This window comes from Neovison vison, chromosome 5 (genome assembly GCF_020171115.1).
Source record: "Neovison vison isolate M4711 chromosome 5, ASM_NN_V1, whole genome shotgun sequence".
Classification (NCBI taxonomy): Eukaryota; Metazoa; Chordata; class Mammalia; order Carnivora; family Mustelidae; genus Neogale; species Neogale vison.
The window spans coordinates 113,497,062-113,558,009 of record NC_058095.1 but is presented as its reverse complement, the minus strand read 5'-3'; the positions used below and the strand labels follow the sequence as shown (position 1 = coordinate 113,558,009).

Here is a 60,948-nt window from a genome sequence, read left to right as displayed (position 1 = left end):
TTTTCCTTTCCTTCCCTTCTTCCTTCCTCCCTTTCTTCTTTCCTTCCTTCCAACGAACAGCTATTAAGTAACTAATAACACTATGTGCCAGGCATGTGTAAGTAAAAACAGATGTGGTTCCTGCTCATGGATTCTATGAGGGAAAAGAATAGGGAAAGACCAAATAATCAATCAAATAAAGATCATTATAAGCTGATAAACGCATTGAAGAAAAAGTAGAGTCCAGATGGGGAAGAGCTTACCTAGTCTGGGGATTTAGGACAAGAGTTCTTAAGGAAAAGAGAATACAGCTGAATGCTGAAGGAGACACAGGCATCCAGAGGCTCAGGAGGTAGACAGAGGAAGACACTGATGCTGAAGGAAAACCTCCTGGGAAGGCTCCAAAGCAGAGAGGGTCTGGCCCTATTTTGAGAAAGTGAAAGAAAGACTTTCTGAGAGGGAGAACTAATAGCAGAATAGAGTAATGTAGATCACGGCTGGAATCATAAGACACCACCGAAGTTTTTTAAACTGGAATGACACTGTCAGATAGGAGCTTCCCAAGGAGAAATGCCAGCCCTGTGGGGAGAGAGCACGTACTTCAAATAGCAGGCACGAAAGACAAAGCTAGGAGCGAAGTAACTGTGCTGGGAAAGGAAATATGGATTTTGTAAACTAGATAAATTTTATTTACAAGTATTAAAAAAGAATGATCAACATCCCCACAAAGCTTGTATACAAATGCTCAAAGCAGCATTATTCATAATAGCCAAAAAGTGGAAACAATCCACAGGTCTATTAATGGATAAAAGGATAAATGAAATGCACTTTACCTATACAATGGAATCATCATTTGGCAATAAGAAGAAATGAAATACTGACATAAGCTATATGCATGACCCTTGAAAACATTATGTGAAGTGAATGGAGACACCAATGACTACATGTTGTGTAATTCCATATATATGAAATGTCCAGAATAAGCAAATGTATAGACATAAAGTAGATTAGTGGTTGCTCAGGGCTGGGTGTGAGGTGGGGGATTGACTGCTAATAGGTATGGTGTTTCTTTTAGGGGAAACAAAACTATTCTAAAATTAAATTTTTGTGATGATTGCACAACTCCAGGAATATACCAAAACATATCGAATTGCCCACTTTAAAAAGGGTGAATTATATGGTATGTGGATTATATCTCAATAAAGCAGAAAGTAATTTTAAAGGGAATCCAGGCACTAGGGACATCTGTAGAAATGCATCTCAATCCTAAGTTTCTCTTGCTTCATATTCATTGTACTCCAAATAATTGTAGTTAGCAAAAGACACCACAATGACTGTCTTGCTAGGGTGAGTTGGGAGGATTTATGGCTCTATTAATACATGTTAGAATGATAGAATTGAGCCCATTGTTCATCTAAATTAGCAGTACCAAGCAGCTGTTTCGGTTAATCATTATGAGGACTGCAAACAGAACTGAAAAGAGCACTCCATTTTTTTCAGCATTTAAAAAAAAGGTCTTAATTTGCTAAAATAATGCCTTTTCTCTTTTTAGCATTTTTCCTTTTGAAAAGTAACCCGAAAATGTTTCTTGAAATCTTATTTTCATTAGAATTAAAATGTTAGCTTAACTTTAAAATGTTACCTCCGATCCTTGAATTATTTTCTATTTCTTCAATCTCGATGGGGAATATGTGAACCATTATTTATTAAATACTACTTAGATTCAAAATAGCTACAGGGAATATGAGGTTGAGCAGGTGGCAATGCTTCCGTTTTCACACTCTGAAAAGGCCAAGGTTTCTTAGGGAAGCATTCCTGGTATCTGTATTAACCAGTCTCATAGTTCCTCAGCTGGTGTGTGTGTGTGTGTGTGTGTGTATGTGTGTGTGTTCAAGTGCAGGCACATCCAATTTCATTTGGCTTGTGCTGCTGACTCTCAGATTTTACAAAAATTTCATTTCCCTTTCCAGCTTCCGTCTTACTGGTGCCTGCATGCCAAAGTGTAATTCAAGCTTAACCACTCCGTGTGTAGGCTAGTTAAATTGTCTTGTTTTATGTATGAGGAATCTGACACTCAGGAATGATAAAGAACCTTGATTTGGTTGCTTTACCAGTTAATGAGAGGTCTTCCAGTTGGAATTTGTCCCCTGATTTCTGTTTCTTGTAGGGAAACATTTTCAGTTTTCTAGCCTTCAACCTCTGTCTTTTAAAGTTTTATACTTAGAAATAAATATCTGCACTGAACATCACTTTATGTTGTTTTTTTTTCCTCTAGAACCAACTTTGGGAATAGACAGAAGAGGTGGTTATCTGAGTGGTGTATGTGGAGGGAAAAAAATCAAAGGTGACTTTCCTTTTGGGAAGTTCATTCTCCCAAGTAACAAAAAAATTTCCATTTATCTCTCTTACTGTAATTAAATAGCAATTAAATACAACTGAAGATGTATCCAGATGTTTTTAACAAAAGGGAGCAAACAGCACCAGGGCTCTGACCTAATGGATTCTAGAAAAGCAATGTCAAGGTCATTGGAAATTAAGCCTTGCAGGATTTTGGCTCTCTTGGACTACAAGTCTTAATCTCCTTGCTTCCTCTGTGACCTTCTTAAAATCAATTTTTCTGCAGGGAAGAGCTTTAAACACAAAAGGGTAAAGCGTACGTGTCTCTTCCCTCTTCAGAATTTTCCGAAGATTTCCCCTGCATTTAAATTCCCAACTATTACTTTCTTAGCTTACAAAGTCTTGCAGGCTGTGGCCCATGTTTGTTTTCTTCTCCAAGTTTATTTCTTCTTAACTTTCTGATATTTTCCCCCTCCAAGCCAATTTAAGGCCTCTGACTTAGCTGTTTCCTTTGCCTGGGATGCCCTTCCCTCTGAGGTTTGCAAGCCTGTTATGCAAATCACTCCCTAAGTGTCTCCCCCAAAGTTCCGCCCCTCAAGCAGCCACCCAATCACAGTCACTATCACATCATTTACTGTATTTTCCTCGCATTGAGCTTGACGCCAACAAACATTTCTTCTTTCACCCCTCCTCCCCATAAGCACTCTAGAACCTAGACTCACTTGTCATCATCACTGCTCAATCGACGGCCTGGAGTAGTGTCTAACATTTGTAGTAGCTCAACAAAAATTTGTTGAATGAAGACGTGAACGTAAGAATGCACCCGTTGTTCCCTGCCCCCCCCACCCCGCCCCCAAACAGTACAAAACTCATAATGAGGATAAACTTCAAAAGGTCTTTTTCATCTATCGGGTATTTCCACCCTTGACTAGATGTCCATGGGGAGACTGTACACATTGACTGGTTAGGCCTTACGATTCTAAATGTAAATAATCACACATTAGCTTATCGTCTGGGGCTTGGTTTCTCCGTGACCAATACTTTACTTCCTGATTGCAATACCGCGTGAATTGGTAAGGGTGAGCACTAGGGCCCGGAGATCCCTTGATGCTAATTGTTGAGGTTTGGATGGGGCGGTCGGCCTGGTGCGCTGTGAGTGGTCCTCCCTAGAGATGCTGGGGAGAAGGGGCGGAGTTACCCCAAAGGATGAGCCTTCCTTGGGCCGTCAGATCTGACGGGGCTGCCGCTTTGGAAAGAGCCCTGGCAGTCGGAAGACAGCAAAGCTAGCCTGTGGCGAAGAAGCCCAGCAGACCCCCAGGCGGTAAGACCAAGGGGTCCAAAGAAAGGAGGAAGGGCCTGAAACCAAACCTGCAGGGCCAGCCAACGCTTGGGTATTTTGCCAGAGGAAAGGGTTAAACCGTTTCCAAGGTAACGGATCAGGAAGCGCGCAAGACGTTCGCCGCAGGTTCGTAGGTCAGCCAGGCGTTTAAAGCTCCCACGGCTGAGCAGATTCTGGCCAATAGAGAGGCCGGCTTCCCGTCACGTGACGCGCGGGGCCGATCCGCTAGCTGCCCCAGAGCACGTGGGAAGGTTTTTCCTGCTCCTTTCATTTTTTAAAAGCCCACCCACTTTTGCGCGGGCTTGGTCACAGTTCTTCTCGCGAGAGGTGCCGCACTCTCTCGCGAGAGTGAGTGGGAGGCGTGGGGACTAGGTGGTGTTGCCGACTGGAACTGCGGCGGCGGAAGCCGGGGGTGGGCAGTCCGGGGGCGGGCCGCGGGGAGGGGAGGGGGGGAGGGCCGGGGGCCGGTGCGGGAGGGGGCGTCCGCCTGCTCAGCGGCTCGCGCGACTGGTCGTTGCGGGCCGGTGACATGCCTGTGAGCTGCGGAGCCTGCGGCCCCCAGGTGAGGCGGCTGCGGATCCGCCCCGCGCGTTGGCCGGGGTGGCGGCGTGGTGCGGGGCCGCGGTCGGTGGAGCGTTCCGTTCCCTGGTGCCCCAGCCTCTCCGCCGGCCCGCAGTCCCTGCCCCGATTTGCCCAGAGCTGCGCCTTGGCTCGGGGGTGGGAGGAGGGCGGCAGGAGCTGGACGGTGGAAGGAAGCCCGCAGCACCGGGCCGGGGGGAGGCGGTTGTCCTCGGGCTCGAGACGGGTCCCTTGGGGTCCAGAGTGTGGTGGCGAAGTTGCGGCCCCTTTGAATGACAAGCTCAGTTCCCATCCCCAGGACGGTCTTCAGAGCCGGGTATCTTCGGTGCGTCGCGGAGCGTGTGCTTAGTTTGTGTTGGTGTTGCGCGCACCGGAGCTTATGCCCGAGGAGGACGTTGCACTTTGTCCCAGAGCAGCATCCTTCGCTGTCAGAACCCCAGAGCCGTGGAACCAGGCGCAACCCAAATCTTGAGACAGAAACGGAAGGCGTCAACCAGCTCCTCGGAATGTTGGTGTTTGGATTTGCTGTCACATTTTCTCTGGGGCTGTTTGTTGTTAATGGTTAAATGCTGGCCATCCATATCCTGAATGGATTGGGTATACTTTTATTATATCAGGCACCTACTCTGCTTTGCACGAAAATAGTGGATGTGACCGAAGTATTAAACACGTTCGTAAAATGGCAATGGTAGTGGAGTCTAAACCATGGCAGTGGTATAGCTTGGTAGCAATTCTGCTTTCCGTCTCTTCCAAAATCTTACTAAACTGGAGGTGGTTTAGGCTTAAGATGTTAAGAAAATTTCAGGCCAAGAAATAGAGTTGACACGTACCTAATGGCTTTAGTGCAAATCAGAGTTAAAAATTCTAGTTCTCTTTTCAGCCTTGTAATTATTCAGTCCCTCGCAAAACATGTAAGGTTTCCTTGGCTTCTTCCCACCGTGTGAGGGATGTTATAGTTATATTGACTGACACTGATTTTGGCATGTCTGGAAATACTCAGAAAATACAGAGTACTCAAAATATAAGGTACTCAGTAATGCAAGGATTGTTTTAAAGTCTTGTTTATGATTTTAGAGTAATTGGCAACACAGTTCCTGGCATGAATAGTGTCAGGTAAAATAGTGCATTTTAATGAACCCTTTTAAACATCTAGTTACCTTTTTTGAGTAGTACCATGGTTTTTCTTACTTTCTTGTGTTCCTTCTAGCAGAAATACCCAGGGTTGACAGTGAAATTCACTGTTAGTTGTGGCTGTGAGTAGCAGAGCAATTTATGAGAGATCAAAGAATTTAAGGCAGTCAGAACAAATGGATTCCCAGGCTGAATTGATAACTAGTGATAAGTGGATGTGCCCCGATAACTGCAGTATTTCTAAGGGCCTAGAAGTATACTCCTAGGCAAGTGATATTAATGAGTTGTTGAGGATAGGGGACTTGCCAAAGACCCTGAACCCACAGTAAGAGCTTCTTTAGTTTCTAAATTCTGGGATAAATCTAGAATCTTAAAAAAAAAAAAAAAAAAAAAAAAAAAATCCTCCTTTACCTTTAGAGGCTAGCAGAAGGATAGTACATTAAAAAAATTTTTTTTAATTCCAGAAATTTACTATCTTGTAAAAGAAATCAAGCCAGATGTTACACTATAGGTCATTTTTAGGGAAATTTTCACTTATTTAAATAGGCAGTGGAGTTCTGTTACATTCTAGAAGAAAATGTGGAAATCTTAGGGTATATCTTTTTGAGAATGGACAAAAGAGACTGGTCTAGATTTTAAAAGTTCCCTATCATTCCATCTTGGCAAACTGATTTTCAGGGAGAGAAAAATAGAATTTTTTGCTAGTCTTTATAGCCTTTTGGTAAGGATTTCAAGCTTTTAGCATGTAGATATTTGTTGGTTTTGTCTTGCTTTTGAAAAATAATTGGAGGGGGGGGTGCCTCACTGGCTCAGTTGGTGGAGCATATGACTCTTGATTTCGGGATTGTAAGTTTGAGCCCCACATTGGGTGTAGAAATTCCTTAAAAATAAAATCTTTAAACAAGAATAAAAGTAATGAAGTAGTTTTAGGTAGGATAATTATTTAGCTAAGCCGAATGTATTCTTTTTCTGTTAGGTGGCCTGCACTTTAGTAATAACGTCAACCACTTGGAGGGAGGGAAGGTGGGACAGGTCAGGAAAAGAGATACACTTAGTTTGGGCTTGACTTAAGGGTGTATCAACTGGTAAGGTAGGGAAAGGAAAGAAAAATACTCTATCAGTTTCGAAACAGACCAAAAGGATCTGAATATCTTTATTCTGCTGCTCATATTTACATATACAACGTCATTTTATTGTTAAATACTTACCAGATAGAGTAAAGGTGGTTGAAGTGTATAGAGGCTGAACAAGTTAAAAGGTGAAAAGTTAACATTTTTGGATTATTCTGAGAATGTTTCATGAGAAAAAAATTAAGTGGCATGGTCGTCTGGAATAGATGGGATGTAACTTGAATGAAAATGAGGCAAAATATAGAGTTTGGGCTTTGGAGTAAGGCAGACTACTACTTAATATAGATGAGCCTCATTTCCTCACCCCTGATGGTGAAGAGTCAAAATACCTTAAAGTTATTTTGAAGCACATAGTGGCTGCTTATTCAGTCTTTTTCCTTTGACCTCTTTTAATGGCTTTAAGATTATTTGGCTGCAAGAGTCAGAAATCCATTTGAATGAACTTAGTTTAAAAAAAGCATTTGTGGGAGGTTGGGGTACCAGGTGGTGGGTATTATAGAGGGCACGGCTTGCATGGAGCACTGGGTGTGGTGAAAAAATAATGAATACTGTTTTTCTGAAAATAAATAAATTGGAAAAAAAAAAAAAAAAGCATTTGTCATAACAGTCAGAGGACTGCCTCTGAAGTCCATTGCATGAAGTCCAGCTCAGGATCCTGGGAACTAGAAAAATCTCTAGGCAGTTAGTTACTGTTCCAGTTTTTCTCTGGGAGCCCATGGTCTTGTCTCTGCCACTCTGGACTCTATTTGTTCCAATTTCTTTTAAATTGGCTCTCTTTAAAGCTCTTGGTTCCTGCTTCCCTCTGACTTCGGTTTGCATGAAACTTTGCTTTGCTGTGGTGGCAGCTCACTTTGTGTTTGCAGCATGCTTCTCAACAGGTGTCTCCATATCTTCATTCTGAATTTCTGAAAAGATAGTCCTGTGGCCCAGGTATCAACTTGTCTGGTCCCTGTGGCTGAGAATGGAGGAAGATGGGAATGGGAAAATGGATGAGAAAGAGGTGTAGGTGTGCCTCAGTTTGTACTTTTCTTTTAAGATTAAAAAGAAGTTATTTATTTGAGAGAGAAAGCAGAGTGAGTGAGAGAACGCCAGTGGGGTGGAAGGACAGAGGGAGAAGCCGACTCCCTGCTTAACAGGGAGCCCAGCATCTTGACCTGAGCGGAAGGTAGGCACTTAACCACTTAACTGACTGAGCCACCCAGGTGCCCCCAGTTTGTACTTTTTTAGACTGGGAACTTACTGCAAGTTCCTAACAGAGGGGACAGACAGGGAGGAAATGTACTTTGTACTCTAATGTACTCTGGTGTACTTTAACATCCTGCCGTTTGAGTCCCCTCCCCCCTAGTATTGCACTCTCGGTAATGATCTCCTTCAAGACAGAATCTTCTAGGTTTGTAAGTTAAGGTGAATTATGTAAGCATTTTGTGCCTCAGTCTCTTTATATGTAAGATGGGTGTAACAACACCAACTTCTGTTGTGAGAAATGTGAATTCTGGGGGTGCCTGGGTGGCTCAGTGGGTTAAGCCTCTGTCTTCAATTCAGGTCATGATCTCAGGGTCCTGGGATTGAGCCCCGCATCAGGCTCTCTGCTCAGCGGGGAGCCTGCTTCTCTGCCTACTTGTGATGTCTCTCTCTCTGTCAAATAAATTAAAAAAATCTTAAAGAAAATGTGAATTCTGTTTAACAGCAATTAAGCAGTGCCTGACTGGCACAGTGTAATGATGTGGTGTTACTTCTACTGACTGTGTCCTGTGATTGAGATTCCTGCAACATTCAGAGATGGAAGAATATCATCTCTACCCTCAGGAGTTTGGAAGTTTAATACTGACCATTCCAGACATAAAACTATTTCTTGTTTCCAGTGATACTAAATCTTTTAAATCTCTACTTCTCCTGCTTTTCCAACTGCCCCATATTTGTGGTATTTGCTTACCTGCCCAGCAACCCTTTATCATGGTTGTCCTCTTACATTCTTTCTTGATCTTCTGTTCTTTCCTAGTCTGTAGGATCAGCGTTCAAGTTCTGTATGTATAGATGGTTCCTAGAATAACAACTGTAGCTCTGACCACATCCAACTAAATGTATGTATTTTAGGTGCCTTTTGATACTACGTTAACATAAAACACTATCTTCCAGTTACCCTGTAATTGGCAAAGGCTCCACTTTTCTTCCAGCTCCCCAAGCTTGAAACCTCAAAATTATCTTTCACACTCTTCTTTCTTTTTTATGCTTTATATATCCCATCAGTTAATAGGTTTTGCATAGGCTTTTAGGAATGCCTCATAGGTACCAAGCACTGGACCACTGGCAAAGCAGACTCATTCACTCATTCCTGCTGCTGGCAGAGTAGTATTACTTTTTGCAGGAGCTACTTAAATGTCTTTTCAACAGTATATTCTTTGATTCATAGTGTCATAGATGCCACTGATAAAGAGATGTTTTCCTGGGTTAAAATTCTGAACATATTTTTTGTTAAAATACTCTTGTACTTGGGGATTTTATGAAGATTTTAGGGTTTTTTCTTTTTTTTAAAGCTGTATTTATTGTTGATATATATGAAATAGAGAAGCAAGGATCTTGATAGGTAATCATTTAGGTCATAAACAAATTAGTCTTTTTTTATGATTGATTATTGTTTTGAGAGAAAACTAGTAACTGATAGCTGTGGTATTTTTAGGTTTTATGTCAAACGGCAAGTCTCTTCCTAAGGAAGAAGCAAACATTTGAATTCCTGCTGTATCAATTCCTGCTTTATCAGGTCCTGTTTGTACATATATTATGTAATTGCATTCTTATAGCAGTCTGTGAAGATGAGCCTTGCTTCCTGATTTTGCAGAAACGGGAGATAGCATCACCTTTGTGCCACTGTTTTCCTATGAGGTATTATTCTGGTTTTGTTTTTTTTTTTCAATGGTTGCTCTAGGGTTTATGAGATAACTTTAACTTATCAATATCATTTTTTTGTATACTGTAGGAACAGCATTTTTTAAAACTCTAGCCCACCACACTGTGTGCTTTATTTTGTCATGCCTTTTACTTGTGTATGTTGTAAACCCCATTATATGCTGTTATTATTTTGGTTTAAATAGTTATTTTTTAAAGGGATAAATAAGGAGAAAATATCTCTATAAAATATCTTTTGTATTACCCTCATATTTACCCTTTCAAGCATTCTAAATTCCTTGTTTAGGTTCAGACAGCCATCTGGTGTTGTTTTTCTCTTGCCTATTATTCTAGTGGTGGTTGGCTGATGATGAATTCTCACAGCTTTTTTCGTTCAAATAAACTTATTTTTCTTTGATTTTTGAAAGATATTTTCATTGGGTATGGATATCTCAGATGACACTTTTTAAAAAAAATATTTACTTATTTGAGAGAGAGAGAGAAAGAGAACACATGCACGAGTGAGGGGAGGGATAGAAGGAGAGGGAGAGAGAAAGCCTCAAGCAGACTCCCTGCTGAGCACAGAGCCCTACGTGGGGCTCTATCCCAGCACCCTAGATGAAATCTAACCCATGACCTGAGCCGAAATCAAGAGCGGGACACTCAACTGACTGAGCCACCCAGACACCCCATTAAGTTGACACTTTTTTGAGATGTTGCTCAATTATTTATGGCCCAGCATAGTTTCTGCCAAGAAGTCTGCTGTCTTTCTTTGTTCCTTTGTATGTGATGTCTACTTTTCTCTCTTGTTTCTTTTAAGGTTTTTCTGTCACTAGTTTGCAGAAACTGTGTTATGATGTATCTTGGTGTGGTTTTCTTTTTGTTTACTTTTCTTGGGGTTTGTTGATGTCCCTTGCATCTGTCAGTTTACGGTTTTCATCAACTTCTGGAAATTCTGAGCCATTTTGTCTTCATGCAGTGCTCCTCTCCCCCTCATTTTTGGGGATTCCAGTTACTTTTCACAATCACTGCTTTGTTTGTGGGTTTCTTCTCTCTGTGCTTCATTCTGGATAGCTTCTATTGTTACATCTTTAAGTTCACATTTTCTTGCTGCTGTCTGATCTGCTGTTGATTGTACCCAGTATGTATTTTATTTTAGATTTATTTTTATCTCTAGAAGTTTGGTTTGGCTCTTTATATTTTCTGTTTCTCTCCTTATGACTGTGTTTTCTTCTTGCTTGAGTATACGGAACATATTTGTAATATAGTTTTAACATCTTTTCTGATCATTCCATCATCTTTGTCATTTCTGGATCTGTACTTAATGATGTTTTTCTTCCTGGTTATGGGTCGTATTTTTCTCCTCCACTGGTAATTTTTGGCTGTGTGCTAGCCATTGAGTTTTATGCTGTTGCTTGCTTGATTTTGTTGTTGTTTTTTCTTTTTTTAAGAGTGTTGAATACAGTAGGGGTTCATAGGTTATTTGGAACCTGTTGGATTGTGTTGAGGCTTGCCTTTAAGCTTTGTTAGGGTGACTACAGAACAGCCTCTGGTGTAGTGCTGGCTTAGTCCCCCAACTAAGATGATTTCGTGCTATGGAGACCATCCTTTGCCTGACATACTACAAGGTTTTTCCCACTCAGGTTGGTGGAAGTGCAGATTATTCCAAGCCCTGTCTGGCTCCAGGTATTGTTTGGCCTGCTGCTCTTTGGTAGGTAATTATTCCCCCAACCTCTGTTATTTGGCACAGATCAGTATCTGACCAAGGGCCCTAGAATTCTCTGATGCTTTCAGTCTTTGTGAGCTCTCTCTCCAGTGAACTGCCCTGCAAATTCTAGCCTTCGTGGCCTTCCCAGACTCTGATCTCTCTCTGTCTCTGCAACTTGGTGAGACTGCTTGGCTTTCTTCTCTCTGTGCTGTGACCTGGAAATAACCAGGAGCTAGTGTTACCCTTCTTTTAGCTGTCATAGGCCTGGGTTACCTGTTGTCTGATATCTGAAAACTCATGTTTCATGTATTTTTCCCTACTTTGTTCTGTTTATATATAACAGAATATTAATTTTTAACACTTGACCATTTGGAATTTGGCCAACATGTTTTTGGAGCATTTATTATAAATATGTTATCAAATATTATAGAATTAGAAATTCTTGGAAACTTTTATATTTTCACAAATAATTCATTAAATGTAGAAATATGTGTGTAAGCATTTAAAGGTATACTTTCTTTTTAAAAGACTTTTTATTTTATTAATTCAGTAGATGATTGACTGCCTTCCATGTTAGAATACAAATACAATAAAACATTTTTGTCCTCAAGGAATTCACAAAAGGAAGGAAGCATGCAAACAATGGCACCAAAGGAATAAAGGAAAAACCACTCTGGGACCATAAAGGATGTGGCTACTGTTTGGGCAAAGAGGGATAGATGAGATGTGCCAGGTCTTCCTCAAGAAGGGAAGTCCTTGAACTGATCTATGAAGAGTAAGTAGCAGTTCAGCTGGTGAAAGAGAGGGGAGATTGGCAGGAAGTTTAGGAGGGATTGGGGATTGACTATATGTGGTAATCTGTAGGCATTGAGGGAAAAGCCAGTTTCCAGCTTGGCTTGATGGCTCAGTTGGTTTACTGGCTCTTACTAACGGAATATAGAAGAAGATTGTTTAGAGAGAAGGTTTTATTCAATTTTTGGACATTCTGATTTAGGAGTAACTGGGATATTTAGTCAGAAATATCTGGTAGAAAATTGGACCAAACGGGGGGCGCCTGGATGGCTCATGTCATAATTATGGAGTCCCAGGATTGAGTCTGGGACTCATATCTGGCTTCTTGCTCAGCAAGGGGTCTGCTTCTCCCTCGGACCTTTCCCCTCTCATGTTTGTTCTCTCTTATTCTTTCTCTCTCTTTCAAATAAATAAATAAAATCTTAAAAAAAAAAAAAAGAAAGAAAAAAGAGAATTGGACCAAGGAACTGAAACTTAGGTGCAGGAACTGAACTAGAGATAGGTATGAGGGAGTTATTTGCACAGTTAAAACCAAAGGTAGAGATTAACTATCCTTGGAAAACTAGGTAGAATGAGTTCCACAAAGGACAAGGATGGTGAGTAGAAATGTTAGCATTTGAGTAACAACTTGTGAAAAAATTTAGGGAAAGAGACTAATGTAGTGGCTAGAGAGATAAGGTGTTTCTCAATCAGAAACTAGAGAGGGTACTCGTTAAAGATGGAGATTTCAGGGTTCCATGTAGACCTTAATCTAAATCGTTGGGGGTGAGAGGGGTATTAGAAATAAGCTGATCCACATGTGTACTGAAGTTTGAGAACCAGTGCCATAGGAAGAGAGTCAAGATAGGTTAAGAGTGTTGGTAGAAGACAAGGAAGGTGTTTCAGAGACTCCTTGGCTTGGTTAACTCATGCTATAAAAAGGTCAGGAAATAGATGTCAACTTGAAAATTTCTTAGGCCAGAAGAGAGTGGCAAAGACTTGTATTTGTTTTCTGATTATGAAAGAACTTATGCACATCCAGAAAAATAAAACTCTTTTAATTGTGTTTACCCAGGTAAATAAACAATGTTTATACCCATTTCATAGATGTTTGTTTTTACATTGCTTACATAAATACACACTTGTAGTCATACAGATTTTATACAAAAATGGGATACTCTGAACATGTGGAAACTTGTCTTCTTTTACTTAACAATGTATCATCTTCCCATACTATAGTATATGACATTTCATAATATTAAAAAAGTCCCAGCATGCATGACCACTGTCATAAGTTTAGTCTATATCCACTATAGGATCTCCTAGACATGTACAAATATACACACAGGGTTGCATGTGCATGTAATTATTTTTTAAAGCCATGCAGGGAGCACATACTATGTGCACTGTTCTGCAACTTGCTTCTTACCTTAATATTTTATGGAAATGCTGTCACATCACTGTGTATTGATCTAAATCCAACAGCTAGTAATAATCAGTCATACAAATGTAGTATAATTTATTTGAATCGATGGACTTCTAGATTATTTTTAGGTTTTTTTTGTTTGTTTGTTTTGTTTTAGTGAACATTCTTTCACATATATCTTCATGAATTTTGTGCAAGTATATATGTGAGATAAATTTTAGGAAAGGAAATCACAGGATCCAAGATAAGTGTAATTTATTCAAAGTGTCCCATATGTCTGTTTTCTATACTCTCTATAATTGTTTCTCTAATGCTTTCATCTGTTTTTATCCTGTGATGTTTCTTAAGACTTCATTGGCATTTCAGTATTTTAAGCAATATCCATTCTGCTTTTTGGTTGCTTCTAAGGGGATTTCATTTATTTCATGGTATTTTTATTTTTTAATTTATTATTTATTTGTTTAGTTTTAAGGATTTTATTTGTTTATTTGAGGGAGGGAGAGAGAGTGCATGCACACACAAGCAGGGGAAGAGGCAGAGGGAGAGGGACAAGCACACTTCCCACTGAGCAGGAGTTCAACATCGGATTCAATTCCAGGACCCTGAGATCATGACCTGAGCCGAAGTCAGATGCTTAACTGACAGAGCCACCCAAGGGCCCCTATTTCATGGTGTTGTTTTTATATGCTGTATTTTTTTAAAAAAAGATTTTATTTATTTATTTGACAGACAGAGATCACAAGTAGGCAGAGAGGCAGGCAGAGAGAGAGGAGGAAGCAGGCTCCCTGCTGAGCAGAGAGCCCGATGCGGGGCTCGATCCCAGGACCCTGAGATCATGACTGGAGCTGAAGTCAGAGGCTTTAACCCACTGAGCCACCCAGGTGCCCCTATATGCTGTACTTTTACTGAGCTCCTCTACCAGCTTTCTTTTCAGTTGTTTGCCTTGTCTATCTGTACTTCTGTCTCTGATCTTTCAAAAGAATGATCTAGTTTCATTTTAATTTTCTTGACTGTAAAGAAACACACTTAGTTATTCCCATAACAAGAGAATCTTGTTTGTTTACCCATAACAGGGCACAAATCAAAAAAGCATTTAGTGGGAAGTTTATTATCATAACACAGAGGTGTTTAGGGGAAAATACTGTAGTTTTGCCCCTCTTGTGAAGTCTGTTTGAAACTACATTCTCTCTCATTATGTAAGATGGTGAAGTAACCCTGCTCTGTTTGTCTTTCTCCCCCATTTGTCTTTGCTTCATTTCCAATGATCCGCTTTACCTGAGTATGAGTCATACCATCTCAGGTTGGATTCACTTGAATGTACTGTCGCAAAGATTATTCTCTGATAGATTTTTCCCTTTGTGAGATAGTATTTTACTTATGTGTTAAAGAAGAAGGGATGGAGTAGGACTCAAAATGAGTGAAGATATGGAACTAAATATAGTTTCTTTCTTATTAATATAAATTCTGATGTACCATTCTGAAAATAGGAAATAGGAGTTTTGGGTGACATAATATTCATCTGGATTTTTTCTTTCTTTCTTTAGTGTATATGTATTTTGTGTGTGTGTGTGTGTGTGTGTGTGTGTGTGTTTAGTGTTCCTTCATAGGTCTATTGAACGTTGAGTTCCATTTGCATTAGCACTCAACTGTGAAGAGAGTGTTCTCTCTAGGTCTGCTGTTCAGGAGTATTGTCGGTAGAGCACTGGGGTAACTAGAAGCGTAAAATCCAGACAGGATGTTGTCTCCGAGCACCCTGGCCGCCCCCAGCCTTCTTGTCATTCTTGTGCTTCAGGGGCATGGCTTGTCACAGCAGCTTCCTGTGACCGGCTCATCTAGATAATTGGCCCGCTTCTCTTCTGAGTCAGTGTGTAATCTTTCCTCCTGTGGACTTTAGTTAGCAGCTGCAAAGGCGATTGCTGTTTCCCATCTCTTTCCCCGATTTCACCCTTACAGTACTCAGAAAGTGAAGATGCTTTGTGTGTGCTGCTTCTCCGTCCTTCAGTGTTGTTTTGAATGCGATTGCATCATGGGGAACCCCATCCGGGTTATTCAGTCACTCTCCTGTTTCTGGCACCTAGAAGGCTGCTCATTTCTATTATAAAGTGTGATGAACCGCTTTTCAAACCTTTACACACTCCAGAGGAGCCATTAGAAGCCTGGGTGTTAGAGTTTGGTTTGGATTTGAATCTCAGCTCTACTGCTCACTGTGTGGGTCTGGGCGAATCGCCTAACTTCCCCCGGCCTCAGTTTGTCTCGTAAATCTGGAGTACAATTCTTCCCGTCCTGAGGATTACATGAGATGTTTGCATAAATCCCTTAGCAAAGCACTTGGTGCTTTATAAGCTCTCGTTTGGATCCTAGATGCTTCGGGATCATTACTTTCTTTGATGAATTCCCAGAAGGAGAATTACTGTTTTATAGCAAAGGAAGATTTTCGAGGTTTGGATCTGTATTACACAGTTGCCCACATGGAAGGTGCCGTTTGATTCAGCTGCTGTGTTAGAGAATTCTGCATTTCTGGAACCCTTGTGTTGGCTTTTGTATTTTATACGCTTTCTGTAATGTTTAAGGCAAGTCCCTTTGCCTCTCAGGGTTTCTGACAGTTGAAGAGAACTCTGTGGGGAAAAAGGAGAGAGTTGGCCTGGGAAAAATAAAAAGATTACTGTCTTTCTTTGGCCACATAAACTTTTATATTTATACCTTGTTTTGAGAATTTGACCCCTTGATCACCTTGATCCATAAGTAAATATTTTAGCTTTTCTTTTACTTAGGATGTATAGTTTCTGAAGTACCTCCCGTAAATTATTTTCCATTTGATTCTTACAGTAAACATCTCCAGAAAGTAAGTTATCTACTTTGAGGAAAGAGATCCAGAGATACTGCAATTTACCTAGAGGAAACAAAGCTAATGAGAGGTAGAATAGGGACACAAATGGTACTCTTCTGAGAACTGGTATATTGTTCTTTATCTTGTGCTGTTGGAGCCTCCCTTGCCTTTTTCACAAGCCTGCTAAATCCTAGTCAATCACATTTTATTGTTAAGGAGACAACTAGAATTAATTCTGGTTCAGAATAGGATATCATCATAATTCTTTGTTAAAAATTACATTCTAGAAATCTCTAGAGGGAGGTGCGTGTGTGTGGGTGCGTGTATATACACTTCAGTTTTCTCTCTATGGTGAAAGAATATAAAATTAGAACTCCACCAACATTTAATTGGTTTGCCTTCCTGATGGAAAGTAGGTTCACGTTTGGTTTTGCATATGTATCTCTTCATAGTGTAAATTTATATTAATCAGATGTTTTAAAAACCTCAACTGGGTTATTCTTGGTAAGGCCAATTTGATGGAAACCCGTTCTTAAATTTTATTCATTCAGATTTTTGAGTTATTTAGTGATTTCGAATTCAGTTCCTATTCTCATTCTTTACTATAATGAAATACTTCCCTTCCAAGTCTCTGAGCCCAAGAGGGCTGTATTGCTTTGTTCTCCTTGTATCCATAGCATGAGCACAAGTAGATTTTGAATGGGCAAGGTACTGTGATTAGATGTGAATACTGGGTACTTAATGCCCAAGTTGATTTAAACTTTCAAAGGTACTTTTTAAAGACATTGATAAAAAGTTTAAGTTCTTAATTTTAGAGTTTCTTTCAAGGTCTCTGTGTATATGTTTGTCTCTGTATCTGTGTGTGTGCATGCGCGTGTACGTGTGCATGTGTTTTAAGTACTCTTAATCATTTAACTTGGATGTTTTTTGAACTCTAGTCATTGGTGCTCTTAAGATTCCTAAATAAGGAGTTTGTTATTGTTTATGGGATTTTATTTGATAAATACAGATTTCGCAGTCTCCTTTGCATATTATCAAATCTTTCTGCCCAGGAAATAAGGAGTGGAGCATTCACACATTCACAGTGGCTCTAGGGTTCGAGTGCCTTTTGGGAGGCAAGAAGGCTGGGATTCTTTTGTGATATTCATTATTTTAGATTTTAAAAGGATTTCCAAAGATTTCTTATTAAGACATTCATGTACTTTCTTATTTGTAAAAAGCGAGACAAAACAAAACACAAAGGCAGTGAGATTCAATAAATAAGGGCAAATTGCTTAAAATAATTTTTTATGTCTCAGAATTTTAAGGTTTTTATTTTTAAATGACTGAATTTAAAGAAGTTATTTTAGGAAAGAATGTCTGCCTGAATCACTAAAATCAGTAAATTAGTTGTTTTCTTTTAATATGTTTTCCTTAGGTATTTTATGGATTAATTCTTCATTGATTACATACAACAGCAATAGAGTTATGGCGACCTTCCAGACTTTGAGAAACAGTCACATGAAGACTAGAACATCTGTCAGAAGAGTAAGTTCACTGTATTAGATTCCTTTCAGTGATAGTTTTAATAAAAATGTGGATCATTTTTTAAAATCTTGTTAAGCAGCTGTATGATATTCTTATTTTCAAATGAATCTTAATATCGTAATTAATAATATTAGTAAGATTGGCATATATGAAAATAAGGATATGAAGTAAATCTACTTTATTTCCCAAAGATCACAGTGCCTCCCTATTTCTCTGCTCAGCAGATAGTTTACTGTCATCTCAAAATCTCCCCCTCTTTTAACAATAGAAGCAGCAGGTATGAATTTTCTTATGTACCTTTACCTTTACCCCCAGATATTGCCATTTATTCATTTATTCATTTAGCAAATAAAAATTTGAGTGTTTATTTTATGCTAGGCCCTGTGCTAGGTGCTGGTTCTGTGCTAGGTACTGGATAATTAGCAAATTAAATATGCTTTCTGATCCTCTTTCTAGTCTGAGGAAGAACCCTCTCTTAAGAGAATTTGGTTACCCTTCCATTTCTTGACCTCTTTTTTCTAACATTTTATTATGAAAAATTTCAAGCATACAGACAGTTAAAATCATAGCACTCCTAAACATAAACTTGCATACCAGCCACACATATTCAAAGGTTACTAATACAGCGACCCTTGAGTAATGGGGGGTTAAGGGTGCCAATCCCCTGTGCAGCTGAAGATCCATGTGTAAGTTTTGGCTCCCCAAAAGCTTTACCACTAATAGCCTATAGTTGACCGGAAGCCTTACCAATAACTTAAATAGCCAATTGACACATATTTTATATGTTATATGTATAATATCCCTATTCTTAACAGTAAATTCTAGAGAAAAGGAAATGTTATTAGAAAATCATAAGGAAGAGAAAATACATTTATAGCAGTAAACTGTTCACTGAAAAAAACTACGTGTAAGTGCACCCATGCAATTAAAACCCATATTGTTCAAAGGTCGACTGTACTTTGTTTTATTTGCTCTATGTGTGCACGCACACGTGTTTACTTTCTGGCAGAACTACTTGAAAGTTACAGTCTTAATGTCTCTTTACTCCTGAATACTTGAGCGTACTTCTCCCAAGGATTACCATATCCTCCCACATAACAATAATTCACTTATCACATAAAAATAATACAGTTATCACATTCAAGAAAATTATAATTCCCTAATTCCCAATACCCAGATGTACTCAGGCTTCCTTTATTACCCATAAAAAGTCTTTTGCAGTCTTCCCCACCTCTAACCACACTCCCACTTCGGATTCAGTCTAGACTCCTAAGCCTTAAGTTGCCTTTGATGCTTATGACTGATTTATGTTATTTTTGGTCCGAGAGTTTCTTCTGTTTATTTATTCATTCATTCATTCAAGATTGACTTCCTGAACAGGCCAGGCCATGTCTGGTGCAATGTCTTGTGCAATGTCCCACATGCTAGATCTGTATTTAACTTACTCCTCTCTCTTCTACATTTCACAGACTCTAGAAGTTAGGTGTCAAAGCTTGATTAGATTCAGGTTAAACATTTTTAGCAAGAATACTCTATAGGATGATGTTAGGATAGAATTTCAGGTTTTCCTGTGATCAGTGATGCAAGAACTGCTCAGTTGATGAGAGTAGTAATGCTGCCAGAAATGTCCATATTAAAATGTGTTTTCCGGGGCGCCTGGGTGGCTCAGTGAGTTAAAGCCTCTGCCTTCGGCTCAGGTCATGATCCCGGGGTCCCGGGATTGAGCCCTGTGTCTGGCTCTCTGCTCAGCAGGGAGCCTGCTTCCTCCCCTCTCTCTCTCTGCCTGCCTCTCTGCCTACTTGTGATCTCTCTCTCTCTCTCTCTGTCAAATAAATAAAATCTTTAAGAAAAAAAAAAGTGTGTTTTCCATTATCTAGTTATTAAATAATTTATGAAATGATACTTGCTGTGTGTAAATACCTTGTTTTTTTCCGGCAACTTTTTTTTTTTTTTTAAAGATTTTATTTATTTATTTGACAGAGAGAGATCACAAGTAGGCAGAGAGGCAGGCAAAGAGAGAGAGGAGGGAGCAGCCTCCCTGCTTGAGCAGAAAGACCGATGCGGGGCTCGATCCCAGGACTCTGGGATCATGACCTTGAGCCGAGGGCAGAGGCTTTAACCCACTGAGCCACCCAGGCACCCCTTCCAGCAACTTTTTATCTAATATTTTTGGTATCCTTGTTGACCCTTTCCTGAATCTGTTATTTCCTAAAAGCTGTGAAATGAAGATTTTCCTAATGCTATCATTCTTTTTACATTTATTAGCTAGAATTCTTAAAAGCCTTCCCTCATTAATCTTAATGAGCTACGGTATCTCCCATAAAGCCTGGATAAATGCCTTTGAATTACCAATTTTCAGATTAATAATTTGGTGGAATAAACAAGTGAGTTTATTTCTATTCATTTGCTCATTTGTATTGTTCTGGATTCATGGATTTTAAAAATTCTATGTTTTATAATCTTTTATTTATTTATAGTTATTTATTCACTTACTTAAGTTACTCAAGGGGTCTCAGACATCGTCCCTCTAAGCTGGTGCCTATATCCTTTTGTATTAGGTTCTTAATTCTTTGATTGCTTCCCTACTTTCTAGTATAACAGATTAACCCAGTTTCACCTTCTACTTTCCCTTTCTCAGACTTGGAATTGGCTTTTCTCCAAAGAACCCCTTCTAGTATTTAGAAACCAGGTACTTTGGGTACTAGGAGTGCCCATTGCTCCTTCAGTGTCGTGAATTTATATTAATAGTTTAGGTTCAGATTTCATATTTTTTTATTTCTTTTTGAGTTGTTTGTATCTCAGCCTAAAAACCTCCACTCATTAATGAAAACAGAATCATTTAAAATTTAGAATATTTTTAAGCCTGCAGAGAAGTTGAGAAAAGAAATCAGTTCAATGAACACTATACATACCCCTCACTTAGGTTCACCGTCAGTTAACATTTTGCCATTACCATGCTATTTGTGTGTGTATACAAACACATGTGTGCACGTGTACACACACGCACGCATCTACATAAACACTTCCCTTTTGAGACCACGTGAGAATTGGCTGCAGACATCTCTTAAGAACATCAGCATCGTTACTGCTCCTCAGAAAAATTGTTAGTTCAGTAACATCATCTAACATGCATTTCATATACAAATTTCCCTAATTGTCTCAAATATCTTTGTTATTTTTACCTTGCTCTTCATTTAGGATCTAGTCAAGATTCATGCTTTATTTGGGTATTGTGTTTCTTTCATCTCCACCCAGTATCACCAAATATCGCCAACATAAAGACATGTATCCTTTATAATTGGTACAATTAATAAGTAATCTGTAGAGTGATGCCTGGAGAGAGTGAGCATCCTGTTGCCCAGTAGCTTTGAACCCGGTGATATGGATACATTGATAATCTTTCCCTAAATCAGTAATAACATTGGGATTTACAAATGGCATTTATAAATTTTGTCATCCTGTCCATATTTGTCATTCAGCATTCTTATGTAAACAAGTGGTCTTCCCCCATCCTTTTATCTGTCTCTTTAATGGATTCGTAGGTTTAAAAAAAATCCAGTTATTATAATTCATTACCATTTTTATTCTTTTGATGCCTAAATTCCAGTGGGGATTCCTTCAGGTTGGCCTCTATTTTCTTTTCTTTTTTTTTTTTAATTTTAATTCTAGTACAGTTAATGTACAGTGGTGTATTAGTTTCAGCCATACAATACAGTGATTCAGCACTTCTATACATTACTCAGTGTTCATCACAGTAAATGTGCCCTTAATCCCCTTTACCTGTTCCTGCTGTGTTCTTTTGAAATGACCCATTTAGTTCCTGAGCACTTCCTTGCTTTGTCACAATTAAGATGCCCCACCCATATGGCATACTTTCTCTGCCTCCAGCCTGGAACCAACCATTTTCCCAGGAGCTCTAATTCGTTTTATTGGCAAAATGGTATTTAGAAACCAAAATCTGGGTGCATTACTACTGAGGGTCATTGCTTCTGTGATGTTTCAGTGGAAAAATGTAGTAGTTTAAAGAATGTTTTTAATGTGTTTAAGGAATCACGAGTTCATATTGATAATTCATATTCAAATTTAATATTATATTTTTTTCTTTACTGCTTTGGTTTCTTATGTAGCTTGTCTTTTAAACCAAAGAGTTTCACTGACTTCTTTTTAAATTAGCAAACATTTGTTGAGTTCATATCCTACAGTTTGTGAGGTACTGAAATCTAAGGAAACAAACTGAATCAAATATAGTCTCTGGCTCAATAATTTGGTTTAATGGTAGGAAAGACCAATATATACAAAAACATAAATGGTAGTATGTTGTGATGTGGATTAAATGATCTCAGTGTATAGATAGTACAGTAGAAACTTTGATTTATTATGACTGAGGGGTGGGAAAATCTTCACAGGTCTTGGGCTTGGTAGAGTTTCTACCGGGAAAGATTAGGAAATCAGGACATTTCTAATAGAAGAGCAGATCAGTAGATCAGTAGAAGGAGAATAAGGTAGAATGAAATTAATGTTTTCTTTATGTCTGTCTGTAATACTTATTATTTTCTTTATATAATTTTTTTCCTCCCTCTATTCCTTTGTGTTTGTGACCTCTCCCCTACCAAGTTCTGAAAACCTTCCCTCATTTTATCATATAGCTGCCTCAGGACACCTGAAAAGTCTTAGCTCAGGTTGTTATCTCTTTTTTCCATCTCCACCTACGTTATGAGAGTAATCACTTTTGTTAGCATGCTTTATTACAGCGTCTACATCACCTTCCTCCTTATATAGTTGCTGCTTCTGTTCTGCTAGTGACTTGGAAATCAGGTATGCAGTCTGTTGGGTTTTAGTGTGGAGTAAGAGTAAATGAACCCAGAGTGAGGGCCTCATGAGCTTCTGATAGGTCGAATGCCTGGGCTGTGATGTGTGTGTTTTGAGCAGGTGGAATTCTACATGATTAAGCCCTTTGCTGGTTCTTTCTCTCAGCTCATTTGAGGTCTGTATATATTCACAGGTGCCAAATGAATATTAATTGGAGATTTAGTGACTCTGCATTTAAAAATAGAATATCTCCAAGATCTTTCACCTTGTCTTAGAATTAAATAAATTAAGAATATCTTTTATTTTTAGAGCTTCAGTGAAGATGTGTTCCAGTCTGTCAAGTCTTTATTACAGAGTGAGAAGGAACTATGCAGTATATCAGCAGAGGATTGCTTAAAGCAGGATGAACATGCCAATCTGACTGAGGTTTGACATAATACTTTCAATATCTCTTCCTACTGAAACAGTGTATTTTCATGCTTCTTTGTAAAGCTGCGCCATCTGTTTTTAAATTGCCTAAAATCTGTATGTATTAATACATGTATGAGAAGTACTTGTTTTAAATATTGGCTAACATAGTTGTCTTAGTGTATTATAGTGAGCATGTTTAATTTAGTGGATAAGCATTGTTGGTCACAGTCATGGACATACAGCACTGTATTAGATGATTCCTGCTATAGTCAGTAAATTGATACTTTAATACTAAAATTTTTACTCTTAAACATGAAATGTATCTATATATTTTTAAAGATTTTGTTTATTTGACAGAGATGGCAAGAGAGGGAATACAAGCAGGGGGAGTGGGAGAGAGAGAAGTAGGATTCCTGCTGAGCAGGAAGCCCCATGCGGGTCTTGATCTCAGGACCCTGAGATCATGACCTGAGCCCACGGCAGATGCTTAACAACTGAGCCACGGAGATGTCATATACTTTTTTCTTTATGCTTTTTTTTGGTTCTTATTTTCTTGATTATTTAAATTCAGTACTTTGATACAAAATGAAAAAGTAGTGATAAAAGTACTTTGAAATTAACATATTTACTACTCAGGATATAGTACTTGCTCAACTATTTCTGTGCGACATCAGTGTTTCCAGTCTTTGGACTTACTACTGTGAAAAGAAGTACATTTTTTCCTGTAATATAGCCACAGTCCCATCAATACATTCATGTCAGCAAATAAGAGAAGTAAGGTATTAGGCTGTTCAAGCTCAAAAGTGCTAAGTATATTAGTTGAAAAAATAAATTTTTTTTTTGAAACCAAGGATCTAATTTAAAAAAATATCAAGTATTCTTATTTTGATGAAGGATTTTCTTTCATCTTTCTTGTGAAACTATATTTGAAGTAGTTCCAGAGGTATGGTGAGCAGACCCTTCAGGCTACAGTGTTCTCTGACCTGAGCCTTTTCCTTTTGTGTCAGCTGATTTCAGTGGCTCTTGACTATTATCTTCTCTGTTATCCCTTCTGCTTTACTTTAGTAAAGCTGAGCCTCTCTTAATCTCCTCTGTTGTTGCCAAGTATGACAGGTCTCCTGTGTCCTTCTGCCCTCAAACAGTTTTCCAGCCTGTATATCTCCAGCTGCTTACGTAGTGCCTTTCCGAGCCCACATTCTTTGGTGAGGCCTTCCTCGATCAATGGGAAATATAAAACTACTGGCATCTTCAAAACTGCATGTCAGCTTATTTTCTCTTTTGTATTCAGTAAAAGGAAACTTGAAAGAATAGAAGGAATTTCTGTCTCACTTGAGGGTATGCATATCTCTAAGTGTTTTGTGAAGAAAAGAAAGAAGTTTGTTTTTGAGCTTCTTTGTCATTGACTGTCTATGATATGCAAGGCACTTTCCTCCACGTTTTCCGATTAACCCTTACAATGTGGAAGAGGAGTTGTATTGCTCCAAGGATTACAGATGAGGAGACTGGCTCCTAGAGCCCAACAGTTTACCTAGAGACCTGGAAATTAATTGTAGCACTTTGGGGAAGTGATAAACATAATTAGAATAACAATCCTGGGTTAATGTAATATTCTGACTTGTTTGTGAGTCATCAGAAAGAGATCAAAAGTATAGTCAGTGTTTCTTTATATTTTAACTATGCTGCTTTCCCTTAATTCTTGAGAATTGATTTTCCATATTGCTATAATTTAAGTATTTCGTATTTTTAGTCACAGTACTTGCTTAGTTGACAGTTTACCATTCTGTCTTCAAATGGAAGATTTTTCTTCCTATGATGTCAAAGACATAAAGGGAATATAAATTTTAAAAATAATACTTTTGGGGGGTTACAAAAGTAGTACATGATGCTTGTAGAAAAAGAAGAAATACCGCAAGTATCAAAAAGAAAATGCCTATCAGGTGCCTGGGTAGTTCCGTAGGTTAAGCTCAGGGGTCCTGGGATTGGGCTCCTTGCTCAGCAGGGAGCCGGCTCCCCCTGCTTGTGTGTGCTTGCGCGCTGTGTCACATTCTCTCTCCCTCCCTCTCTCTGACAAATAAATAAACAAAACCTTTAAAAAAAAAAAAAAGAACATGTCTATCATTAATCTTATGAATTAGGGGCAAGAAACATGAAAAGAAGAAACATGAATTAGGGGGAAGAAACATGAAAAAAGTAGGAAAAAATAACATCACTTATAATTCCATCATCTAGAATTAATCGCTGCTTATAGCTTGGTGTATTGCCTTCCAGTACTATTTTTCATGCATATGTTTTTAAAAATAAGGTTGAAATTGTGTGCATATCTTGTATCATTTTTGTCTGTAACTTGTCCTTTTTACTATTTTATTTTAAAATGTGACTTTTTTTTCATGCCGTTAGATATTCTTTTAGAAACTTAATTTATATAAACTCCTGTAGAGAAATCCCTATATAAGGATGTTGAAGGAAATAAGTGATAATATCATAGGAAGTCAATAAGGAGTCTTGGGGACATACCCCAGAAAGCCTTCCTGAGGAGGTGACATTAAGTTGGATCTTGTATGAGGAGGAGCAAGGTGTGTAAGCATCCAAGGTCTAGAGACACAGGTTGTGGGGGCGTTACTGCATAACAGTAACAAACTGGGCATGTTCTAGACCCAGAAAGGGGGCCCATGTGTATGAATAAATGTGAGGGAAGATTGAAATTCTGGCTAACCCAGAGCCTGGGGGCCTTGGTTAGGACTTCATAGTGGGAAGCATGGAAAGGTTTTGACAGGGGAGTGCCATGATTATTACTGAGACCAGGTGGAACAGGACCATCATGCAGATGAGAAGTGGGGGCAGGGGGTGTGGAGAGAGGGAGTTATTACAGGAGATAGGTTTGTGGAGTAGAATTGATTGAACTTGTTAATGAAGTGGATGTGGGGGAGGTTGAAGAGCTGCATTATGGAACCAAATCTTTGGTGAAAAACCTTTGTGATGATTTTGAAGAAATGAATCATTTTGTCCAAGACAGCCAGCATTTAAAAAATGTATTTATTTTTAATTGAGGTATAATTGACATGTAACCTATTGGTTTCAGCTACACTACATGATGCTTCAACATTTGTATGTAACAGTCAGCATTTAATGTTTTCTGTGCTTTTTTCTGTATCTCCGCTCTGTCAATAATCTAATTGTGATAAGACTTAAAAAACTCAAATTAATGGAGCTTTATTCCTTATTCAGGTCACATTTCTAGGTTTTAATGAAGAAACAGATGCTGCTCATATTCAGGTATGGTCAATTTATTGAACTGGAAAAGACCATGGGAGATTATTTGGAACAGATTTTGAGATAATGAAATTTGCCTGATTAGCCCAAAATTTACACTAAACTCTTCTGTTAAATCATTCCTATTTAAAGCTAAAAAATGACTCTTGAGTGTGCTTTGGACATTTTCACTTTTAGCATTTTCAGAGTATTCTTGTTACAGAAAGTAGTTTTAGGTTAGGAGACCACAGAAGTAATTTATCTGAGAAGGTTGCCAACCACAAGCTAACTTTCCTCCATTCTGTGCATAATGTAGAAAAGGAGACTTTTTTTTATTTTTTTTTTCAATTTGGATGGTCTTCCTAATCTGACTTCATCAAATCATTATATTTTTAACTGAGATAGAGTTCAATTTAAAAGGTGAAATTTGTAAGGAATAATGATTGACCAGTACAAAAATTTTAGCCTGATTTAGGCAGGTGTTTACACAGAAACTGGTAGTTGAGATTATGATCAGCAAAGGAGAGCTTCACAGTTATATAAAGAAGGTTGTAGCTTGTGTAGATGTGGTAGGCATCTTTTTTTTCCCCCCTACCTTGTGCTGCTGCTTAATATTTGTGATTGCCGTGTTTTTTTCCTTTTATGGCAGTTAAGTGTCTCCCAAAAGAAAAAGTAATACTGTTCATTTCTTTATGAATAATACCTGTCAGGTGATAATGAAAATTGCTGTGTCTTGATTGTGCCCTTGCCTGAAGGAAACTATTTAGACAGAAGGCACAAGAGAAGATATACTCCTGAGAACATAAGGCTGCAAAGAGAAGTGTTCCAATGTATTTCTCTTAGTCTACTTCCTCTTTAAGAGTTATTGATAAAGTCATATTTATAAAGGAAAGTACTCTAGGTGGGGTCAAAGACATTAATTCTTTCACTGGGTAAAGTCTTTACATAAAAAGGGCAAATGAGAAAAAAAAATGATTCCTTAATATCTTCACAAAATATTCAGCCAGAGTTTAGTATAATACTTCGGTGAGGAAAGGCAGAAAAATAGATATGTACAAGAAGCACATTCCACTGGGGAGAATCCCTATATGTGGGAAATATTCCATGATTAACTTGAAGATTGCAGGTTGACATTTGCAGCTAAAAACTGTTAAAAGGCTAGTTGTCATGAATGTATGAGGTACCATGTAAAAATACATTAAGAGTTTGATGTCAGTATTTTAAAAGGCTATAGAAATAGCAGGTATTAAAATATTTTAGTACATTTTATTTTTGAGTTAAAAAATTACTCACGATAAACTACATATGTTAACCATTTTGAACTGAAAGTATATTAACCAGTAGACCTTATGGTTTTTGAATAAGGCTCACATTATAGGAATCTAAACAAAAGTGTTATTTATTGTATTTCTTTTTTAAATTAGGATTTAGCTGCAGTTTCTTTGGAACTTCCAGATCTTCTGAATTCACTGCACTTCTGCAGTCTAAATGAAAATGAAATTATTTGTATGAAGGATATAAGTAAATCATCAGATACAAACAGTGGTCCTCTAAGTCAGGTAACTTTTATATATCATTTCTATATATCAATGTGTTTTTCAGGGCAAATTTTACAGTGACATTTGACAAAGAATGTTAAACTCTTAAATGCTTGAAGTTTTTATCTCAAGGAAATATGATTTGTGAAAAACAGAACTCAGGAAGCTTTGAAATCACTGAAAGATAGAGTAATTTTGACCATAGCTTTAAATTAGATTTTTTTCATGTGTGAAGTTCCCTAAATGATATGCAAGTGCATATTAATGAATCTTTTTCCTGAAAATTCATTTATGGATTTCTTGAATTTCTTCTACCTTTGGTTAAACTATAGAATCTTTCCCCCCTTTATGGTTAGTTCTAAATTTATATGAATATTGCATTCAGTGTTTTAGAGGACATAGTTTAACTTGTTTTCTGTTAAAAAACAATTCATTATAAAGTTGACTTCTCCCCATTTCAGACAGGTAATTAGTTTTAAAAACTCAGCCTTTAGTTCTTTAGTAAGTATTATTTTGTTGATAATGCGTCAAAGAAAAGTGCTTTGCATGTTTTACCTCCTAAAAATTGAATCAGTAAGTTTAAAGTTTGGTTTACTTATTCCAAGTATAAAAGACTACTGTGTTCATTATGAGGTCTACAGGTAAAAGTAGAACTGCTTACCTCATTTTCTTCATTATGCTTTTCATTTATATTTACTTTGATTTGTTTGCTAGGATTACAAGACGTGATTCACTATTATATTTGATTTCCACCTTTTTTCACTAAGTCATTTGTCAGTATTTGCATTTTTAAAGGTAATATGTATGGCAAAAAACCTGACGATTTCTATTTTTAATCAGAGCTCTAAACATTATTATAAAATTGTAATACTAGGGACATTTAGGTGAAAGGAGGGGAAGATTCTTTTATGATAGAAGGGAATGTGGTGTCCTGCTGGAAGCTACTGGAAAATGGGATACAAAAATAGAATAGAACCTGCTTCCTACCCTCTAGCAGTTTACAGTGTAGTTGGTGAGCTCAGTTAATGAACAAGGAAACTCAAGAGGCTGTATCATAATATTGGAAGACATGCCAGAGATATGGATTGTAAGTTCTGTAACATTTTGGGAGATAGGACAGGTGGAATTTGAGTAGCAATGAGAAAAAGATTGGGAGAAAGAGAATGGGAGGTGAGAAATGTTGTAGAGAATCAATGAAGAAAAGAATTTAACAATACAAAATCAGGGAGCCTCTTGGGATGCATGCATTTCTTTTTTTTCCCCTCAGATTGTGTTATTTCTAGGCTTCACTTCCAGATAATATGCTTTAAATGTATAATATGTTTTGAAAGTTGAATTATGTTTATCATCTTTCATCTTCCCCAAGAGTCAGCATTCTGGAATGCTCTGTGTCATGAGAGTGTCACCTACATTGCCAAGACTCAGAATTGATTTCATCTTTAGTCTCCTAAGTAAATATGCTACTGGTATAAGATATACCCTGGACACGTACTTGCATCAGAAGCGCCAACTTGAGACTGCTAAGGAAGATGATGATGACACCAATCAGTCCGTGTCTTCCATAGAGGATGATTTTGTCACTGCTTTTGAGCACTTAGAGGAAGAAGAGATCTCAAAGCCATGCAATGATGGTTTGTTCTTTTCTAAACTTTTTCTTGAAAAGGGAAATTAAAGTTTAGCGTTCAATTTTAAAAGTTTTCAGGCTGAGCTGTTCAATTAGAAATTAGATGCAATTTAAACATTTTAACTTTTTTTTTTGATTATGCAAGGAATTCATTCTCTTGTGATTTTTAAGTTCATTGTTATCTGGTTCTTGGTTTTGCTATTTCTGTTCTTATTTTGGTTGTCCTGTTCAAGCACTGTTCACCTCAGTACATTAAGTATTTGGACCGTCCTGGGTTCAAATTTGAGAAGAGTTACCTGGTAGAGAGACCGCATTAGTGTTTCTAACACATAGGACAAGAAGCTAACCATTTCATATACCAGGTATTCCTAGATGTCAGGTAAAATGAAATTATTTTAATAAAAGGTATATTTGCTCTCAAGTATGATTTGGGGTGAATCTGGTAAACCACATAGTGTAGAAGACATGTTACAAATAAATATTTCATGCTTAAAGTCTACTTATTCCCACTGATATAACTTAATTTTTAAAAGATTCTGCTCACGAATAATTTGATCATTTTATTCTTTTTTCTACAGGAATAAATATTACCGCACTAAAGAGCCAGTGTGATGCTGCTTCTCAGACTTCTTCTGGTCACCAGGTAGAAACCCATGATTTAAGGATTCTCGTCAGCTCTGGGAGGCAGAAGTCATTGGCTAAACCTTCAACTTCCTTAATAAATATTCTGGGACATAAAGAACTACCTTCTGTGAAAACTTCAGTGACTACATTAATTACTGAGCCCTGGATCCAAAAGAGTTTCTATAGGTCATGTAATGCTTCAGATAAAGGTGGTAATGCACAGAAAACATTTTTTTCTTCTTCGCCTGCCTACTCCTCTGAATCTGAATGCTCCAGTCCAAGTCCTGTTATTTTCTTGGATGAAGAGGGTTATCAGAAAAGTTTAAAAGCAAAACTTGAGTTACCTAAAATTCCTGTGATGAAAGATGATATAGAGGATTCGGACTCAGAAGTGAGTGAATTTTTTGATAGTTTTGATCAGTTTGATGAACTTGAGCCAACTTTAGAGACTTCCTGTCCTTTTCCAAAAGATCCTGTCCTAGGAAAGACATCACAAAAGAAAGGACACAAACATGAAAAATCTTGCTCTGTAACCACTGCAATGAATCCTCAAAAATTCAAGTTTGATCGTCCAGTCCTCCCGGCTAATGTTAGAAAGCCAACTCCTCGTAAGCCAGAATCCCCTTACAGCAACCTGTGTGATGCTCCAGATTCACCACGCCCAGTGAAGGCATCAGGGGAGGACAGCGGCTTGTTTAGCCCTGTTCGATCCTCGGCCTTTAGTCCTCTTGGAGGCTGTCCTCCTGCTGAGTGTTTTTGCCAAACAGGTATCAGTGGAGCTCGGCTTCATGAGAGTCATGATTCTCTTTATTACACCTATGAGGATTATGCCCATAGCATTTCATGTGAGGTGCTGAGCTCTGTTCTTCATACCCAGCACCCTGACATAACCCCAGACACGAAGAGTATTAAAAAAGGAGAAAATAAAACCATAGCTCTGAAGAGCGAAAGCCTTGAGCCAAAAAGTAAATCTAACAATAAATCCTTGATGATTAAAGATAGCATTCAGAAATTTGCATCTGATCTTGTGGAAAAAAGTTTGGGCAGTGCATTTAAAGACTTACAGAAGGGAGTCTCTTCATGTACCAACGCGTTGTGTCACTTAGCCATCAAATTGACGTCCTCCATTTTTCAGGTGGCATTTAATGAACTGAGAAGGCAGTGTGCGTTTTCACTGAGAGAACGTGCCATCAGCGGGCTGGCTAATTTTTTGGTGAGTGAAGCTTTAGCAAGTGCTTTACAGGATTTACAATACGTAAAAAAGCAGATATTCACTAACACGGTTGCTAGGTTTGCTGCAGATCTTGCCGAAGAGCTTGTTTTTGAAGGCATCATGGAAGTGTGTCAGTTTTCCTATCCTCCAACACCCGCATCTCCACAGTGGTGGTCATCAGACTGTGAGGACAGAGTAGTGAAGTCCTATGCAAAAGACTTATCTGAGTCTGTTATACAGGAAGCATTTATTGAGCTTTCGCAAGTTGATGTGACCTTCACGACCAAGGCAGCAGTTAGTGTTTCTACAGATAACATAAAATGTGTGAGCACAGAAAATTTAATGCCATCGACACAGACTTCCATGTTTTCCCCTGCTTGGAACAATCAGACCGTAACAGCGACAAGACCCATGCAGGACTATAAAAAGGAGTACACAGTACAGCAGGCCTTGTTTTGTACATCTGGAGTTGTTACTTCTATACCAGTGCCCTTGGCAGGAAGTGCCCTTCTCCCATACCATATTTCATCTAACATTTATCAGGCGAAGTCTCTTCGGTCATCTGATGATAGTAATTTGAATGGCGATTTTACCCAGACACACGTTACCACAAAAAGCAAAGAAGAGGAAGTAGCATGTCTCAGAAATATTTGTTTACCCTCAGACTACAATCCAGGTAACCAGAAAGAATTTAAACCAACTAATGATGATATCGAAATGCAGAGCTCTTCAAAATTAACAAGTGATCCTGTGATTATTAGCAACTTTTCCACCTCAGTAGTGCACACGATTGTAAATGAAACATTAGAGTCAATGACATCCTTCAAAGATACAAAAACCATTGATGAACACACAGATTGTGTAACTCTAGCAGTAAAGGGAAAACCCCTTCCCTTCCACTCTGATCAAGCAACACTGCAACAGAGCGAAGCTAGCAATGAGGACATGTTTGCCGATCAGTTATCTAAAACTATTATTAAACATTCCATAGATAAAAGCCAATCAACCATCCCAAGTGTAGATAAAAATGCCGGACCCAAAGAAAGCTTGCTTGTTTCCAGAGAAGAGTCACAGTTGACCTTGGAAAAGTTCCCCAAATTTCTTGACGCTCAAGATCACTTAACCCACTGTTCACTTTCAGCAGGAAAGGATTGTGCTCCCAAATGTAAATGTTCTTCGGCTCATGGCTCTTCTGTAGAGACACTCCCACCATGTCCAATAACTGCTGGTCAGAAACCCGATGTGAAGGAAGCTGCTAAAGACAAACCTGTGACAAAGCATAATGTGAATAATACAGCACTTGAGCCCTTGTCTTTTGGGCAAGAGCACCCTTTTCCTCATTCACATACTTTCTCATCCACAGTGCTTCCATGTGTAGATGGTTTGCATGTAGAAGACAAACAGAAAATTAGAGATAGAAATGTAATACCTGATACTCCTCCCTCCACTCCTCTCGTACCATCCCGGGCTGGTTCTGAATGGGACATCAAGAAGTTAACGAAAAAACTCAAGGGGGAATTAGCAAAAGAATTTGCACCTGCTACACCTCCCTCTACACCACACAACTCATCTGTGGGCAGTTTGTCTGAAAATGAACAAAATACCATAGAAAAAGAAGAGTTCATGTTGAAACTCATGCGATCTCTTTCAGAAGAAGTTGAAAGTAGTGAAGATGAAGGGCATCCGGAAGTGGATGTGAAGCCTGAGCACTCAGGGAAGAAAGTTCAGTTTGCAGAATTGTTAGCTACCCACATTGTGTCTCTTGCCACGGAAATGGCGGCTTCCCACCTGGATAATAAAGTCATTCAAGAACCCAGGGTGAAAAGCCCTTGCTTAAATGCACAAAGTCAAAGCAGTGTGTCACCTACTGTTTTCAATCGCTCGGATTTACAAACATTACGCAATTTTGCAGGTGATCTGGCCGCGGAAGTCATTACGGAAGCTGAGAAGATAGCAAAAGTTAGAAGTTGTGTGCTTTTCAGGCAAAGAAAGAATAGTTGTTACATTGACGGGGGCCGAGATGATCGATCAGAAGAGAAGCTGGATAGAGAGGCTGTAGCCCACTCAAGAGAAGTGGAACCATTCATTCTTTCGTTACCACCAGGCTCCTGTATGTCCGGTCTGACCTACAAGTATCCCAGCTGTGAAAGCGTGACAGACGAATATGCGGGTCACATTATCCAAGTGCTGAAACAGGAAGGCGGCAATAGTGAGTTGTTAATGGACCAGTATGCCAACAGACTTGCTTATCGGTCTGTTAAGTCAGGATTGCAAGAAGCCGCTAAGACAGCCAAAATGAAGTGCAGCTCAAGAATGTTCCCCATGCAGAGCTCACAGGTGAAGACCAAGAATGAACTGTTCATATTCTTGAATAAAGAACACCACCGAGAAGCAGATAAAGAACGGCCAAGTAAAAGAAACGGAGGTTACCTTTGTAAAAATCAAACTGGTGAGTGGACGCAGGACACACATAAAAATGAGTGCTCTGAACTGTATAGTTTTTCAGCTTCTCTTGCTCACAGCATAACAAGAGATGTTACAAAAGAGCTGACAGCATCTGCAGGTGGCTTGCCAAAATCCTTAACAGATTCTTGCCTTTATGAAAAGTCTGGACGTGATGAAGACACCAAGTCTCACATCGAGCCAGAATTTCTTCAGTCTCTTCAGCCTTCCTCACAAAGTCACAGATTTTATCACAGTACAGGCAGCTTAAGTGGGTCTGGTTATGGAGAGAGTGTTGTTCAAGCTATAGAGCAGTATGCCAAGAAGGTAGTGGATGACACTTTAGGGCTCAGTTTAGGATCCAAAGTTTTCCATGGGTCTGAGTCCACAAAAGCAGCCGATAGGGTCACTTATGCAGAAAAGTTGTCACCTCTTATAAACCAAGCTTGCAGATACTGTGACCGTAAAGAACTACACGATTGCACTGGAAATTCATCTCTGCACACTTCCAGACAGGATTCACTTGCTAGTAGTAAGCCAGTTTCTAATTCAAAACTTAGCAATATCTGTCAGGAATCTAGAATTTTCCATCTTGATGTCCCACAAATTCATGTTGGTCTTGATAAGAAGACAGTGCTTGCTGAGAAGATCGTTGCGGAAGCTATTGAGAAAGCAGAGAGAGAGCTGAGCAATACCAGCTTGGCGGCTGATAGCGGAATTGGACAAGATGGCGTTAGCTTTGCTGAGAGCCTTACCACAGAAATAATGACGTCAGCAATGACAAATGTTGGACGTGCGGTCAGCAGGTGAGTTTCAGATTCCTTCTGGGTTTTTACGATAAAAGTTAAACTCGATCATATGTGCTTAGGTCCTGTTAAGAAAGGTGTAATTATTTTTAACCCCAGGTTAACAAAAACATTTTCCCTACTACATTTGTGTGGGGTTTCATATCCCATACGTTACTCTCCATCTCCGTTGTCTCATTATCCCCCCAACAGCCCTTTGAGGGAAGGCGGTAACCATTTCTTGAACTAGAAGAGGAGGCTTAGGGAGGATAGTCGTATTGCCCCCATTCGCAGAGCTGGGAAGTAAGTAAAGCTGGATTGAAGAAACACCAGAGAGTTTTAGATGGCAAATGTAGAGTGTTACCGTGATCATTAACTGCTCTGAGATTAAAATTTTTTTGTTATGGTGTTTTCTTTCCCTTCACAAAGGTAAGTTTTCTTATAAAGAGCATAATTTAACCAAACTGCTGTGAGGAGGAAAGCTTTAAAAATTCTCCAAAGATTTCCATGACTGCTGTCACTTCTCTTGATGCGTTCCAGTCCAAGTTCTTTCTGATGGTCTCACAATGTCCTGTGCTTCAGTAGCTGTGTCTTGCGCTCAGGGATTCCAACCAACACCTTAGTTTAACTGTTTTTTTCCCCCTGGAAAGCATCAGAACCAACTTGTGTTATTAGTTTGTAGGATTTTGTTAGTTCCACTGGACAGAGAAAGTTCCTAGAGTTGAGGTGGAATTTAACAGAGTCACAGGATTCCTCAGATTTTTTAGTAGCTTTTGTCAAAGCTGTGGCAAGGATTGCCTCTCTTCTTAGCCATCTTAAAATAAGGAGATGGTGTTTGGCCAGGACTCTGGAGGCCAGTTGTTCCATGGTATCCTCTTGTAATGTTTCTGGTGAACCAAAGGAGGGCTCTTTTTGCTCTAATTGTGTAGCCTTTCTCCTAGAGCAGGGGTTGGCAGACTATAACCCACAGGCCAAATCTGGCCTCTGTTGGTTTGTTTTTTATTGTCCATGAGCTAAGAATGGTTTTTACATTTCCTCAGTGGTTGATAAATCAAAAGAATACTATTTTGTGACATGTGAAAATTATATGAAATTCAAATATTAATGTTCATAAATAAAGTTATATTGGAACACAGCTGTGCTCATTCATTTGTGTATTGTCTATGGCTGCTTTTATGCTTTAATGGCAGAGGTGAGTTGCTAAAGTAGAGATATGGCCAACAATGCCGAAGTGTTTTCTCTTTGCCCCCCCCCTTTTTTTAAAGATTTTATTTATTTGACAGAGAGTGAGAGAGAGCATGAGAGGGAAGAGACACAGAGAAAGAAGCAGACTCCCCATTGAGCAAGGAGCCCAATGCAGGACTCGATCCTAGGACTCTGGGATCATGACCTGAGCCAAAAGCAGCTGCTTAACCAACTGAGCCACCCAGGCACCCCTGTTTGACCCTTTGTACAGTAAACATTTGCAGACCTGCATTTTCTTTGTCACAACTACCTGTCAGTTCTTAATACGATGGCAGACATATAATAAGTGGTTAGTAAATACATGAATGAATAAGTGCTAGTAAACTAGGCCTTTCCATAGCTGAAGCAACCTTCCTCAAGTAGAACTGGCCTCAGGCTATTTTAACTTTTTCTCCCTGTGCCTCCCCTAAGGCCCTGGGAGGAAAAGAGACTCTCCCCTGGATTAGACTCTCTAAGATATCCCTCCCAGGGCCTGGCTCATGCCGGTGCTATTGATGCTCCATATTTTCACTTTTCCTTCTTAATCCCTTGGGTGAGTAAGTAGGCCTCTGGAGTATTCCTATAAGCTAGTGCTGTTCTGGTCCAACTTTCTACCAAGGCCAGTAGAATATTACTTTGTAGTTCTCTTCCCATTTCTCTTCTTAACAATTGTGTAGGGTTCTGTAAATGCTGATTATGAAGAGCTGGCTCTAGTTCGCGCAGGGTCCTGTTTCCCATTTTCTATTTCTGAAGTTTAAATGGTTTGCCTTTCAGGCTTTAGAGGGATTTGTTCAGATGGATTATTTTTAAGGGTATCATTTGGCGTCCCCTTTCTTGTAAATGTTTGATTCATGAAAATAACCATAAATATTTTACAAAGTGTAATGTACAGAAGGGTGGTATGTGGGTGGTATGTGAGTGTCAAATGGGGAATTATATGGGAGTTTATTTTTAGCAGAGCAAACATCTGAACTGTATTCTGAGCTATTCTTTCTGAGCCAGAATAACCCAGCAGTCATTAAAACTCTTCTCTGGACCTCATCTAGTGGGTCATTTCAGCCAAAAAACCATTAGATTTCAGCACATTCCAGAAAGTGATAAAAATTTTTAAAAGAACAAAGTTGAGCTCTGTTACGGCTCAAAACTATAATGTGCCTGTCCAGGATAATTCTGGTTGCTGTATCTTAAATATAAAATGAGGATAGCCCCAGAGAGGGATGGGGCAGTTCAGGACTTATTCTGGGCACTGGGGATACAGAAATAAGTAAAATAATAAAAAATATATGTTCTCTGGAGCTTATGGTAGAATAAGACAAGTAAAATAGCCGTGTGTGCCACCACACAGTGCTTTGGAGGAAAACTGAAGCAAGTAAGGGAGGTGTGGGGGGAGGGTGAGGATAGGGGGGAGCTGGTGGGGATGGTTTACAGTTTTGAATAGGTAGAGGGGGAAGCAACACTGACAAAATAATGTTTGAGCGAAAAGCCAAAGATGAATAAGTCACATGGGAATTGGGGAGGAGAGTTCCAGGCAAAGGGGTAGGATCGTGTGTGTTGGGGAAGGCGCACAGTGGCAGGCGTGGCTGCAATGAGTAGACCGGGTAGGGTAATAGGTGGGACACGATGGAGACGAGGAGAAGGTATACATAACATATCAGCAAATTATGTTATAAGGATTTGAACCCTCACTCTGATTGGTGTGAGCCGCTAGAAGATTTTGATCACAAGGCTAACATTTTTACTCTTCATCTTTGAAAGTTTTTTAAACTGCAATGTCGAGAATTAAATATAGAGGGACAGTTATAGTAATTGAATAGTGACTGGCCTTTCTTGTGAAGATGGAATAAAAATATAAATGTCTCTTTTTCATTGAGAAAAAAATAAGGGTTATAATCCTATGCTCAAAATCTTAAAGAGGTTTTGGCTAGTTTGACTCTAGGCCTGATTGACAGTACTAGAATTCTTTGAACTACTGATTTTGTTCTTAAAGCCAGAAGGAGCTTCCTCTCAGTACAGATTAAAGTACTATCTTACAAAGTAGGTGATAAACAGGAATTTGTGCTCTTCTGTAGTGGTCCCAGCTGAAACTATGAATTGCTTTAAGAGAATTTAGAAAATAGAGCATTTGGGATGGATCTATAATTGATACAGCTCAGTTGACTTTGAAAGTAGTATACTTTCCTTCAAAGTCTCATTATTAGCAGACACGAAGGGTTGGATGGGCCACTGGTGTGGCTGTGAATGTCAATTCTTGTTTTTGTAATCTTTATCATCAAAGTGATAGTCTTAGAATTCAGAATCTGATGACTTTGGATTGATTTTTTTTTTTTCCTTTTTGCTCTCCCTCCTTCTCTTCCTTCTTTTTTTTTTCCTTCTTTTCAGTCCAAAAGAAATAGAAGAGTTTCAGTCAACTGAGTCTTTTGGCAGCCAGCAGATGAATCTCAGCATTGGTGAAGACAGCACTGGCAGCTGGTCCAATTTAAGTTTCGAAGATGAGCATCAGGATGAAAGTAGCAGTTTTCATCACCTAAGTGAAAGGTAACTAAAATTGTGCCTGTGATTGCATAGTTCAGGTCCTCAGACCTCAGAAGTAAATTTAGACTGGGTGTTTAAAAATCATGAATCTGGAAATCTTTCATTATTTGTGGAATGTATTTTATTCTCCATAATGTGGTTCTAATGGTTTTTCACATTTATTAGGTACAATAATTAACCAAGCTAAGCTTCTTCAGGTGTGCCAGTAGTTGATATGAAAAATATTGCATACATTTGATTTTATACTCTTAGGATTTTCCTGGACTTTTGTATTTCTCACTTTTTAAAGAGGGTACCTTTTTTCTTTAGAGGCTGAGAAAAAAGATAGTGATCTATAAAAGGTATCTAAATGATCCTGTAATTTTTTTGTTATTAGTGAAAGTAATATCTTTTTGGGAAGGATTTCTCACTCACCCTGCTATTCAGGAACAAAATGACCTGGAGCATTTATATTTGAATGACTGAAAATATATAAATTCCTTATAAAGATATGGTTTGGTACAGCAGAAGGCACTTACCTCATATATAACTTGTCTTAGTTTATTTTGTTTATAATACCAGCCTCCGCATATTTTATTCTGATATATTTGTCTCCTATTCTTAACTCTCTAAAGGCATTCCTGACTAAATTATAAAATGCCATAAATTTTTATCCACATTAATTGATAATTGGAAATAATAAATGCCATCCAGGGCTGAGTCTAGGGAGAGGAAAGGCTTCTTAGTTTCAGGCTCTGGAAAGGACCCTGTGAGGCTTCAGTAGAACAGAACCCTTGGAATTGACTTACCAAGAGGAGGATGTAAAAAAATGGGTTTTCACCTGTTGGAGCACATCATCTCAGAGCATTTTGTCTGATGTTTAGATTAACTAGTAGTATTAATGTTTTATAAAACATCTATTTTGTCATAGTTTCTTAAAATACTATATGTAAACCATCAAAGCATCTTAAAATCTGGGTCCAAAGACCGTCTTTAAAACTGGTAGTGGGAAGTAGGGGTGATATCACAAACATCTTTTGGCCCTTTCCATAAATCTATCTGGAATAGAATGTTAACACTTAAATTCTTCTCTCGTCTTGGAGAAACACAGGTTTCTAGAATTTCAGTAAGGGTTGACATTGCTGTTTAGGAAATCCTGATGTTAAAATGGGTGAACTAGGGTTCATGGTGGGTGGCATTAAGGGGCCTGTAGCCAGTTGAACAGCTCTGTGGAAAATGTTGTTTGATTGGATGGCTGTGTCCTTGGTTCTGTCCTCTTTAGCATTTTATTAGTAACGGAGAAGAAGTAATCCCCCTGCCCCGCCCATCCCATCTGCGGTTTTGCTTTCTGTGGTTTCAGTTACCCATGGTCAGTCGAGGTCCAGAAGCAGATGACCCTCCTTCTGACGTGTTGTCAGAAGGGCACTTGTTGCCCAGCACTATGTCACTGGGCCTGTGTCATTCCCCTCACTTCATCTCATCATATAGGCATTTTATCTCTCACATCATCACAAGGATGGTAAGTACATACAAGAAGATACTTTGAGAGAGACCGACCACATTCACATAACTTGTATTATAGTATAATGTTATAATTGCTCTTTTATTATTCGTTTTTATTGTTAACCTCTTACTAGTGCCTAATTTATAAATTAAACTTCATCATAGGTATGTATGTAAAGAGAAAAACATAGTATATGTAGGTTTCGGTGCTATCCATGGTTTCCAGGCATCCACTGTGGGCCTTGGAATGCATCCTCTGCAGATAAGTAGGGGCTGCTGTGCTCTTTATTGTGAAGGACTTAAAACAGAGATGAAAAGATCATCTCATTAACAGAACTAAGTTTCAAAAAGACCAAATCAGGCGGAGACTAAAAGAATTATGTTTAACCTTAGTGGAAAAGCTTTCAGTTTTTCTCCATTGAGAATGATATTTGCAGTGGGTTTTTCATACATGGCTTTGATGATATTGAGGTATGTGCCCTCTATCCCTACACTTTGAAGGGTTTTGATCAGGAAGGGATGCTGTACTTTGTCAAATGCTTTTTCAGCATCTATTGAGAGTATCATATGGTTCTTGTTCTTTCTTTTATTGATGTGTTGTATCACATTGACTGATTTGCGGATGTTGAACCAACCTTGCAGCCCTGGGATAAATTCCACTTGGTCGTGGTGAATAATCCTTTTAATGTACTGTTGAATCCTATTGGCTAGTATTTTGGTGAGAATTTTTGCATCTGTGTTCATCAAGGATATTGGTCTATAGCTCTCTTTTTTGATGGAATCCTTGTCTGGTTTTGGGATCAAGGTGATGCTGGCCTCATAAAATGAGTTTTGGAGTTTTCCTTCCATTTCTATTTTTTGGAACAGTTTCAGGAGAATAGGAATTAGTTCTTCTTTAAATGTTTGGTAGAATTCCCCCGGGAAGCCATCTGGCCCTGGGCTTTTGTTTGTTTGGAGATTTTTAATGACTGTTTCAATCTCCTTACTGGTTATGGGTCTGTTCAGGCTTTCTATTTCTTCCTGGTTCAATTTTGGTAGTTTATATGTTTCTAGGAATGCATCCATTTCTTCCAGATTGTCAAATTTGTTGGCGTAGAGTTGCTCATAGTATGTTCTTATAATAGTTTGTATTTCTTTGGTGTTAGTTGTGATCTCTCCTCTTTCATTCATGATTTTATTTATTTGGGTCCTTTCTCTTTTCTTTTTGATAAGTCTGGCCAAGGGTTTATCAATTTTATTAATTCTTTCAAAGAACCAGCTCCTAGTTTGGTTGATTTGTTCTATTGTTTTTTTGGTTTCTATTTCATTGATTTCTGCTCTGATCTTTATGATTTCTCTTCTCCTGCTGGGCTTAGGGTTTCTTTCTTGTTCTTTCTCCAGCTCCTTTAGGTGTAGGGTTAGGTTGTGTACCTGAGACCTTTCTTGTTTCTTGAGAAAAGCTTGTACCGCTATATATTTTCCTCTCAGGACTGCCTTTGTTGTGTCCCACAGATTTTGAACCTTTGTATTTTCATTATCATTTGTTTCCATGATTTTTTTCAATTCTTCTTTAATTTCCCGGTTGACCCATTCATTCTTTAGGAGGATGCTGTTTAGTCTCCATGTATTTGTGTTCTTTCCAAACTTCCTCTTGTGGTTGAGTTCTAGCTTCAGAGTATTGTGGTCTGAAAATATGCAGGGAATGATCCCAATCTTTTGATACCGGTTGAGTCCTGATTTAGGACCGAGGATGTGATCTATTCTGGAGAATGTTCCATGTGCAGTAGAGAAGAATGTGTATTCTGTTGCTTTGGGATGAAATGTTCTGAATATATCTGTGATGTCCATCTCATCCAGTGTATCATTTAAGGCCTTTATTTCCCTGTTGATCTTTTGCTTGGATGATCTCTCCATTTCAGTGAGGGGAGTGTTAAAGTCCCCTACTATTATTGTATTATTGTTGATGTGTTTCTTTGATTTTGTTATTAATTGGTTTATATAGTTTGCGCCCACGTTGGGGGCATAGATATTTAAAATTGTTAGATCTTCTTGTTGGACAGACCCTTTGAGTATGATATAGTGTCCTTCCTCATCTCTTATTATAGTCTTTGGCTTAAAATCTAATTGATCTGATATAAGGATTGCCACTCCTGCTTTTTTCTGATGTCCATTAGCATGGTAAATTCTTTTCCACCCCCTCACTTTAAGTCTGGAGGTGTCTTCGGGTTTAAAATGAGTTTCTTGGAGGCAACATATAGATGGGTTTTGTTTTTTTATCCATTCTGATACCCTGTGTCTTTTGATTGGGGCATTTAGCCCATTAACATTCAGGGTAACTATTGAGAGATATGATTTTAGTGCCATTGTATTGCCTGTAAGGTGACTGTTACTGTATATTGTCTCTGTTCCTTTCTGATCTACCACTTGTAGGCTCTCTCTTTGCTTAGAGGACCCCTTTCAGTATTTCCTGTAGAGCTGGTTTGGTATCATGCTTAGCGAAATAAGTCAAGCAGAGAAAGACAAATATCATATGATCTCCCTGATATGAGGAAGTGGTGATGCAACATGGGGGCTTAAGTGGGTAGGAGAAGAATCCATGAAACAAGATGGGATAGGGAGGGAGACAAACCATAAGTGACTCTTAATCTCACGAAACAAACTGTGGGTTGCTGGGGGGAGGGGGGTTGGGAGAAGGGGGTTAGGGTTATGGACATTGGGGAGGGTATGTGCTTTTGGGTAAATTGGAAGGGGAGATGAACCATGAGAGACTATGGACTCTGAAAAACAATCTGAGGGGTTTGCAGTGGCGGGGGGGGGTGGGAGGTTGGGGTACCAGGTGGTGGGTATTATAGAGGGCACAGCTTGCATGGAGCACTGGGTGTGGTGAAAAAATAATGAATACTGTTTTTCTGAAAATAAATAAAATGGAAAAAAAAAAGAATTATGTTTAACATGTTTAACATGGATAAATGCATTTGGTTCAGAAAATTAACTGAATTCAGGTTGGGGAATAACTTGGCTTCACAGCATTTTGTCAGAAAAACACCTGTAGTTCTAATTGAACACAGTAATTAATAAGAATGATTATGCTATGTGGTTATGGAGGTTCAAGCACAAGGAAAAAGAGTAGGGTTTATCCAAGGTTGGTGGTATGTTTGTTGAACATACAGTTTCTAGAGGGATTAAGATTAAGAGAGATTAAGATTCAGTAGGTCACTGGAGGTCCCAAGAATCTCAGATGATTTTAATGCAGGTGCTTCAGCAACCACACGAAAGATACGTGGCTGCACATGTTTTGTCTTTTGATGACATCTGCTGTAGGAACTGGAATTTTCTGGTACAGAGCTCAGATAAGAGATAAAGGACTTCAGTGGTTTGGACACTTCATGTGTTTTTAACTCCCAAGTGGGAAGTTTAGTAGAGGGCAGCAGTTAAAAAAGAAATAATAATTTCAGAGTTTCACAGGTGTTTATGAGGAGTGTATAGTTATTTGATCTGAAAGAGACTTGGTCTGTGTATGCGTGTCTCAAGTATTTCAAGCAGTCTGTGAATTTTTTAGAAGTTATGTAGTAGATTAGGTAAGAGATGAGACCAGGTTTACAGAATTTTTGAGATAATATTTATGAGATATGTCAGAATCGATAGTAGTCTTCATGTGACTGAAAACCATGATAAAGAGTCTTAGCCCTTGGGATGCCTGGGTGGCTCAGTGGGTTAAGCCTCTGTCTTCGGCTCAGGTCATGATCTCAGGGTCCTGGGATTGAGCCCCACATCAGGCTCTCTGCTCAGCAGGGAGCTTACTTCCCCCTCTCTCCCTGCCTGCCTCTCTGCCTACTTATAATCTCTCTCTCTCTCTGTCAAATAAATAGATAAAATCTTAAAAAAAAAAAAAAAAAGATTCCTAGCCTTTGACCCCCACTGGCTTGAGGTACACCTGCTCTGGACCTGGGAAATACAAAAAGGTGGAAAATACACAGATAGGAATAGATAGGTAGGAAATAGGAAAAGATTTAAAAGAAAATGATGGAAGCAAGGCAGTGTTCAAGAATGAAATAGGAAAAAAATAAAAAGAATAAAATAGGAACACTGGTAAGTGAAGAAATTAAGTTATTTTATGTCTGGTTAATGGAGGATGGTTGTACTTCCCAGTTTGCCTGGAACAGTCTGGATTTGCTTCTGCTGTTCTGGTGTAATTAATGGTGACTTTTTTCATTTCCGAAAGTGTCCTGGCTAAATGAGGAATTATATGGGCACCCTAGTTAGTGATGACTTTTTATAAATAAATGACTTGAAATCTGACCCATTTTGAGGGACAAAAGGAAGTGGGGGGGATGAAGTTAAATGGAGGGAGTTTGAATCTTTTGTCTTCATGTTTTTTAGGCGTTATTTCTTTGCATGTTCACCTAAACTTGATGGATTTTGATGATTAATTAAAAGGAATCATTATTGTTGTCAGCGTATGGATTAGAATTTTAATTTTGTAATATTTTTCTCTGCTTAGAAAATCTATTTTATTAATAGGGGTTCTGTTAATAAAGATAAATGCAATGTTTGAGAGCCTCGGTTTTTCCTTTCTGTTGGGCTTACAGCTGTCTGACCATTCCGTATTTCTATGTTTTCCCATCTTTGATCCGTCTGACAGCAGGCTATATAGGCAAAACTCTGGCTGTTTTCATGGTTTTATAATAGAGCTCTATTTGTGGGAATGTAGTTTGAAAAGTCACTGCTCAGTTTTAATTTTTCTAACCAAGTGTAGTTTGTGACAGCTTGCTAGTGTCAGAGGAAATACAGATATGTAAATTATTGAAATTGCTTGGAAACTCCAGAACTTTTAAAATAATCATCCTTTTTTTGTAACCCTGTCAACATTTACTGATGCACAGAAGATGATTTTGTCTTAATTCAGTTTTTAGAACCAGAATTTTGGTTTATGTACATATTAATTTTTATAATTGCCTAGCCTAATGTGGGGGAAATATAAGCTGCTTATCACTGCAAACTAATGTGCCTACTAATTATTTTAATGACTAGAATTTAAAATTGCATGTTTAGGTTTTAGTCTGGAAAATTTAAGTTTAGTTTTGTTTCCAAATATAGTCACTTTTTGTTTCTTCCTGCTTTGCGCAGTTTTAGAATATAGTTGCTTTCTTCTTTTGATTCGGTACTTTAAGAAGGTATCTGTGTGGCATTAGTGACTGGCCCACCAGACAGGTATGTTAAGCCTTGGTTACTCAATATTCTGAAGAAAATGTATGTTATTTGCCATCTACTGAATTATACATAATGTATGAAATGAAAGTAATTGACATAATAAGAGTATTTTGAAATCATAAAACATCTTTTCTCCAAGTAGTTAGAAAAGGTCTATTTCGGACTATGTTTTGCTGCCTGTCATTTCATTCCCACCCCCAAACCCATCAGTGTTTGCATTGTCTAAAGAGCTGAGAGAAATGTTAACCTGTGGTCTTTTTAAAAATTTTACCCAAACTGAAGAATATTGCCTTTTTACAAATGATATCCCAAGATTTGCCATAGATGTTAATCATTGAAACTTCTTACTTCACGCATTCATTTGCTGTCCTAAAAGTCATTCTGTTGTGTTCATATGTAAAATAAATATAAATTGAGAATAGTTTTCCTGATCTATGGGACAAGTAAGAAAACTCCCAAATGTTCGAAGCCGCCAGTAGCAGTGACAGTCTCTCTACCTCTGCGGATGCCCCACTCTGTTGGGCAGCTTCCCAGCCTCCCACTTATCACCAACAGAAGCTGTTCCAAGGATAAACCGAGGACTTCTTTACTATTCATTTTCTGGTTCAGCTCTGTTCTTTTCTTCTTCTGGCAGTAATGGTAACAGCAGTAGCTGGAGCAGTCTTGGTTTAGAAGGAGATTTGTATGAGGACAATTTATCCTTTCCAACATCAGACAGGTTGGTCCAGTCCAGAAACTTACAAACTGATGAGTTTTTCACACTAATGCATGATGTCATATTCTTAAAAGAATGTGGGTTACAGTGCCAATATGTATCAATCTGCTTTTCTCCTATGTTTGGACATGATTCCGCTCGATAATTTACATCTAATCAAAAACTTCAATTATGCTGAGATAAGACTGACCTCTAATTGCAAAATATGTTCCATCTATGCATGTATTGCTCTGCTTGCTATTTTTCATCCTACCAATTATTATCTCATTAAAAAGAGCTTGCTTCCTACAGGATTTCTGGTTTTTGTTGTTTTTATATGTAATTTTATTTCATATATAAGGAGAGTAGGAAAAATGTATTTTTACTGCATTAAAAATATGTGCATGGCATCAGTAGAGGAATTAATAAATAATTATTTGTGGCATTCTATGATAATTCACATGCTGTGTTATCCAAAACTAAACTAGTAGAATATTTTAGCTTTCAATTATTTGAAAATAAATTTTATCATGAAATTACTTGGCGTTCTCTATCACGGTAAGGTAGAACTTCTTGGTTATTGATGACCTGTCTAGGCATCATTTACAATTCAGATTTTAACATGAAATGGTGTGAGAAGCAAAGCTTCCTTTTTTTTATTGTCATCTCTTCCCTTTTTAAATATCATATATCATATTGTAACATTCATTCTTTTCCCCATTTTAAGAATTGGTTTTAATACCATTATTAATTAAAGCTTTTCTTTTTTTAACTGCTTCTGCTCTTTATTCAAAAAGTGATGGGCCAGATGATAAAGACGAAGATCATGAGGATGATGGAGAAGGTAATTGACAGTTTGTTTTTCAAAGTGTTTGCATGTTCTTTTGTTCAGTTTCCTAGAAGGGTCTTCCCCTTGTATGTTTTCATCACTGAGGCTCCAGGTTATTACAAATCAGGGTATTCACATTACAAATCAGGAAATTGTTGAACTAGTAAATCCAGCGGCAGGTCCTTTGTTGAACTATTTGTACCATTTGATTGCTAAACAATGAAGTGCCCATTGGTGTAAAGACTGAATCATTCAGTGATTTGAGAGGGAAATTTATGATCATCTCTCTATAATTATCTTTTTCTAAACATAAAACCCTTACATTATAAGATATAATTTATTATAATTATGGCGTGTGCTCTAGTTTTTTTCTTCCAAACTTATAACCTCTCAAATGAGTGTTTAATGTTGATCTTATATAAATTAGTAAGTAAAAATTAAAAGATACTTAAAAATTGGTTCTTCCCTCTCTCATTTCTATTCCTAAACTCATAAATATACATATTTGAAGAAAATATATAATCCTTCTTTTGACGAACATAATTCCAAATATATAAATACTAGATGCCTTTGGTCAGAGTGTTCTGGACCATGCTTTGTAATCCTTAATTCAAATATTAGAAGGTCTGCATGAATGTAGAAATTTTCTCTATTGAAGCTGAATTTTCATTGTATTTAGATGGCTTATTTTTTATTATGTAAATACCAATAATGTACTTCTATAGAGTGGCATCTAAAAATATTCATACTGTTTGAGATTTTGTTTTTGAGCTAGTGCTTTTTTCCCCCCATCATTTCTTTGAAGTGGACAAACAGAAAATTGCCCAAATGAATTTCTCAAAATGTACTTTATAACACCTGAGTGACCGATGAGTTTTATCGCCAATTATGCCTTTCTTATTTAGGGAAATCAAGTACTGGTTTCTGAGTTAAAATCCTCAGACTTAAGGTGATAATTTTTTAGTTCCAATATTTCTGCTAAGTAGACTTTCTTTTTTTTTTTTTTTTTAAGTAAACATTCTTCATATAGGACTTCTAGAAGTAGTTTTTTGTCATCAGATATGAAGTAGGGGTAGGGCAATATTCTTAGAGTGACAGATAAGCTAGTATTTATTTTCTTTTTGTCGACTAAAAGAGTGTTGACTTTGTCTAGGAAAGTTGTGTCCCTTTTCCAAATAATACCTGTGAGCAAAGTTGTTCCAAAGACTGTACATGGTGTAAATGCATGTGGTGAGTATTTTCTCCAGTGGACTAGTCATTACTTAACTGACTTTACTGAGGGACGATTAAAAGAAAAGAAAATAAAAGTTTATATACATATGAATTGATTTTAAAATTTATTTTTGGCACTAGCAGACTCTTTAGGATTTCTTTTGTGAGTAGATAGAAATCAGATGAACTGTATGAAGATACATGTCACTTCCCCACTTTCAAGATCATAGTCCTCTCTTGTTATATAGAAAATTGGCCAGCTTTGAAATTTGTTAAATTAGGAATTGGTAAAGTAGGAGAGATTGATAAGAGGTTTATGGAAAGATTTAGAGATATGGAAATCCTAAGGCAATAAGCCTCATTTCATTGTATTTTCAGTTGCAGGAGGTCAGCCACTTGCCTTTTCCCTGGTGTTGAGTGACCTCTCCTAGGCCAGGCAGCCAGGAGCCCTCCGAACTGAGAAACCCAGTAATTCAGAGAAGTCTCGGGTGACTTGGCTTCCAACCCTGTGACCGCTGCAGGATTTACAAGATGGCCCAGAGACCATGTTTGGTTTCATAGTGCACCAGACCCATTTTTGATTGAGAGTCAGTGGGGAGTGAGGGGGGAGAAGGCAGTACATTTATCTGAAGAGAATGACGTGGATCTGCTTTTTAAGCGAAAAAACTAGGGACCAACACAGATCCTAAAAATGATTAGTAGTGGTCTAGAATGCCCTGCAAATTGTAAAAAAAGAATCAGGGACATTGGCCAACAAATTTCCATGACTGGTACAAATTGGCATGATGTCTGCCAGCGGGCCGGCTGCTCACCTCTTGTGTGTCAGAGCTCTTCCTTGTCTCAGCTCTGCCTTTTGCTCAGCCATTATTAAGCAGAAATGTTAAACACATGATATCGGTCCACGTCATTAGTTTTATAGTCAACAGGGATTCATCCTTCTTTATGTTGAGAACAGAATGTTCATAAAAAAAGAAATGAAACTCGAGAGCAGTGTCTTATTTATAAAGCGGTATACCAGAAAATTCCCCGGTCTGGCTTTTGGGTTGTGGGTAGCTGCATGTGACATTTTTACCCCTCTCTTGCCTCAAGAATGAAGTGATTAAGAGAGTGGAGCCAGACCGTGTGTTCATAACCTGGCTCAGCCATTTCCCCATTGTAAGACTCTGGATCTCTCTCTGCCTCACGTCCCTCACCTATGACACAGAAATGATGGTAGTTCTGGCTTCACAGGATGGGTGTGAGGGTTCTAGGAGTTTGTATATAGGAAGAGCTTAGAACAATACTTACGATGTAATATGCCTTTACAGTGTTTGTGGAGTCTGTTACTTCTCTTAGTTCAAGAAGCTTCAAGTCCATTTAATGTATTTATTTATTTGAGATTTTTATATGAGATTTATATTTGGATTGTAGTCATAGCCTTACAGTTTTGTTTTCTCTTTCTTTACCTGTGGACCGTATTTGACACAAATCATGCTTTTATAGTACTTGATATTCAGTGCCTCAAAATAGAGTTTTGTATTTGTGCTCTTGGTAGATGATCAATGTTATTCCTGTGTTGTAGAGTTATTGTGCCCTTTCAAATAAATCTTTCACTTGATGTTAAGTTGATAAGAAAAGACAGATTTATTTCCCCCCAGCTTTGATTGGAATCTTAAGAAATGGAAAATATTTCTCTATCCTTGGAAACCAGAGTATTGAGAGTTCAGTTGCTGAGTTTCACTGTATATTGTTTAAATGTAAATATTAGGTTTGGGGCAAGACAGAAAGATCCTGCTCATTACAAATATCGACATGGAGCCGTGTGCAGTAGACCCCCAGCTGAGGGTTATTCTTCAGTGGCTTGTTGCTTCAGAGGCCGAAGTGGCAGAACTTTACCTTCATGACTCTGCAAAGAAGGAATTCATACAAGTAAGTACCTGCCTTATGGGGTGGTTGTAAGGACACATTTAACCATAATGATGGTGTTCTGTGTCGCATGGTTGATCTAGTAAGATGCGCCCTGATAGCAGAGTGGGTAAGTGCTTATGCGGTAAAGTCTCATAGTGGGTCTGGACGTCAGCTCCGTCACTCTAGTAGTCGAAGCTTGGGTGGGCTCGCTAGTCAGTTTCCTCATCTGCACTGTGAAAATGAGTAGAGCAGGTCAAAGGTTTGTGAGGAGCAAACATAATACTGTAAGAAAAAAGCTTGATCTAGTGCCTGGCACATCCCAAGTACTCAGAGTTAGATGCCATGACTAGGCACGTGTGCATATGAAAGGATTAAGTTAATCTTTTTAAAACTTGATTCATAAAAAAAAACAAACAAACAAACAAAAAAAACTTGATTCATAATTATGCCTGGTAATTAGTATGCCTCTTTGTTAATCCAGTCTTATCAATGGGAGAAACTAGCATACTCAAAAGCCAGTGAGGCTTTGAGCATCTTATAAGGGACCATGGACTACTTTGAATATTTTGAAGGATTCTAACAATAGAACATTCAGATTCGATGCACTAATAGGGTGTTTTTATTGAGAACTTAACTGTGTGCCAAGCACCTTATGTTGGTCAAGGTTTGTATTTTATAGGGGCGCCTGGGTGGCTTAATTGGTTAAGCAACTACTTTCAGCTTAGGTCATGATCCCGGAGTTCCAGGATCGAGTCCCACATTGGGCTCCCTGCTCAGCGGGGCGTCTGCTTCTCTCTCTGACCCTCACCACTCTCACACTCTCTCTCTCTCAAATAAATAAGGTCTTAAAAAAAAAAGATTTGCATTTTATAGTCTTAAGGTTTTTGTCCCAGAATCTTCCTTATCAGAATTTTGATTAATTTTATTATAAGACATAAAATAGTTCAATGAATAACCAGTATAAATTGATCTATAACAGAAAAGGAATAGTCCAGTTTCTTGAGTCCTGGTTCAGAGTTTACAAAGATATTGTTGAAAGAAGTATGTGAAAAAGATATTCAGTAAAAATAACTTTTTTTTTTTAATTTGTTGTTTGTATTTCCTTGGATTTTTTGGATTTTTCTGGTTTATGTTTCTGTTTGGGGGCAAAAGGAGAAAATAAGACAAAGTGATCCTCAAGAAATGAGCTGTCAAAGAGAAGGAGGTGGTAGGAAAGGTGTTAGCACTCACTGGAGGGAGGCTGACGTTTTCGTCGTTTAGTCTTGAATAAACTGAGGGCTAAGGGAGAGCTCAGAGGTGCACATGAGCGTAATGGTGCTTGGTACCACCACTGGAGATCCACATCCCCAAGTAAAGTAGGAAAACATTTTGGAAATTCCTCAACCAGTTAAACCTAGCATCATCATGTAAGCTAGCAATTCCACTCCTAGGTATATACCCAAGAGCAATGAAAACGTTATGTCCACAGCAACATTCCTCATAGTAGGCCAGAAGTAGAAACATCCTAGATTGGATAAATAGAATGTGGTTTTATCTTTGCACTGGAGTACTATTAGTCACTGAAAAGGAAGGAAGTGCATACATGCTACACTGTGGAGGAATCTTGAAGTCACATTAGGAGAAAGAAATGTCACCAGAGACCATACGTTTTATGTTGACATTTATATGAAATGGCCCAAATGGGCAAACCTCCAGAGACTGTAGTAGATTAGTAATTGCCTAGAGTTGAGGGGTTTGGGAAAATGAGGAGTGTTTACTAACAGATAGAGCTTTCCTTTTGGCATGGCAAATATGCTCTAACAGTGATGATAGTGATGGTTGCATTCAGCTCAGTGACTATTACTAAAAACCATTGACTAAGGACACTTCAGATGGATGAATTGTATGGTCTGTGAGTTGTATCTCTTTAAGGCTGTATTTAACAAGGCTAAGCATATTTATATTACAAAATTAAAGTAGTTTTTATAGAACTAAATGGAAAAAAAACGAATGAAGACATGTTCTGATTCTGGTGACAATGGAGCTTATTTAAACCTTTGTTTATTTAATTTTTTTAAATTGAGGTGTTACTGAAATAATAACATTATATTAGTTTCAGGTATACAACATGATTTGATTATTGGATATATTGTGAAATGATCACTACAATATTTATTTACTCTTTTGGTGGCTTTTTGTTGAAACATTAACATTTCTTAACTTAGCTGTATTTCCAATTGAGGCCAGAATGTGTATTTCAGAAAAAAGCTACATTGCATATAGTGGAAGGAAAAATCCACATCCTTTGGTCAAGATGGACATTTGTCTTTATTATTTGATGTTCCTAATTGAGGGTGTGACAGATGGATTTAGGTCAAGAATTTTGTGCAGAAATGGAGGCTGTACTCCCACACAGACTCTTAGGTGGGGGAGGTTTGTGCAATTCTGTTTTCAACAATCCCAAGGGTCATTCTCTGGAGGAGAGCTGTATTTGTTAGGGGCAAGAAGGAAAAATGCTTAATTTGCTCAGAGGGATGGTAATTTAGGGGAGAAGACCTTGTTATACAACTGGAAAAGAATATTTTACTGCAGACAACGAGAGAATTACAGTTCTCTGATATTAAAAATAAGCATGGAACTTTGTGGTCGGGCGATTGTTTTTGGTTAACGTGGAACATGCCTTTCCTTCTCCCCAGCTCTCCCGACGATTACAAGAGAAGGGATGGAAGGTGGGGGACGTCCTGCAGGCCGTGTTGCGGTACTACGAAGTGCGGGAGAAGCCGGGCACCCAGGAGAGCTGCCAGTCCCTGTTTGACTGGCTCTTGGAAAACGCGTAGTACAGCCCTGCAGCTGGTACAGTCTACCGTCTGGGGAGAGGAAGAAGCAGTGACAGATGCAGAGGGTAAACTTTGAATATGAACACTGATAGTGAACTGGGAGGGAAATAGAGCTTTTTCTGCGCATTCAGCCATCCCACGTTGTATATAGTTCATACTTTTGTAATCTTTGTCAGATATTACCTTCATCACTATTCTCTACACCTGTGTAGTGTGTTAAGACCCTAAGAACATTGATTTGAATGAAGGAAGTTGTGACCCTGAGGTTTTCAGGAACATTGACTGACAGCATTCTTTTTTGCATCCAAATAGTGCTGCTACAGACCACACTGAGGTGGCTGAGGGGAGGCTCCAGGGACAGACTTCTCATTTTGCTCCTTTGCAAAACATGCTATTCTGTTGAGAACTAACCTGACAAAAGAGCTTTGAGGTCAATGGGTTCCCCACCCCCGCCATAGAATTTCTCTCTTATATTTAGAAGTCAATTTTATTTTCATAGCTCAGCTATCAGTAGCTTTTTGAATCCCCCAAAATATTTAATTTCCTAGAAACATATTAGTATTTTAGGTTTCTATAGATACCATCAATGATAGTTTCCCCAGCCTTTCAGCAAATGACATTATTTGCTAATGTTGCCAATCTATCTGGCATGAAATTTGTGTGTGTGTATGTGTGTGTAAGGGAGTACTTTAACCTTGCCTAGTGGGTTTTTGTGCCCTTTTTTATTTTACTGTTTTCTTGGTTAGAAACCCACTGTTGACGTCTAAAAGGTGCTTTAAAATAAAATGTCTATAAAGATTGTGCAGTAAGAATTTTTATTTCTTTTTTGACTATTTTGGGTCCCTAATTTATCCTATAAATGAAAAAAAGAAAAGGTGCAAAACTTTAAATTTTAAAAATTAATATTAATACGGAAATACATTTAAAGAAGCCCAGTAATGATTTTCATTGTCAGATTTTTGAAGGAAAAAAAAAACACACACAAAACTCTCTGCTTAACAAGGATAAGCTTTTTCTAGGAAACAGGGATTCCCAGCTCTCCTTTTCACCCCAATAAAATGGTATCTGCTCTATTTTGTAAAGTCGCCTGACATATGAGTTTTTTGGGCTCCATGTTTTTTTTTTTTTTCCAATTTATTTATTTTCAGAAAAACAGTATTCATTATTTTTTCACCACACCCAGTGCTCCATGCAAGCCGTGCCCTCTACAATACCCACCACCTGGTACCCCAACCTCCCACCCCCCCGCCACTTCAAACCCCTCAGATTGTTTTTCAGAGTCCATAGTCTCTCATGGTTCATCTCCCCTTCCAATTTACCCAAAATGGGCTCCATGTTTTCTACTGCTTTGTCTTTAGAAACCACAAGTTGACTTCAATAGAGGACCAAGACTCTGTCTTGGTTTTACATGTGAGGGTATGCCCATGTGAATTTTTGGTTCTTCCATTAGCATAAATCTAGAGTAAAGTCACTTTTTGTTGGGGACTTTGGTTTTGCTCCATTCATTTTCTTTTTTCCTGAGCACTGACTGTTATTGAAGCTGCACAAAGTGTAGAAGACCTAGCATCCAGCTAGGGGCAAGGAATAAGGCTCTTACATTAATTTGAATTAATCATTATTGTAGAGAAATGTATTTTATAATGAGAGAGTAAAATTTGCCTTTTAGGAAAAATGCCAAAAGTACATAAATAGTTTAAGGTTTTAGCATAAACTTTGGTTTTTCTCAATTTAAAATAAAGAAATAGAGCAAGCCTTAAACATAAATTTTCCCAAAGTTTCTTCAAGTATTTTTTAAGGTGGAGAAATGCAGGAGATCTATTTAGCCAGAATGGTTTCTGTCTTTAGCTTCTCAGAACTTGAGATGCAGCAGCACTGGACTGGGTTTGTACATGCTAGGAACTGGGTTTTTGATTAGAACATGGATTATTAAGTTTAGATTGAATTTTCACAAGTATATAACTATCAAGTTGTGTTTAGTAACTTCGATACATGTATGGATTTGATTAACAACAAATTGAGTTCTGAATTTCTTTTAAACTAAAGTGAAAATATATTCATTTTGTAAAACTTTCTGCGCTTGAAAATGTTTTGTTTCTATCTCTTATGTTAATAATCATTTTGAAGTAAGATTTTCCTCCTATCCTTGTTTTCCCTGCATTTACCTGGAGCTGTGCGGGACTCAGAGTTCCTTTATGTAGCCACGATGTAATGACAGACCAGTATTTAGGTGTTAGCATGTGTGTGAGAATTCTAATGGAACTCTACCCTTGTATCACTTTAGGGGCGTAGAGGAAAATATTAAGTATTGGCACATGTGAAAAGAAGCGTGAGTAAAGCTCCTTATATGGAGAGAAGTATCTTAATCAAGGACAGTCTAAACTTACTTTCTTCAGAGGCACTTTGTGATTATTCCAAAGACATCTTATGTCTGTTTGGTTGCTCGGTTTGTTGAGAGGACCACCCTCCCCCACCCCCGTCTCATTTTATTACAAATCTCCTTGACATATTTATATTATAACATTGTAATCTTGCCGTTCTGTGCATTTTGGCCCTTATTGAAAGTACCATGTTGTGATGTGTTATGCATTGAGTTGAATTCTCTGTTTACCAATTTCAGAACCTTTGAAGTATCTTGGGAAAGAAAGTGAATGAGGCCTCTGATAAGGGTTTTTTTTTTTTAGAACATTATTTTCGACTGAAATGTAGCAATTCTTTCATATTCTTCTTTTCCCAAGCCAAGTTTAAATACATTTATATTTTGGAGATTATTAATGTTGATTTTGAAAGTATTTCCTGATTTATACAAAATGAATGATTCATTTATAAATCACAGATGAAAATTAAAATCTCTATTGGGATGGTTGATAGAATTTAATGGAGTAATAAAACCTTTAAGAGTATTCACTCAGTGAATACGTGTGATAACATCTTTATACTTTGAAAAATGTTCCACTTACCCTTTCAGATATTTGATGTGAGTTAATTCAGTTCACAATACTTCCATTTTGCTTAAATAAGGGTTTTGTGTTGCTGGTAGGAGACTTTAATTACCTATTAAATGTACCGTGTATAAAGTGAAAGATCATTTATCCACATGGCTTTGACATCAGTGCACATTTCCTAAATGCAAATCTTAACCCTGACTCATCATTGCAGTCCAGACTCAAGATGTCTTCTTAGTTAATTATTTAGCTAATAATATTCTTTCATGGTTAACTATCAATTTCCCATCAGTATGTTGCTTTAAATTCTGTATTTCTCAAAAGAAACTTTCCACAGTTTAAAAAATATACACATCCACACTCAGGGTATAGGAAAAATACATTTCCATTTAAAACCCTGCCCATCTGTCACCAGCATAAGACAGTTAGAGCTTCAGTGGGAATTCTGTGATTATACTAAAGTGGAATGCATTTTTTTTCCATTTTTAGCAAAAGACCCCCACTTGCATTTACTCACTTACTGTATCTCTGCTCTGAAGATGCAGGTGCAGTGTTGGTCACTCTTGTCACTTTATTTATTTATTATTATTATTTTTTTTACCATCCATGTACATTCCTTTCACATGGGTAGAATTATAGCTCTAGAAGTTCATTGTTTTGTTTTTGTTGTAATGTCTGAATACTATTTAATACCAGGTTTTAATATTACTGGATTTGCTAACTTTTGTTACTTGTGCAGTGTTTAAAGTAATTTCACATTCTTGTTTAATATATATATATAGCCAAAGCAGCTTTGAGTAATTGCAGCTGTTTATTTGTGCAGAATTACTACATTAAGATATTGTATAACAGTAACTTTTTTTGGCTTTTCTGTCCTTTGATATGTTCATTTACCAAAATACAAACTCCAGGATGCACTATACTTTTGTTTTTGCAGTGGCTCAAAATAAACATTTCAGAAATTACCTTTGTAATCATTTGCAATTAATTGTTCTTTTATCTTTTATGAGTTGTTTGTCTGTGATCTTTCCTCTCCCAAACTAAGAATTCTCCAATAAAAGTAAGAGATGCCTGGCCTCAGTTTCCTTCTCTAGTATCTTTTAACTACTTTGTCCTGAACTAAACAAAGGCATAGAAACGGAACTGATGATCTCTGTGCTTCTAAAGTGGTTTCCGTGAACTAGGGAAGCTAGGTATTTTTAACCGAACGCTGGATTCTAGCTATATATTTAGGTGCCTCTCAATGCTGAATGCTGATGGGAGTGACCTGAAAGGCCGTCTGCCCAGTCTGTTTTGCATTTGAGTGCCAGGTAGAATATTATGGTTGCATGTTGGGAAATTGTTCTGGTCTGGATGCAGCACTCCCTGCAGAGGCTGTAGAGAGCATTTGTACCTCCGTCGTGCCACGTAGCATCGGGCACTTAACAGTTAGGTGCTGACTGTTTATTGCTGATGGAATATGACTTGTCTTAAGTAGATAAACCCCAGTAATTAGGCAATGATATTCTAGCTTTTGTAAATTTTCTAAAATACTAGGAAATAATGAAAGGAAAAGTGGCTTGGGTATGGTGGATCCCAGTCCACCAAGAAAACAATTCAAAAATGCTGAGAAAAGGTAAGCAAGATGCCTTAGCCTGGAATTCCACAAGGAAAAAGGACTCAAAAGGAACATGAAGTTGTGACAAATGGCCTTTGAACAATTTTGCACATTGGGATCATTTGCCATCTGTGTCTCAGCTGGGATAGCAAGGAGGATGAGGGACGGGGCTTGAAGAGTCAGCTTAGATTTTTCAAAGTGTGAAAGATGGAGAAAAGTCACATACCCAAGGAGGAATATGCTGTTGGTGCTATTGTGCAAAAAGGGGAAGAGTAAAAAAAAAAAAAAAAAATTAAGCTTTTGTAGCATTGTGTTTATAGTGAGAACAATGAATGTGTGAAGCTCACTCATTGGGAATGGCTATAGCATTCTTTTCTCCTTCCTTGTAGGTTTTATAATCACCTGGTTTTGTGCTTCAGGGTAAAGAGGATACTATTGTAGATTGGAAAGAGATTTAAAAAAACAGATATTTTCAGAGCCAACCAAAGCCCCACATTTGACTCTTTAGGGCACCCCTATTTTAAAAGGACACCTGCATAGACTTCTGAGCCATGAAGATGATCCCTGGGTGCTAAATCCTGCCCATTGAAATGCTTTGGCCCAACATGAGGTCATTATCAACACTTGAAGGAGATTTCACATTTGAATACATTTTGAATTTCAACCTCTCTTGAAAAATCAGAAGCTCTAGAACACTGTCGTCCTGTGTGGCAACATTTTGGCAGGAGCTGAATAATGATGGCCCCTTCAGTCTGGGCTTAGGGGTTTTTTTGCCTCTGGCGTGACCGGTTCCATCCTCTTCATCCCATTTCTGTTGCCTGCTGGGGCCCTAGCAGTTTCTGTCATGCAGTCTCTGACTGAAAGCAGATGAGATCATTAATGTGCTTAGAAAAAATGTGAACAGTATTCTAGCAACACTTCCATCCTCCAGGATTACTCAAAGAGGAGAGGAAGGTTCTAGAAATTATAAACTTGAGTTTATTGCTCTTGCACAAGACACATCATAGTTGTTAAAGGCACAACCTTTTGTGTATATAAACAATAAAGGAGAGACAGCGTAGGTTGACCGAGAGCAGATTCTCAGAACTGCATTTCCTTTTTCTTTCTCTTTTTCCTATTTATTTATTTATTAACACATAGTGTATTATTAGCCCCAGGGGTACAGGTCTGTGAATCATCAGTCTTACACAATTCACAGCACTCACCATAGCACATACCTCCCCAGTATTCATCACCCAGCCACCCTATCCCTGCTCCCCATTCCCCCAGCAACCCTCAGTTTCCTGAAGTTAAGAGTCTTTTATGGTTTGTCTCCCTCCCTGGTCCCATCTTATTTCATTTTTTTCCCTCCCTACCTCCCATGACCCCCTGCCCTGCCTCTCAAATTCCTCATGTCAGAGAGATCATATGATAATTGTCTTTCTCTCATTGACTTATTTCACTTAGCATAATACCCTCTAGTTCCATTCATGTCATTGCAAATGGCAGAATTTGGGGGTTTTTTTGATGGTGGCATAGTATTCCGCTGTATATATATATACCACATCTTCTTTATCCATTCATCTGTTGATGGACATCTAGGTTCTTTCCATAGTTTGGCTATTGTGGACATTGCTGCTATAAACATTTGGGTGCACGTGCCCCTTCGGATCACTACATTTGTATTTTTAGGGTAAATACCCAGTTGGGTGATAGCTTGGTCATAGGGTAGCTCTATTTTCAACTTGAGGAACCTCCATGCTGTTTTCCAGAATGGCTGCACCAGCTTGCTTTCCCACCAACAGTGTAGGAGGGTGGAGGGTTCCCCTTTCTCTGCATCCTTACCAACACCTGTTGTTTCCTGACTTGTTAATTTTAGCCATTTTGACTGGTGTGAGGTGGTATCTCACTGTGGTTTTGATTTGTATTTCCCTGATGGTGAGTGATGTTGAGCACTTTTTCATGTATCTGTTGGCCATTTGGATGTCTTCTTTGCAGAAATGTCTGTTCATGTCTTCTGCTTATTTTCTTTTTAAGATTTTATTTATTTATTTGACAGATCACAGGTAGGCAGAGAGGCAGGCAGAGAGAGAAGGAGAAGCAGGTTCCCTGCTGAGCAGAGAGCTCAATGCAGGGCTTGATCCCAGGACCCTGAGAGCATGACCCAAGCTGAAAGCAGAGGCTTAACCCACTGATCCACCCAGGCGCCCCTGTCTTCTGCCCATTTCTTGATTGGATTATTTGTTCTTTGAGTGTTGAGTATGATAAGTTCTTTATAGATTTTGGATACTAGCCCTTTATCTGATATGTCATTTGCAAATATCTTCTCCCATTTGTTGGCTGTCTTTTGGTTTTGTTGATTGTTTCTTTTGCTGTGCAAAGCTTTTGAGCTTGATGAAGTCCCAGTAGTTCTATTTTTGCTTGCTTCCCTTGCCTTTGGGGATGTTTCTAGGAAGAAGTTGCTGTGGCTGAGGTCGAAGAGGTTGCTTGCCTGTGTTCTCCACAAGGATTTTGATGGATTCCTTTCTCACATTGAGGACTTTCATCCATTTGGAGTCTTATTTTTGTGTGTGGTGTAAGGAAATGGTCCAGTTTCATTCTTCTGCATGTAGCTATCCAGTTTTCCCAACACCATTTGTTGAAGAGACACTCTTTTTTCCACTGGACATTCTTTCCTGCTTTGTCGAAGATTAGTTGACCATAGAGTTGAGGGTCTATTTCTGGGCTCTCTATTCTTTTTTTTAAAGATTTTTATTTATTTATTTGACAAACAGAGATCACAAGTATGCAGAGAGGCAGGCAGAGAGAGAGAGGAGGAAAGCAGGCTCCCCGCTGAGCAGAGAGCCCGATGCGGGGCTCGATCCCAGGACCCTGGGATCATGACCTGAGCTGAAGGCAGAGGCTTAACCCACTGAGCCACCCAGGCGCCCTGGGCTCTCTATTCTGTTCCATTGATCAATGTATCTGTTTTTGTGCCAGTACCATACTGTCTTGATGATTACAGCTTAGTAATAGAGCTTGAAGTCAGGAATTATGATGCCGCCAACTTTGTTTTTCTTTTTTAACATTCCTCTGGCTATTTGAGGTCTTTCCTGGTTCCATATAAATTTTAGAATAATATTTGTTTCATTTTTTTGAAAAAAATTGATGCTATTTTGATAGGGATTGCATTAAATGTGTAGCTTGCTTCAAGTAGCATAGACATTTTCACAGTATTTGTTCTTCCAATTCATGAGCATGGAACGTTTTTCCATTTCTTTGGGTCTTCCTTCATGAGTACTTTATAGTTTTCTGAGTACAGATATTTTTGCCTCTTTGGTTAGGTTTATTCCTACATATCTTATGGTTTTGGGTGCAATTGTAAATTGGATCGACTCCTTAGTTTCTCTTTCTTCTGTCTTGCTGTTGGTATATAGAAATGCAACTGATTTCTGTGCATTGATTTTATATCCTGACACTTTACTGAATTCCTGTATGAGTTCTGGAAGTTTTGGAGTGGAGTCTTTTGGGTTTTCCACATAAAGTATCATATATGCAAAGAATGAGAGTCTGACTTATTCTTTGTTGATTTGGATGCCTTTAATTACTTTTTGTTGTCTGGTTGCTAGGACTTGCAGAACTATGTTGAATAGCAGTGGTGATAGTGGACATCCCTGCTGTGTTCCTGACCTTAGGGGAAAAGCTCCCAGTTTTTACCTATTGAGCATGTTATTTACCATGGGTTTTTCATAGATGGCTTTTATGATATTGAGGTATGTACCCTCTATCCCTACACTGTGGAGAGTTTTGATCAGGAAAGGATGCTGTACTTTGTCAAATGTTTTTTCAGCATCTATTGACAGTATCATATGGTTCTTGTTCTTTCTTTTATTAAGGTATTGTATCACATTGATTTGTGGATGTTGAACCAAACTTGCAGCCCAGGAATAAATCCCACTTGGTTGTGGCGAATAATCCTTTTAATGTACTGTGGGATCCTACTGGTTAGTATTTTTGTGAGAATTTTTGCATCCATGTTCATCAAGGATATTGCTCTGTAATTCTCCTTTTTGATGGGATCTTTGTCTGGTTTTGGGTCAAGGTAACACTGGCCACATAAAATGAGTTTGGAAGTTTTCCTTCCATTTCTATTTTTTGGAACAGTTTCAAGAGAATCGATATTAATTCTTCTTTAAATGTTTGGTAGAATTTCCCTGAGAAGCCATCTGGCCCTGGGCTCTTGTTTTTTGGGA

At 38.3% G+C, this 60,948-nt stretch overlaps 1 protein-coding gene across 6 annotated transcripts; it reads left to right on the top strand.

The window, feature by feature from the left end:
- Window positions 1-3,513: 3,513 nt before the first annotated feature.
- Window positions 3,514-53,280, top strand: AKAP11 (A-kinase anchoring protein 11). Of its 6 annotated transcripts, XM_044249803.1 has the most exons (13): window positions 4,185-4,217; window positions 11,698-11,861; window positions 17,528-17,637; window positions 22,756-22,872; window positions 26,083-26,130; window positions 27,531-27,665; window positions 29,011-29,275; window positions 29,847-34,353; window positions 37,936-38,091; window positions 45,395-45,478; window positions 46,252-46,298; window positions 49,243-49,403; window positions 52,058-53,280. In XM_044249803.1, the coding sequence occupies exons 2-13, from the start codon at window positions 11,855-11,857 to the stop codon at window positions 52,196-52,198; spliced, it is 5,778 nt and encodes a 1,925-aa protein (XP_044105738.1). In that variant the 5' UTR covers window positions 4,185-4,217; window positions 11,698-11,854; the 3' UTR covers window positions 52,199-53,280. The 6 variants fall into 6 exon arrangements, with proteins under 6 accessions (XP_044105739.1, XP_044105740.1, XP_044105738.1 ...); XM_044249804.1 differs by lacking the exons at window positions 4,185-4,217; window positions 11,698-11,861 and adding an exon at window positions 3,514-3,637; XM_044249805.1 differs by lacking the exon at window positions 11,698-11,861 and having other exon boundaries at window positions 4,156-4,217.
- Window positions 53,281-60,948: the final 7,668 nt, after the last annotated feature.

Coding starts and splice junctions, on each gene's coding strand:
- AKAP11 (XM_044249803.1), top strand. Junction 22,873..26,082: donor AACATGCCAATCTGACTGAG/GTTTGACATAAT, acceptor TTCCTTATTCAG/GTCACATTTCTAGGTTTTAA. Junction 34,354..37,935: donor GTTGGACGTGCGGTCAGCAG/GTGAGTTTCAGA, acceptor CCTTCTTTTCAG/TCCAAAAGAAATAGAAGAGT.